The sequence below is a fragment of the Coregonus clupeaformis genome, unplaced genomic scaffold (assembly GCF_020615455.1).
Source record: "Coregonus clupeaformis isolate EN_2021a unplaced genomic scaffold, ASM2061545v1 scaf0319, whole genome shotgun sequence".
NCBI lineage: Eukaryota > Metazoa > Chordata > Actinopteri > Salmoniformes > Salmonidae > Coregonus > Coregonus clupeaformis.
In genome coordinates, this window is record NW_025533774.1 from 252,745 (window position 1) to 314,294 (window position 61,550).

Sequence of the window (61,550 nt, forward strand, 5' to 3'; positions counted from 1 at the left end):
AAAATGATCACAAGAACGGTGAGCAAAAATCCCCAGAACCACACGGGGACCTAGTGAATGACCTGCAGAGAGCTGGGACCAAAGTAACAAAGCCTACCATCAGTAAAACACTACGCCGCCAGGGACTCAAATCCTGCAGTGCAAGACATGTCCCCCCTGCTTAAGCCAGTACATGTCCAGGCCCGTCTGAAGTTTGCTAGAGTGCATTTGGATGATCCAGAAGAGGATTGGGAGAATGTCATATGGTCAGATGAAACCAAATTATAACATTTTGGTAAAAACTCAACTGTCGTGTTTGGAGGACAAAGAATGCTGAGTTGCATCCAAAGAACACCATACCTACTGTGAAGCATGGGGGGTGGAAACATCATGATTTGGGGCTGTTTTTTCTGCAAAGGGACCAGGGCGACTGATCCGTGTAAAGGAAAGAATGAATGGGGCCATGTTCGTGAGATTTTGAGTGAAAACCTCCTTCCATCAGCAAGGGCATTGAAGATGAAACGTGGCTGGGTCTTTCAGCATGACAATGATCCCAAACACACCGTCCGGGCAAAGAAGGAGTGGCTCCGTAAGAAGCATTTCAAGGTCCTGGGTGGCCTAGCCAGTCTCCAGATCTCAACCCCATAGAAAATCTTTGGAGGGAGTTGAAAGTCCGTGTTGCCCAGCGACAGCCCCAAAACATCACTGCTCTAGAGGAGATCTGCATGGAGGAATGGGCCAAAATACCAGCAACAGTGTGTGAAAACCTTGTGAAGACTTACAGAAAACGTTTGACCTGTGTCATTGTCAACAAAGGGTATATAACAAAGTATTGAGAAACTTTTGTTATTGACCAAATACTTATTTTCCACCATAATTTGCAAATAAATTCATAAAAAAATCCTACAATGTGATTTTCTGGATTTTTATTTTTCATTTTGTCTGTCATAGTTGGCGTGTACCTATGATGAACATTACAGGCCTCTCTCATCTTTTTAAGTGGGAGAACTTGCACAATTGGTGGCTGACTAAATACTTTTTCCCCCACTGTATATACACCTGTTCTGAAAGGCCCCAGAGACTGCAACAGCGCTAAGCAAGGGGCACCACCAAGCAAGCGACACCATGAAGACCAAGGAGCTCTCCAAACAGGTCAGGGACAAAGTTGTGGAGAAGTACAGATCAGGTTTGGGTTATAAAAAAATATCCGAAACTTTGAACGTCCCACGGAGCACCATTAAATCAATTCTTTAAAAAAAGTAGAAAATGGCACCACAACCAAACTGCCAAGAGGGGCCGGCACCAAAACTCACAGACCAGGCAAGGAGGACATTAATCAGAGAGGCAACAAAGAGACCAAAGATAACCCTGAAGGAGCTACAAAGCTCCACAGCGGAGAGTGGAGTATCTGTCCATAGGACCACTTTAAGCCGTACACTCCACAGAGCTGGGCTTTACGGAAGAGTGGCCAGAAAAAAGCCATTGCTTTAAGAAAACAATAAGCTAACACGTTTGGTGTTCGCCAAAAGGCATGTGGGAGACTCCCCAAACATGGAAGAAGGTACTCTGGTCAGATGAGACTAAAATTGAGCTTTTTGGCCAAGGAAAACGCTATGTCTGGCGCAAACCCAACACCTCTCATCACCCAGAGAACACCATGGTGGTGGCAGCATCATGCTGTGGGGATGTTTTTCATCGGCAGGGACTGGGAAATTGGTCAGAATTGAAGGAATGATGGATGGCGCTAAATACAGGGAAATTCTTGAGGGAAACCTGTTTCAGTCTTCCAGAGATTTGAGACTGGGACGGAGGTTCACCTTCCAGCAGGACAATGACCTAAGCATACTGCTAAAGCAACACTCGAGTGGTTTAAGGGGAAACATTTAAATGTCTTGGAATGGCCTAGTCAAAGCCCAGGCCTCAATCCAAGTGAGAACCTGTGGTATGACTTAAAGATTGCTGTACACCAGCGGAACCCATCCAACTTGAAGGAGCTGGAGCAGTTTTGCCTTGAAGAATGGGCAAAAATCCCAGTGGCTAGATATGCCAAGCTTATAGAGACGTACCTCAAGAGACTTGCAGCTGTAATTGCTGCAAAAGGTGGCTCTACAAAGTATTGACTTTGGGGGTGAATAGTTATGCACGCTCAAGTTTTCTTTTTTGGGGTCTTATTTTTGTTTGTTTCACAATAAAAAAATATTTTGCATCTTCAAAGTGGTAGGCATGTTGTGTCAATCAAATGATACAAACCCCCCAAAAATCAATTTCAATTCCAGGTTGTAATAGGAAAAATGCCAAGGGGGTGAATACTTTTGAAAGCCACTGTAATACCTTTGATGATACAGTGGTAGCAAAACAAGGTTATAACATTTACAGAAAATATAGAAATGCCAATGGTGGAGGTGTTGCTGTTTATATTCAGAGCGACATTCCTGCAAAGATTAGAGAGGATCTCATGTGAAATACTGTTGAAGTAATATGGCTACAGGTGCATCTGCCTCACCTAAAGCCCATTCTGGTGGGAAGCTGCTATAGACCACCAAGTGCTAACAGTCAGTATCTGGATAATGTGTGAAATGCTTGATAATGTATGTTATATCAACAGAGAGGTACAGTATATTTTCTGGGGATTTAAATATTGACTGGCTTTCATCAAGCTGCCCACTCAAGAAAAAGCTTCAAACTGTAACCAGTGCCTGCAACCTGGTTCAGGTTATCAATTAACCTACCAGGGTAGTTACAAACAGCACAGGAATTAAATCATCAACATGTATTGATCACATCTTTACAAATGCTGCAGAAATTTGCTTGAAAGCAGTATCCAGATCCATCGGATGTAGTGATCACAAAACAGTAGTCATATCTAGGAAAACCAAAGTTCCAAAGGCTGGGCCTAATAATAAGAGGTCATACAATACGTTTTGTAGTGATTCCCATGTTGTTGATGTAAAGAATATTTTTGGTCCGTGGTGTGTAATGAGGAGCAAACAGACACTGCACTTGACACATTTATGAAATTGCTTATTCCAGTTACTAATAAGAATACACCCATTTAGAAAATGACTGTAAAAACTGTTAAATCCCTGTGGATTGATGAGGAATTTAGAAATTGTATGGTTGAGAGGGATGAGGCAAAAGGAATGGCAAATAAAGTCTGGCTGCACAACCGATTGGCAAACTTACTGCAAATTGAGAAATCGTGTGACTAAACTGAATAAAAAGAAGAAGAAACTACATTATGAAACACAAGATTAAATGACAAAGAATGATACTAAAAAGCTTTGGAGCACCTTAAATGAAATGTTGGGAAAAAAGTTAAACTCAGCTCCATCATTCATTGAATCAGATGGCTCATTCATCACAAAACAAACTGATACTACTTTAATAATTTTATAATTGGCAAGATTAGCAAATTTAGGCATGACATTCCAGCAACAAACACTGACACTACACATCCAAATATATCTGACTAAATTATGAAAGACAAGCACTGTAATTTTGAATTCCGTAAAGTGAGTGTGTAAGAGGTGAAACAATTATTGTTGTCTATCAACAATGACAAGCAACCGGGGTCTGACAACTTGGATGGACAATTACTGAGGATAATAGCGGACGATATTGCCACTCCCTATTTGGCATATTTTCAATTTAAGCCTACTAGAATGTATGTGCCCCCCAGGCTTGGAGGGAAGCAAAAGTCATTCCACTACCTAAGAATAGTAAAGCCCCTTTACTGGCTCAAATAACCGACCAATCAGCCTGTTACCAACCTTTAGTAAACTTTTAGAAAAAATTGTGTTTGAACAGATACAATGCTATTTTACAGTAAACAAATTGACAACAAATTGTCAGCATGCGTATAGGGAAGGACATTCAACAAGCACATCACTTACACAAATATATGATGATTGGCTGAGAGAAATTGATGATAAAAAGATTGTGGGGGCTGTTTTGTTAGACTTCGGTGCGGCTTTTGACATTATCGATCATAGTCTGCTTCTGGAAAAGCGTATGCGTTATGGCTTTACACCCCCCTGCTATATTGTGGTTAAAGAGTTACCTGTCTAACAGAACACAGAGGGTGTTCTTTATTGGAAGCCTCTCCAACATAAAACCCGGTAGAATCAGGAATTCCCCAGGGCAGCTGTCTAGGGCCCAGTACTTTTTCAATCTTTACTAATGACATGCCACTGGCTTTGAGTAAAGCCAGAGTGTCTATGTATGCGGATGACTCAACACTATACATATCAGCTACTACAGCAACTGAAATGACTGCAATACTTAAAGAGTTGCAGTTAGTTTCAGAAGTGGGTGACAAGGAATAAGTTAAACCTAAATATTTCTAAAACTAAAAGCATTGTATTTTGGACAAATCATTCACTAAACCCTAAACCTCAACTAAATCTTGTAATAAATGATGTGGAAATTGAGCAAGTTGAGGTGACTAAACTGCTTGGAGTAACCCTGGATTGTAAACTGTCATGGTTAAAACATATTGATACAACAGTAGCTAAGATGGAGAGAAGTATGTCCATAATAAGCGCTACTCTACCTTTTTTAACAGCACTATCAACAAGGCAGGTCCTATAGGCCCTAGTTTTGCCGCACCTGGACTACTGCTCAGTCGTGGGTCAGGTGCCACAAAAAGAATTGCATTTGGCTCAGAACAGGGCAGCACAGCTGGCCCTTGGATGTACACAGAGAGCTAACATTAATAATATGCATGTCAATCTCTCCTGGCTCAAACTAAAGGGGAGATTGACTTCATCACTACTTGTATTTATGAGAGGTATTGTTGAATGCACCGAGCTGTCTGTTTGAACAACTGGCGCATAGCTCGGACACCCATACATACCCCACAAGATATGCCACAAGAGGTCTCTTCACAGTCACCAAATAACAGACAATGTGGCGCGCACAGTACTACATAGAGCCATGACTACATGGAACTCTATTCCACATCAAGTAACTGATGCAAGCAGTAAAATGTGATAAAAAAAAACAGATAAAAAAACACCTCATGGAACAAAGGGGACTGTGAAGCAACACAAACATAGGCACAGACACGTGCAGACACACACACACATAACATACGCACTATACACAAGCGTACACATGGATTTTGTACTGTAGATATGTGGTAGTGGTGGAGTAGGGAGCCTTAGGGCACACAGTGTGTTGTGAAATCTGTGAATGTATTGTAATGTTTTTAAAATGGCATGAACTGACTTAATATTGCTGGACCACAGGAAGAGTAGCTGCTGCCTTGGCAGTAGCTGATGGGGTTCCATAATAAATACAAATACAAATACACATGGCTTGTATTCAAGACAAAGTTTATTTGATCTGGAGACCGAGGTGAGTTTACACAGCAGTATGCAGGAACAGTTATGGCAATGTATGACATACAGTATATACAGAAGAAGAAAAATAAACTATTAACGCTTGTAATAAATACTACAGTTCTACGAAGGGAATACTTGCATATGGTGTGTTTGGGTGGTGCAGTAAGATGTTCGGAGTCACTTTGATACAAGAGGAGTTTGTTATGGGACCTTTCACATCTCTTGAGTCAACAACTTGATAACACTTGAGACACATACACATGATAAGACACACACTTTACACACACGTACACATGGATTTTGATTTGTAGATATGTGATAGTAGAGTAGTGGCCTGAGGGAACACACTTAATGTGTTGTGAAAAGTGTTATGAAATGTAATGTCATGTAATATTTAACATTTTATAAAACTGCCTTAAAGTTGCTGGACCCCAGGATCCTTAATAAATCCAAATACTAACTTATTTGTATCCAGGCGGTATTGTCTGTTATAGAAAGGCGAAAATGCTATTACACATTCATGGGCAATCGTTGTGTACAGTCTGTATTCCTACTGTTGCAGCATGGTGTAGAATATGGTGTAGGCTAGTTAGCTATAGCATTAGACTACAGTACATTTTATATATAGCAAACTCAGCTAGCTAGCTAGCTAGCTAAACTTGTCTAGCTTGGCTTGTCGTGGTTCTTGCAAGCCCCATTAGGGCGAATCAATCACCAAATTGTACTCTACTGAACAACACTACCTCGGTTAAAAGATAGCTTATATTGCTAGCTAGCTACCGACAACAAAACAACTTACTCGTTTGTCATTTGCTCTCCTGAGTCCTGGTCCAGCTGGTTAGGCTGCTGCCGCTGCTTGCTGGTCTCGCAATTATTTTTTTCGCCATCTCAACTCCTCTTCAGTGTGTTCCGGCACAAATAAAATAACATCAAAAAAATAATCTTCCTGGAAAGAGAAATCATCAGAAGCAGCCATTGTAGCTTATTATTTTGCAGTCTCGGATACCTGTAAGCTAGTCCTGCCCCCGTTTTGAAAATCCTGCCTTCGAGGGTGGGAACAAGAAAGTATGGCTACCATCAGGCTGTAGTCTATGAAAGCCAGGGAAAGCGGGTCAACCTCGATATCCTGCAATATCCTGGCAGATAGGAACATTGTTGAGACAAGTCCAATGGCTCTATTGAACAAGGATAGCCATATCTACTCCTGTGATTGCATGATGGTGGCAGGTAGCTTGGTGGTTAAGAGCGTTGTGCCAGTAACCGAAAGGTTGCTGGTTCTAATCCCTGAGCTGACTAGGTGAAAAATCTGTTGATGTGCCCTTGAGCAAGGCACTTAACCTAATTGCTCCTGTAAGTCGCTCTGGGTAAGAGCGTCTGCTAAATGACTAAAATGTAAATGGTGCAATCTACAAAACACAAAGGCTACAAAACATGACTCCATCCATTTTTAAGTCATACAGCAGGCTCAATCAACCAATGACATCATTGGTTGAACTCTCCCGACAAGAAAATTCTAAAGTACAGCTATAGTGCATAATTATGTCTGAAACACCCTCTCATCTATAGCTGCGGGGGAGATGTTTGGGGGGTTGGGGGTGCTGTGACATTTCTCCCTGCGGTGCAGATGGCTGTGTCGGTCCGCTAATACAGGAGTAGGAAAGGCCCAGTGAACTACTTTTGTGAAGTTTCCCTTTAAATGACCTGGTATGATGGTGCATTGATAATAATAATAATAATAATAATAATAATAATAATATGCCATTTAGCAGACGCTTTTATCCAAAGCGACTTACAGTCAAATGCACATACATTTTTACGTATGGGTGGTCCCGGGGATCGAACCCACTACCCTGGCGTTACAAGCGCCATGCTCTACCAATTGAGCTACAGAGGACCAACAGTTATTGATCAGTTATAGAGTTTAAAGCTGTTCTTTTTGAGTTTTTTTCCCAAAGTCGAACTTTAAATAATAAACTCAATAAATATATAAAAATAAGTGGCGACATTGACTAGGCATGCTGCTGTAGTGTCATCTGTCAGGAGAAGGGCAGGGAAAGGGTGGCTGGGCTGTGTGAGGAAAAGGAGCATTGCTGCCGTGTGACAAAGAGGCCTATAGCGGGTGCCCCCCGTGAGTTAGGCCAATGGGGGAAAAAAGACTATGGGCCATCAATGCTTCAGTCTGGTTTTAGACCCCATCATAGCACTGAGACTGCACTTGTGAAGGTGGTAAATGACCCTTTTAATGGCGTCAGACCGAGGCTCTGCATCTGTCCTCGTGCTACTAGACCTTAGTGCTGCCTTTGACACCATCGATCACCACATTCTTTTGGAGAGACTGGAAACCCAAATTGGTCTACACGGACAAGTTCTGGCCTGGTTTAGATCCTACCTGTCGGAAAGATATCAGTTTGTCTCTGTGAATGGTCTGTCCTCCGACAAATCAACTGTACATTTCGGTGTTCCTCAAGGTTCCGTTTTAGGACCACTATTGTTTTCACTATATATTTTACCTCTTGGGGATGTTATTCGAAAACATAATGTTAGCTTTCACTGCTATGCGGATGACACACAGCTGTACATTTCAATGAAGCATGGTGAAGCCCCAAAAATTGCCCTCGCTAGAAGCCTGTGTTTCAGACATAAGGAAGTGGATGGCTGAAAACTTTTTACTTTTAAGCTCGGACAAAACAGAGATGCTTGTACTGGGTCCCAAGAAACAAAGAGATCTTCTGTTAAATCTGACAATTCATCTTGATGGTTGTAAAGTCGTCTCAAATAAAACTGTGAAGGACCTAGGCGTTACTCTTGACCCTGATCTCTCTTTTGGCGAACATATCAAGACTGTTTCAAGGACAGCTTTTTCCATCTACGTAACATTGCAAAAATCAGAAATTTTCTGTCCAAAAATGATGCAGAAAAATTAATCCATGCATTTGTTACTTCTAGATTAGACTACTGCAATGCTCTATTTTCCGGCTACCGGATAAAGCACTAAATAAACTTCAGTTAGTGCTAAATACGGCTGCTAGAATCCTGACTAGAACCAAGAAATTTGATCATATTACTCCAGTGCTAGCTTCCCTACACTGGCTTCCTGTTAAGGCAAGGGCTGATTTCAAGGTTTTACTGTTAACCTATAAAGCGTTACATGGGCTTGCTCCTACCTATCTTTCCGAGTTGGTCCTGCCGTACATACCAATACGTGCGCTACGGTCACAAGGGCATGAGCCTCCTAATTGTCCCTAGAATTTCTAAGCAAAAGCGGGAGGCAGGGCTTTCTCCTATAGATCTCCATTTTTTATGGAACAGTCTGCCTACCCATGTGAGAGGCGCAGACTCGGTCTCAACCTTTAAGTCTTTACTGAAGACTTATCTCTTCAGTAGGTCATATGATTGAGTGTAGTCTGGCCCAGGAGTGTGAAGGTGAGCGGAAGGCTGGAGCAGAACAGCCCTTGCTGTCTCTGCCGGGCCGGTTCCCCTCTCCACTGGGGTTCTCTGCCTCTAACCCTGTTGCAGGGGCTGAGTCACTGGCTTGCTGGTGCTCTTTCATGCCGTCCCTGGGAGGGGTGCGTCACTTGAGTGGGTTGAGTTACTGGCGTGATCTTCCTGTCTGGGTTGGCGCCCCCCCCCCTTGGTTTGTGCTGTGGTGGAGACCTCTGTGGGCTATACTCGGCCTTGTCTCAGGATTGTAAGTTGGTGGTTGGGGATATCCCTCTGGTGGTCGGGGGGCTGTGCTTTGGCGGAGTGGGTGGGGTTATATCCTTCCTGTTTGGCCCTGTCCGGGTTTCTTCGGATGGGGCCACAGTGTCTCCGGACCGCTCTGTCTCAGCCTCCAGTATTTATGCTGCAGTAGTTTATGTGTCGGGGGGCTGGGGTTGGTTGGTTATACCTGGGTACTTCTCCTGTCTTATCCAGTGTCCTGTGTGAATTTAAGTATGCTCTCTCTAATTCTCTCGTTCTCTCTTTCTCTCTGAGAACCTGAGCCCTAGGACCATACGTCAGGACTACCGGGCATGATGACACCTTGCTGTCCCCAGTCCGCCTGGCCTTGCTGCTATTCCAGTTTCAGCTGTTCTGCCTGCGGCTACGAAAGCCCCTACCTGTCCCAGACCTGCTGTTTTCAACTCTAAATGATCGGCTATGAAAAGCCAACTGAGAGACCTGAGCCCTAGGACCATGCGTCGGGACTACCGGCCGTGGTGACTCCTTGCTGTCCCCAGTCCGCCTGGCCTTGCTGCTATTCCAGTTTAAACTGTTCTGCCTGCGGTTATGGAACCCCTACCTGTCCCAGACCTGCTGTTTTAAACTCTAATGATCGGCTATGAAAAGCCAACTGAGATTTATTCCTGATTATTATTTGACCATGCTTGTCACTTATGAACATTTTTGAACATCTTGGCATGGTTCTGTTATAATCTCCACCCGGCACACCAGAAGAGGACTGGCCACCCCTCATAGCCTGGTTCCTCTCTAGGTTTCTTCCTAGGTTTTGCCTTTCTAGGGAGTTTTTCCTAGCCACCGTGCTTCTACACCTGCATTACTAGCTGTTTGGGGTTTTAGGCTGGGTTTCTGTACAGCACTTCGAGATATTAGCTGATGTAAGAAGGGCTATATAAAATAAAATTGATTGATTGATTGATTGATCAATAGGATGGTTACATTAGCATGACACATGTTACACCTTTAAATTTATCCATAGTCTACCAACATTTCTCCATCCGTATCTCCCTGAGAAATACATTTTTGTGTGAAATTACTGTATCGAATTGTATAGCTGGATGCATTTTTTTGGGATGGTCCTGAGCCGAAAATGCTGTCGACCACCTAGCTAGCTAAAATTATCATCTACAAACCAAACACTATTATGTCAACAATTTACATATCTAGCTTTAGCTAGCTAACGTTCGGTAGTTTAAATTAAGGCATTGGGCATCTTGTGGGGTTTATGCAGTGTAGCTACAGTGGGGAGAACAAGTATTTGATACACTGCCGATTTTGCAGGTTTTCCTACTTACAAAGCATGTAGAGGTCTGTAATTTTTATCATAGGTACACTTCTGTGAGAGACGGAATCTAAAACAAAAATCCAGAAAATCACATTGTATGATTATTAAGTAATTATTTTGCATTTTATTGCATGACAAAAGTATTTGATACATCAGAAAAGCAGAACTTAATATTTGGTACAGAAACCTTTGTTTGCAATTACAGAGATCATACGTTTCCTGTAGGTCTTGAGCAGGTTTGCACACACTGCAGCAGGGATTTTGGCCCACTCCTCCATACAGACCTTCTCCAGATCCTTCAGGTTTCGGGGCTGTCGCTGGGCAATACAGACTTTCAGCTCCCTCCAAAGATTTTCTATTGGGTTCAGGTCTGGAGACTGGCTAGGCCACTCCAGGACCTTGAGATGCTTCTTACGGAGCCACTCCTTAGTTGCCCTGGCTGTGTGTTTCGGGTCGTTGTCATGCTGGAAGACCCAGCCACGACCCATCTTCAATGCTCTTACTGAGGGAAGGAGGTTGTTGGCCAAGATCTCACGATACATGGCCCCATCCATCCTCCCCTCAATGCGGTGCAGTCATCCTGTCCCCTTTGCAGAAAAACATCCCCAAAGAATGATGTTTCCACCTCCATGCTTCACGGTTGGGATGGTGTTCTTGGGGTTGTACTCATCCTTCTTCTTCCTCCAAACACGGCAAGTGGAGTTTAGACCAAAAAGCTCTATTTTTGTCTCATCAGACCACATGACCTTCTCCCATTCCTCCTCTGGATCATCCAGATGGTCATTGGCAAACTTCAGATGGGCCTGGACATACGCTGGCTTGAGCAGGGGGACCTTGCGTGCGCTGCAGGATTTTAATCCATGACGGCATAGTGTGTTACTAATGGTTTTCTTTGAGACTGTGGTCCCAGCTCTCTTCAGGTCATTGACCAGGTCCTGCCATGTAGTTCTGGGCTGATCCCTCACCTTCCTCATGATCATTGACGCCCCACGAGGTGAGATCTTGCATGGAGCCCCAGACCGAGGGTGATTGACCGTCATCTTGAACTTCTTCCATTTTCTAATAATTGTGCCAACAGTTGTTGCCTTCTCACCAAGCTGCTTGCCTATTGTCCTGTAGCCCATCCCAGCCTTGTGCAGGTCTACAATTTTATCCCTGATGTCCTTACACAGCTCTCTGGTCTTGGCCATTGTGGAGAGGTTGGAGTCTGTTTGATTGAGTGTGTGGACAGGTGTCTTTTATACAGGTAACGAGTTCAAACAGGTGCAGTTAATACAGGTAATGAGTGGAGAACAGGAGGGCTTCTTAAAGAAAAACTAACAGGTCTGCGAGAGCCGGAATTCTTACTGGTTGGTAGGGTGATCAAATACTTATGTCATGCAATAAAATGCAAATTAATTACTTAAAAATCATACAATGTGATTTTCTGGATTTTTGTTTTAGATTCCGTCTCTCACAGTTGATGTGTACCTATGATAAAAATTACAGACCTCTACATGCTTTGTAAGTAGGAAAACCTGCAAAATCGGCAGTGTATCAAATACTTGTTCTCCCCACTGTACATGATGTAGCTGTTGTTAGATTCATTTGAGTACAAAACAGTCCGAATACAGAAGATGTTAGCTAGCTATGTAGCCGTGTTAGCTAGCTTGAACATTGAATACACTAAGGTTAGTAGCTAAAAACACAATCCAACACTTACCTACCAGACCATGAGAACGGTGGCCATTTCGGCGTCACTCTTCCAACCTTTCAATTCGTGCCACCTTAATTCCAATGTTTATCCGGTTTCTGGATTGGTCATGAGCAGTCTTTTTCTTGCTTTTTCTCTTTTGGGGTCAAGTTGATTCAGATCCAAGAACCGAGGATGATATTTGTTTCTGTCTACATTTTCTGAAAACGTTGTCCTGGCTACCAGGACAGTTTACCTGCAAGCAAGTTAGCTTATCCCACAATAAAAATACCTCTTTCATTTGAAGTGTTTTTATTTCAGGCAACAATAACTCTCAATAGTTAGTTCAGAGCAAACCTCCCAGGGGACCCCAAACTCCCAGGGGCTCCGATCTCCCAGGGGGCCCCGAACTCCAAGTGGGCCCAACAAGAAAACGAAAACTTTTTCATTTCCGTTTTTAGTTCAGGCGACAATAACTCTCATCAGTTAGTTTAGAGCATTTGGGGCCCTGACCTCCCCAGGGCACATGCCCTTCATACCCATTAATTAATCCGGCCCTGAGTACCAGGACATTTTAGTCCAGAACCTGGTTGCCTCTGCCTGTCTCTGGACTTGAACCCCATTGAAAACATGTGGTTTGAATTGAAGAGGGCAGTGCATAGCGCAGATGAAGGATATCAAGGATCTGGAATTATGTATGGAGGAATGTCTAAGATCCATCAATGTGTTCTCCAATCTCATAAAACATTCAGTGTCATCCTCACAAGGAGAGGATGCTAGAGTATTGAAAACAGGGGTGCCAATAATGTTTACCACTATATATGTCTTTTTTAAAACTTGTTAAACAAAATCTCTTCCTCTGAGAAATTGTATTAGTTTAAATTAATATAATTTCCATATTTTTTGTGCATACAATATAGCTCAGTATTTGTATTATTTATTTTATACAGTCTTTTTTGCTCATCTTTATCAAGGGTGCCAATAATTATGGACCTTACTGTATGTGCATGAGATGCAGTAGTATGTTGGCTTCGTCCACATTTGAGGTCAACTTGGTTCCCCCCAGAAGTATGAGAAGATTTGTCAATGTCCAGTGCCAAAAGTAATTGAGTAAGTATTTTACTTTATTTAATTAACCCTACTAGAAATGTACATATCACAGTACAAACATATTAGTAGTAGGCATATGGCAGTGGTGGAATGGTATATATAGTAGCAATGTTTAGATTTGTACATGTGCACTACAGTTTGGTAACCTAAAACTCTGGATGCAACCTTTTAAAAATAACCTCACACACCCTGTAGCTTCTTAAAAGAGACCTGACTTTGGGAAGAGTTTCAATACATGAAGGCGTCAGTTGGACTCCACTAGCAGTTTAAAAGAGGTTTTGGTAACCTTTGTCAAGTATGATATATTTATCTGTGTAAGTGTTCATGAGTCTTGTTTGATCAAGTGAATATTTATGTATAAATTGTAACTAATTTGTACATGCCCTTATGTATTTTTCTGTGTTGAATTGAAGTTACTATTGAAAACTCTCCTTCAGATCAAGGCACCTTTTGTGCCTAGGGGCAGCTTAAACTTGAAGAAACCTGTGAAACTTGAACATTGACTGGACATTGGCGCCATTGTGCCGTTATTTTATTGTGTTACTCTTCATTTTGTTTAAACTTTTTTTTACTTTATTTTATTTAGTAAATATATTCTTAACTCTTAGTTTTCTTAAAACTGCATTGTTGGTTAAGGGCTTGTAAGTAAGCATTTCACGGTAAGGTGTACTACACCTGTTGTATTTGCCGCATGTGACAAATACAATTTGATTTGATTTGCGGTGGAGAAAGCAGGCAGGGACGGAATGAATGACATTGCCTTTCTAAACAAAGACGGGGACAGTTTGCCCACTGAGCCCAGAAAGCAGAGCCCAGTGGTATCTGGTGCCACCATGTTATGCGGTTATCTGGACAAAATGAGCGGGCCACTGAAGGTCTGGAGGTCCCTCTGGTTCATATACAAGGAGAATGAGTGTCAGCTGGTCTACTACAAGTGTGCCCAGGACGTGAATCCACTGGGATGGATTGACCTGTCCAACGCCATACTTGGAGACCTACCGCAGGCAGACCAGGGGACCTTCTACATTCAAACGCCCGAGCGCACCTTAACCCTCAAGGTAAACTTGCCCAAGCGCAACATGTGCCTTCAGAAAGTATTCATATAATGGCAATATGAAATTAAAAAAAAAAAATACTCACGATCCACAGCAATCCTTTAAGTGGACCACATAAAATATTAAATGCTTAGGATGCTTAATAAGTGACAACAAACAACAAATATATAAAGATAACTTTATTCCATTAATCAACAATATGAAAGCAGATCTAATTAAATGGAATAATCTTCCAATAAATCTTATAGGTAGAATAAACCTCTTTAGAATGGCATGGCTGCTAAAGTTTTTGTATTTATTTTCAGTAATACCAATTACCCCACCGAAGACATTCTTCTAAAAAAGTATACTCGGTCATAACAGACTTTATATATGGGCAAATAAAACTGTTTTAAAGTCACGATTGGCCTCAGTGTGAAATCCCTGAGCGGTTCCTTCCTCTCCAGCAACTGAGTTAGGAAGGGCGCCTGTATCTTTGTGTGTATTGATGCACTACTGGGTGTATTGATACACTATCCAAAGTGTAATTCATTACTTCACCATGCTCAAAGGGATATTCAATGTCATTTTTTTGTTTTACCCATCTACCAAAACCTCCCTGGTCTTTGTGGTTGAATCTCTGTTTTAAATTCACTGCTCGACTGAGGGACCTTACAGATAATTGTATGTGTGGGGTACAGAGATGAGGTAGTCATAAAAAAATCATGGGTATCCCTAATAAATACAAATGTTACTATTATTGCACACACATTGAATCGATGCAACTTGTTAAGCACATTTTTACTCCTGAACTTATTTAGGCTTACCATAACAGAGGGATTGAATACTTATTGACTCAAGACATTCCAGCTTTTAATTTGGAATTAATTTGTAAAAAATTCAAAAAACATAATTCCACTTTGACATTAAAATCTACATTTACTCCATTTGAAATTCAGGCTGTAATAACAAAACATTTTTTTTTCTTCAGGGAAAACATATTGAGACCTAGGTTTCTTTTACAAATGTGCCCTGTATATACAGCAAAGGGACCAGGACGACTGATCCATGTATCGTGAAATTTTGAGTGAAAACCTCCTTCCATCAGCAAGGGCATTGAAGATGAAACATGGCTGGGTCTTTCAGCATGACAATGATCCCAAACACACCGCCCGGGCAATGAAGGAGTGGCTTCGTAAGAAGCATTTCAAGGTCCTGGAGTGGCCTAGCCAGTCTCCAGATCTCAACCCCATAGAAAATCTTTGGAGGGAGTTGAAAGTCCGTGTTGCCCAGCGACAGCCCCAAAACATCACTGCTCTAGAGGGAGATCTGCATGGAGGAATGGGCCAAAATACCAGCAACAGTGTGTGAAAACCTTGTGAAGACTTACAGAAAACGTTTGACCTGTGTCATTGCCAACAAAGGGTATATAACAAAGTATTGAGACATTTTTGTTATTGACCAAATACTTATTTTCCACCATAATTTGCAAATAAATTCATTAAAGATCCTAAAATGTGATTTTCTGGATTTTTTTTTCTCATTTTGTCTGTCATAGTTGACGTGTACCTATGATGACAATTACAGGCCTCTCTCATCTTTTTAAGTGGGAGTACTTGCACAATTGGTGGCTGACTAAATACTTTTTTCCCCCACTGTACAACATATAGTTGAAGTCGGAAGTTTCATACACTTAGGTTGGAGTCATTAAAACTTGTTTTTCAACCATCCACAAATTTCTTGTTAACAAACTATAGATTTGGCAAGTTGGTTAGGACATCTACTTTGTGCATGACACAAGTAATTTTTCCAACAATTGTTTCCAGACAGATTATTTCACTTATAATTCACTGTATCACAATTCCAGTGGGTCAGAAGTGTACATACACTAAGTTGACTGTGCCTTTAAACAGCTTGGAAAATTCCTGAAAATGATGTCATGGCTTTAGAAGCTTCTGATAGGCTAATTGACGTAATTTGAGTCAATTGGAGGTGTACCTGTGGATGTATTTCAAGGCCTACGTTCAAACACAGTGCCTCTTTGCTTGACATCATGAGAAAATCAAAAGAAATCAGCCAAGACCTCAGAAAAAAATGTGTAGAACTCCACAAGTCTAGTTCCTGAAGGTACCACGTTCATCTGTACAAACAATAGTACGCAAGTATAAACACCATGGGACCACACAGCCGTCATACCGCTCAGGAAGGAGACGCGTTCTGTCTCCTAGAGATGAACGTACTTTGGTGCGAAAAGTGCAAATCAATCCCAGAACAACAGCAAAGGACCTTGTGAAGATGCTGGAGGAAACAGGTAAAAAAGTATCTATATCCACAGTAAAAACGAGTCCTATATCGATATAACCTGAAAGGCCGTTCAGCAAGGAAGAAGCCACTGCTCCAAAAACCGCCATAAAAAAGCCAGACTACGGTTTGCAACTGCACATGGGGACAAAGTTCGTACTTTTTGGAGAAATGTCCTCTGGTCTGATTAAACAAAAATAGAACTGTTTGGCCATAATGACCATCGTTATGTTTGGAGGGAAGAGGGGGTGGCTTGCAAGCCAAAGAACACCATCCACCGTGAAGCACAGGGCGGCAGCATCATGCTGTGGGGGTGCTTTGCTGCAGGAGGGACTGGTGCACTTCACAAAATAGATGGCATCATGAGGAAGGAAAATTATATGGATATATATTGAAGCAACATCTCAAGACATCAGTCAGGAAGTTAAAGCTTGGTCGCAAATGGTTCTTCTAAATGGACAATGACCCCAAGCATTCTTCCAAAGGTGTGGCAAAATGGCTTAAGGACAACAAAGTCAAGGTATTGGAGTGGCCATTACACAGCCCTGACCTCAATCCTATAGAAAATGTGTGGGCAGAACTGAAAAGGCGTGTGCGAGCAAGGAGGCCTACAAACCTGACTCAGTTACACCAGCTCTGTCAGGAGGAATGGGCTAAAATTCACCCAACTTATTGTGGGAAGCTTGTGGAAGGCTACATTTGACCCAAGTTAAACAATTTAAAGGCAATGCTACCAAATACTAATTGAGTGTATGTAAACTTCTGACCCACTGGGAATGTGATGAAAGAAATAAAAGCTGAAATAAATCATTCTCTCTACTATTATTCTGACATTTCCCATTCTAAAAATAAAGTGGTGATCGTAACTGACCTAAGAGTTTAAATGTATTTGGCTAAGGTGTATGTAAACTTCCGACTTCAACTGTATATATACACATTATACCCAAACATATACACATTCAAATACAAAATTACAGTCATGGGAAGCACAACATTTGTGCTTCCCATAACTGTATTTTTGTATTTAATAAACATCACAAAAACAGTTACATTCCTCCACAAATGGTGTAAGTCCCCATTCAATACTTTAAATTCCACAAATGGCACCAGTACATCAAGATTAAATGTATTTAGAATTTTAGAGTCTTTCCATTGAGTGTGCAAAGTCTGATGAAGTGCAGGTCAGCAGTCCCATGAAGTAAGTCTGTGGGAGTACAGTGGGGTTGTGGTCATGGCTGTTGGTGCTGAAACATACTAGTGGTGTTTCATCTGTGGGAAAGGGGGAAGTGCCTCTAGGAAGTCTAAGGTCACAGCTGTCTACCTATGTACAACCAATGACAAGAAGAAAGTGGACACACCCACACCTTCCTACCACCTTGCTATGAGATGCATAATTCAATGTCCTAACTGAGTTCAATGCAAATCACCCTCAGCAGGACACCTTACATAGGCATCATTCCCCCCAACTTTTTTAAAGTATTCATTTTTCAATAGATTCAATACTGCAAAGAATCATGCTCTAAAACAGTAAAGAGAATCAAAGGGCCTCAACTCCATTAAACCTGTAATGCTGTATTAGATAGACATCCCCATAGTGTGAGGTTTTGTGTCTTTTAGTGTTTCTTCTCACTGCAAATGTGCTTAGAAAATATTTTTATTTGAAAGTAAAATGTCGCCCTCTGGTCATATGAGGTTCTACTTGAGGTCATTCTCAAAACCTGTCTTGAATTTCAGGCTGTGAATTGCGAGTCTATGATATACTGGCTGAAGCAGCTCCAGTTGAAGAGGTGGCATCATCGGAACATTTCTGGAAAGCTGGGAAAGGTCACCAGTCACCACGCACTACGACAATACACCACACTGAGTGACGTCCTTCTCAGACATCCTCGGACATGAATTCAGTCAGTATACACAAATATTAACCATTTTCATACATCTGCAAACACACACACACACACTAAACAGAATTGGTGTTTGTTCACTCTATAAATTCACATAGCTTTTTTAGATTGTGAGGAAATATCTCAATTTAGTATTTTATTAAGATCCCCATTAGCTGTTGCTAATGCAGCAGTTACTCTTCTTGGGATCCACACAAAACGTAAAACATTACATAATAAAGAACATTAATAGACAAGAACATCATTAAAGGACAGACCTACATAAAAGTAATGATATCTATAATAATAATAATAATATAATATGCCATTTAGCAGACACTTATATCTACCCATTGATTCTTGAAGAAAATCATTTAGAAATACCTCATGAGCAAAGTACAACTGTCTTACCCCATCATAACCCCAAATATAAACTTGTGTTACTGTCATTTGAGTCTTTGTACACAAATGTACAGACTAAAAGAGTTGGTGTGTGCTTATTTACTGTATGTTTATGTCCGTCTGTGGTTGTAGTAGGGAAAACGTACACCGGAGCCGCTCCTCCCAGGAGCTCAGCCACGGCCTCAACTGGGAGGAACTCTGGGACCCGTTCCTGCCACTCAAAGATATCCAGGCCCCTCCATATTTTGACCAGGACAAATCCCGTAGGTCTCTCCTAGGCCACCTGATCCACCTTTTTGAGTGTTCACAGATATGAAAGGACTGGATAGGTGAAAGCAATATGGCAGAGGCCACCTCTGTAATTAACAGTATATTTTTAAAGTAATTGAAAACCATTTTATCTTTGTACAGCTCCAAAAATAAATATTGAGTCCTCTGGGCCAGCAAGACAGTGTGTCCAGGAGGTAGAGGCACCAAAGGAACACCAGAGCTCCCTAAGCAGTGAGGGCTCCCCTTCTACCCCCACAGACAAGACTACTAGTCCACAGCAGGAAGAGCCTGCAGACACTGCCCATCTTCAACAGGAAGTGCTCAGTCTGGCAGACCAGGTCAAGGCCCAGAAGGTAAGGTCTGGAATAACAGTCCTGGAATATTTCTGTATCAGTAAATAAAGCTAACCTCAATTATAAATCAAACACATCTATATAGCCCAATATTTCTCTGAGGTCCATGTCAAATATTTTACCCAAGATCATGTTAATAAGATAAGTCTTAAGCTTCGAACACACTGCGACAACTGTTGACACAATGTGCTATAGCGACCACCGGCTGGGTGTCACGTCTAAGCCTGTCCCTGTAATCTCTGATGTCACTTCCTTTTTAGGATCTAGTAACTCTGTTGCAGAAGGCCCTGGAGGTGGCCCAGCAGGAAAAATTGACTCCTGCAGTAGAGTCCCTGAGGTCGGAGGGCGAAGGGAAGAGTTCCCACTCACAACCATGGAATCATGGCAAGTGCAACACAGATCATTCGTATGGCCTGCAGGTGATACCACTGCTGCGGCACGACTGTGTGGCCGAGTCTCAGGATCACATCCGGCTACTGGCTGAGAGAAACCAGGCTGAGAGAGAGTTGGTCCTCCGTCTGTCCCAACAGGTGGCTGAGTGTTTGGCAGACCCCCAGCGAAGCCCCGTCCACGGTTGGACCGTCACTGAAACGCAGGAGCAGCTGAGACAGGAGATTAGGAATCTTAAGGTGATGAAGGTTTCAATGGCTCAGTGGACTAGCTAGAGCAGGGATGGGCAACTCCAGTCCTCGGGGGCCTGATTGGTGACATACTTTTACCCCAGCCCCTGCTAACACACCTGATTCCAATAATCAACTAATCATGGTCTTCACTTTATGCAATTAGTTTAATCAAGTGTGTTAGCTATAGGAAAAAGTCTAAGCGGGATCTTTGGGACAGTCCAACTCTGACGTTACCCCATTGAAGTTGAAATGTAAAACGGTTAAGGTAAGGGTTATTGGTTAAGGTTTGGGTTTATGGTATGGATGTCCCAAGGATCCCTTTTAGCACTAACCGTTAGCTGTAGGGCTGGGGGAAAAGTGTGACACCAATCAGGCCCGAGGACTGGAGTAGCCCATCTCTGAGCTAGAGTAAGTCACTTTAGTTAAAGGCTTCTACTTAAATGACCAATATCGGGATGATAAAGATGGACATCTCTTAGTAGAGTGAAGCCCGTATTCAATCAAACCTGCCTTTGCAATGTTTATGCAGCATCAAATAACTATTGCCAGCGCACACATACACACACATTCTGGAAGATGGAGGGGAGTCTCTGATGTTTTTTCAGTTGTGAAATAGTTCCTACAATAATAACAGTACATCAAACAATAATTCAGGAGCAACCTCTGTAAACTTGAAATACACTTTATAGATGTACTGAAGGCATTATATGAACATTCTCTCTCCCTCCCCAAGGACGACATTGAGACCTACAAGACTCAGAATACTTACTTGAATGCAGAGATCTACCAGCTAACCAAAGTATGGAGGCAGAGTTCAGAACAAGAGAAGTGCTTGATGATAAAGGTACGTGCTGCTGCATAACATTTACAAGACCTGACTTGAGATTGTGTAGTATTTATAAGTAGAGCCATTATTTTGGGGCTTTTACTGAGGCACTTTGATTTTACCGGTATTTCCAGCATGATTCACTAGGTTTGCTGCAGGTAGAAAATCCTCAGAAATGTTCTTTATTTGACACGCTGTCTCCAATCAATCAATCAATGTCTGGTTGTGTGTGTGTCTTTGGTGAAGGGATCAAAAAGCCAATTTATGCTTGATCTGAAAATGTGGTCGGAGGCTCCGTATGGAGGGTTTGACGCAATTGCGGAGCCTCCGGTGGCATGCAGAGGCCAAATTGAGCTCTGTACCACATCGCTGTGTGCCTACGTATAGCTCCGCATTGACATGATTGGTTGACGGTAGGTGGGGGTGGGAGGTCCTGTATAAACACAAACTCACTTCCTTAACAACTTCCTTCACAACAGCTCTGCTCAAAAGCTCTGCGCTGCTCCGCGAAGCGCAAGAAGTATGAGTGCCCTGACTTCTGCAGAGACCGTATCACCGTAAATGCTGCACGGCCAATGCAGAGGTCAGCTTGACCATGCAGCGCCTTTAAGCCAGGGGAGGTGTAGGCAGAGACAGAAGAGGAAGCGATTAGACCATTGATACCACATCCACAAAGTCATAAACCCTGCCTATTTCTACAATTTAGTTTCTTAAAATCTGATTTTATAGCTAACCCTAACCACACTGCTAACCTTATGCCTAACCTTAAATTAAGACCAATACAATATTTTGACTTTGCGGCTGTGGTAACTACTTGAAACCCTATTGCATTGGTGTCTATGGGAGACAAACCCAGTTAAGTTGACCGGAACTTTGCCTGGGGACCAGATGGTGAATGTCTAAATACACCGTCTGGAACATGACAGTGTTTGGTTCTAGAAATGGTCCTCTCAGGTCCTCTACAAACCGGAATGTTGAATACAATTATATTTGAACTTACTCTGCCAATTGTCCATGGTGTTGGTCCATCAGCTGCTCGTCATTTGAGTTAAAATATCCACAGGAAAGTATTGTTTACCCAACTTTTTAGAGCACCGGTACTGAAGTTGACATTTCTATCACCTGACACATGCGCAAAACCATGTAAACACCTTCAAGACTTCGGTTAGTATGCATGGTTCGTGTGCTTGTACTTCCGTCTTGTGCATGTGCCTTCGGTCATGAGCAAAACACATATTGATTGCCACACACAGACCTGCGTTTGGAAGTCGGTTTAATAATACTTTCCTGTGGATATTTTGTCTCAAATTTCTACCAACACCACGGACAATCTGCAAAGTTTACATTTTATTTTATTCAACATTTGTGAATTTTTTCCCCCAATGGTAAACAGCCTGAGTGAACTATCTTCATTTATCCACCATATTTGGTGTAGGTCTGCTAATCATAATTGCACTAAGCCTATTATTTCGCAGTGATTCTACACCTCTCTTTGCTCAAGCTGATCCTCTCCAACAGACTCAGAAGTTGTAGCAAAAAATGGGTCAATTAGGGGCAGTCACTGATCTACAAATAGTATTCCCTGCCAAATAATAGGCTTTGTGCGATTACGATTCTGTAATACTTACAGAAAATATATAGAATTCTTCCATTGTTTAACTAACTTTGTGGAGTAAAACATTTATTTATTTTGTTTGTAATATTTGTAAAACAATTGTACACTTCAGGACTGTGTCAGTAACTATACTGAACAAAAATATAAAAGCTACATGCAACAATTTCAAAGATATTACTGAGTTCCAGTTCATATGAGGAAATCTGTCAATTGAGATCAATTCATTAGGCCCTAATCTATGGATTTCACATGACTGGCAATACAGATATGCATCTGTTGGTCACAGATACCTTTAAAAAATATGGGCCTAGCAATGGGCCTCAGGATCTCATCACGGTACTTTTTTCTCTCACTGTATTTCATTTTATTTGGAATGGCATACATAATGAATATGAGTTCAGGGGACTATAGTTATTAAATATTAAAGCATTAAACCTCTACCACTAAAATCATCAGTCATACAAAAGTTATACTTAAACCTGAACTGGTTCTCCAGTAGATTGGTAGGAATGGCTCATCTCTTGTTCAAATATTGCCTTTTTCCATTTATCCAGATTACAACCTCTCACTTTCAGTTCATCGAAAAAAACGTTTTCAAAATAGCGCCCCTTTCTAAAACAAGCCATACAAAGCTGCTTGCAATTCCAGTTTCATCCTCCAGAAAAGACAGAGCAAATATTACAACAAATAATATGGTTAATTTCAAATATACTAATTAATAGAAAATAAAAAATCTCTTTAATGGTATTCTGAATAGGAAAGGTGGAGTTATGTCAGTTATGTGCAGTTAACAAACATACGGTATATGGAAATGTTTGCTCTATCCAGAATGACAACCAACTGATTGCAGCATTACCATAAAAATGGAGGGGGCAAGTGGAACGGGGAGAAGGTAACTTTTTTGCCCTTTATTAAAGACCAAAATTGGCAACAAAAAACGGTTATAAAAAAATATATATATCAGTTTTACTACGGCGCAATTCAGGTTGCACATTTTTCGATGTGCCGATTCTGTGGCACATGGTTTATGAACTTGAACACAAAACAACGTTTGATTCAAAACTTACAATAATTTAATTATTTAACAAAATTCTTGCCACAAACAGAATGTTATGTACAGTATATGGGCCATACAACCATCTTAGCTCTGAAGATTTTACCACGAAGAGACCGAATCATTAGATCCCGTATTTTGGTATTGCCCCTGTGTATACTGAACAAAAATATAAACGCAACATGTAAAGTGTTGGTCCCATGTTTCATGAGCTGAAATAAAAGATCCTTGAAATTTTCCATTTGTACAAAAATCTTATTTCTTACATTTTGTGCACACATTTGTTTACATCCCTGTTAGTGAGCATTTCTCCTTTGCCAAGATAATCCAACCACCTTACAGGTGTGGCATACCAAGAAGCTGATTAAACAGCATTACACAGGCGCACCTTGTGCTGGGGACAATAAAAGGCCACTCTAATGTACAGTTTTGTAACACCACACAATGTCAAAGATGTCTAAAGTTGAGCGTGCAATTGGCATGCTGACTGCAGGAATGTCCACCAGAGCTGTTGCCAGAGAATTGAATGTTCATTTCTCTACCATAAGATGCCGCCAGTACGTCCAACTGGCCTCGCAACCACAGACCATGTGTTACCACACCAGCCCAGGACCTCCACATCCGGCTTCTTCACCTGCGGGATTGTCTGAGACCAGCCACCCAGACAGCTGATGAAACTGGTTTTGCACAACCGAAGAATTTCTGCACAAACTGTCAGAAACCATCTCAGGGAAGCTCATGTGCGTGCTTGTCGTCTTCACCAGGGTCTTGACCTGACTGCAGTTCGGCATTGTAACCATCTTCAGTGCTCACCTTTGATGGCCAGTGGCACACTGGAGAAGTGTGCTCTTCATAGATGAATCCCGGTTTCAACTGTACCGGGCAGATGGCAGACAGCATTTATGGCGTCATCTGGGTGAGCAGTTTGCTGATCTCGACGTTGTGAACAGAGTGCCCCATGCTGGCGGTGGGGTTATGGTATGGGCAGGCATAAGCTACAGACAAAGAAAACAATTGCATTTTAACGATGGCAATTTGAATCCACAAAGGTACCGTGACGAGATCCTGAGGCCCATTGTCGTGCCATTCATCGGCTGCCATCACCTCATGTTTCAGCATGATAATTCCTGGAAGCTGAAAATGTCCCAGTTCTTCCATGGCCTGCATACTCACCAGACATGTCACCCATTGAGCATGTTTGGGATACACTGGATCAACATGTACGACAGTGTTTTCCAGTTCCCACCAATACCCAGCAACTTCACACAGCCATTGAAGAAGAGTGGGACAACATTCCACAGACCACAATCAACAGCCTGATCAACTCTATGCAAATGAGATGTCGGGCTGCACACCAGATACTGACTGGTTTTCTGATCCACGCCCCCTACTTTTTTTTAAAGGTATCTGTGACCAACAGATGCATATCTGTATTCCCAGTCATGTGAAATCCATAGAATAGGGCCTAAGGAATTTATTTCAATTGACTGATTTCCTTATGAACTGTAACTCAGTAAAATCTTTGAAATTGTTGCATGTTGCGTATATTTTAGAAGTCGTATCTTAAAAGATGCCAGGCAGGGAATGTATTGGAACCTTTTAATAGATTTGTTTCAGTTTGTCCCCACCTATTGGTGATTGTTGTAATTACCATTGTAATTTCACTTCCTGTTTTTACCATAGAAGAAGAATGTGACAAACTCAGTTGTACACAATACCTTGCAGTGTTCAGGCGAGCTGCTATGTGTTTGGAAATCACTAGCAATTGCAAAATATTTGCATGGACACCTAGCATAGCCATTAGAGGTGTTATCATTGTGTTTATTTTCATTAGCTCAGTCTAGCTTAGCTTACAAAGTGAACTTTATGTTTATTGAATTGCTGTACATAGATTGTTATATTTATGTATTTGCAGTTTCACACTTTTCTGCATTAAACATGTCACCTGCCATGTCACCTGCAGGACCTGAAGGACTTAAGTGCCGATAAGAGTTTAGCTGGCTGTTTAACTCAACATACACTCCTTGGGAGTACAGCGTAGAGTGAGAACACTACAATATATGAATGAGCAAGATAATTGTATTTAATAATTGGCAGCCAAGCACCGATTATGTCCCCAGCATAAAAAAAAAAATGCCTACAGTCTATTTATTGGAAATTTGCATGATTACGTGCACTTAACCACCATATTTCATCTGCCTATAAACTCTTGATGCTTTTCCATGTGGTGGTAGGCCTACAACGCAACATATAAACGCGTGACTCTATGTTTAGTTCGATATGATGGTTGTTATGTCAATATTTGCGCATAAAGGTGTTTCCACTGCAATTGTCACAATCAATTTCACAGACAAAAAAATTATCCACCCTTGTGTAGCGTATTTTGTTAGGACATTTTACCCACAAATGTACTGTTTCCATCAGGCCTGTCATTACTTATTTCATGCGTCAGGTTATTCAGCCGCATGAAATGGTTGGATGGGAACCTGGTTAGTGAGACAGTTTTCTTCTCCCCAGCACCATTTAATACAATTCCCACCAATTTGTCAACACTTGTCAACAGGACTGAAAATACTTCTACATACTTATAGTGTGTGACTGGACAACATATGTGTCAAAATATACAACCCGTACATACAAATCACACACTGCTTTTTCCTTCCCTCCACAGGAGACTGACGACCATTGCATTCAGCGACATGAACCCGTTTCCTTTCAGACAGCTCCGTCAGAGATGGGCCCTGCACCTTCAGTGTGTGCATGTACAGTTGAGTGAGTTAGAGCGTATCCAGAGGGAGCTGGGTAGAGAGCGACCCCAGCACAAGGACAGGGAGCTGGGGCTCGTTGCCAGCGAGGACGAGGGGGGCACATGAGCTCTGGATAAAAGGCTCTGGCCGGATTCCAATCAGAACTTTTGCCTCCTGTTACTCACTTATCCCAGTAGATATTGACGGTTTTGTAATTTCTTGTTTGAAGTTTTCAATGTTCATGTTCTATTGTCACGTGCATAAGTACAGTGAAATGCCTTTCTTGCAAGCTCTTTCCCAACAATGCAGTAATCAATATCAGTAGTATTATAAACATTTAGAGTAAAAACAGACGAGAACTAGAAATAAGAACACGAGAAAGTAAGTAAGCTATAAACAGGGTCAGTGCCAATACCATATTTACAATGTGCAGGGATACTGGAGTGGTAGGGGTAATACAGTGAGCTCCAAAAGTATTGGGACAATGACACATTTTGTTGTTGTTTTGGCTCTGTACTCCAGCACTTTGGATTTTAAATGACTGTGAGGTTAAAGTGCAGACTGTCAGTTTAAATTTGAGGGTATTTTCATCCATATCAGGTGAACCGTTCAGAAATTATAGCACTTTTTGTATGTAGTTCCCCCATTTTAGGAGTCCAAAAGTATTGGGACAAATTCACTTACGTGTATTAAAGTAGTAAAAAGTTAAGTATTTGGTCCCATATTCACAGCATGCAATGACTACATCAAGCTTGCAACTCTGTTGGATGTATTTTCTGTTTGTTTTGGCTGTGTTTCAGATTATTTTGTGCCGAATAGAAATGCATGGTAAATAATGTATTGTTTCATTTTGGAGTCACTTTTATTGTAAATAAGAATGTAATGTTTCTAAACACTTCTACATTATTGTGGGTGCTACCATGATTATGGATAATCCTGAATGAATGGTGAATAATGATGAGTGAGAAAGTTAGAGGCATAAATATCATGCCCCCCCCAAAAAAAAATAGCTAACCTCCCCTGTTATTGTAATGGTGAGAAAATAGCATGTCTTGGGGGTATGATATTTGTGTGTCTAACTTTCTCACTCATCATTATTCATGATTCATTCAGGACTTTGTAACTGACCCAATACTTTTGGAGCTCACTGTATGTATAGGGGTAAGGTGACCAAGCATCAGGAAGGATATATGATAATGGTGTGTGTGTGTGTGTGTGAGCAAATGAAGTGTGAGTGTGCATAGTCAGTTCAAAAATAAATTGTGCAAAAATACTGTACTGTTGTACTATTGCAAAGCGTGCTTGAGTGCTAGAAACGTGATTTATAAATCTGTATTATAATTTAACACCATCATGGTGGTTGGTGGACCACAGGGTTGTGTAACTTAATATGTATCTTGAGCTTCTGCTGGAGACCTTTCAAATTGGAAGACAAAACTGACATGAGAGAGACCCTGTCTACGGCTGACAGTTATAGGCGAGCTCAGTCATCCGAGCACGGAGTTGGACACAGATCTGGACGCGCAAAAATACACAATCTGTCTGCATGTTGTCCTGATATTGTTCAGATCTGGCTGTCCACCTCCAGAGATAACATGTAGTCAATCGTGTCGTTTGCCCATTTGCGCGCAGCGCCATCTATAGCTGCGGTAATAATTTATATGGACATCATTTGAATGGTACTGTATTCTTTTGAACACATACTGAAAACATGTTTTAGTATCCCTAAATATGATTTGTGGATCCCAAACATTCCTTGACTTTTAGAATATGAACAAAACGTCAAATCTTTATCTGGCAGATTTACTGTTTGAGCCAGTTTGCATGTTCACCATGCCTACACTTTTTTTTACTGCATATTACTGAAAATTGCTCTCAAGCACACCACTTTTAGTGTAGGTTCTGCCCTTGAAAGAAGAATTCCCAACTTCTCAATAATAATACAAAAGATATGGTGCAGCTCTACTTCAATTCAACATTTATTATTTTGAATTGAAGTAGAGCTGCTTCAATTAATTTGTATTATAACTTCATATGAAAGGTGTTTACTTTAAAATGAATATCCAACTTCACCTGGGTACCTGACTCACGTGGTAGGCTACAGAGCGAAGGAGAGCTGTTAAACACTCCCTTACTGAAAACAGGCTTCTGGTAAACAGTTGTGGCAAACGTTTGGCCAATTTGCCGCAAATTTGCGGCAAGCTCATATTTTCATATGCAAATTCGTTTTGTGGCAAACTGTTGCGGTAAATTTGCGGCAACTTTTGAACTTCTGGCAAACAATTCTGGGAAACTTGTGGTGAACATTCTGTTTGACGCAATTTCAGTATTAGAATGCAAATTAGATCAGGTTTTTGGTTACTGTGTGTTAAACAACATTGAAATGTATCCACATAAACCAAATCACATAACTTTAAATGAACTTACTTCACAGAGAAAAAAACAAAACACAATAAATATAGTAAATATACTAAACAACACGTATTCAATGTCTTTAACAGATACAAATAAATCCAATACAACTTGAAATCATCAGCATGGTAATGAAGAAAATAGCAAAGACTGGATATTTCCCAAATAAATTGTTTCATCTTTTTATGTACAGTGGCTTGGGAAAGTATTCACCCCCTTGGCATTTTTCCTATTTTGTTGCCTTACAACATAGAATTTAGATGGATTTTTTGGGGGGGTTGTATCATTTGATTTACACAACATGCCTACCACTTTGAAGATGAAAAATATTTTTTTTGTGAAACAAATAAGAAATAAGACAAAAAAACAGAACTTGAGCATGCATAACTATTCACCCCCCCAAAGTCAATACTTTGTAGAGCCACCTTTTGCAGCAATTACAGCTGCAAGTCTCTTGGTGTATGTCTCTATAAACTTGGCACATCTAGCCACTGGGATTTTTGCCCATTCTTCAAGGCAAAACTGCTCCAGCTCCTTCAAGTTGGATGGGTTCTGCTGGTGTACAGCAATCTTTAAGTCATACCACAGATTCTCAATTGGATTGAGGTCTGGGCTTTGACTAGGCCATTCCAAGACATTTAAATGTTTCCCCTTTAACTACTCGAGTGTTGCTTTAGCAGTATGCTTAGGGTCATTGTCCTGCTGGAAGGTGAACCTCCGTCCCAGTCTCAAATCTCTGGAAGACTGAAATAGGTTTCCCTCAAGAATTTCCCTGTATTTAGCGCCATCCATCATTCCTTCAATTCTGACCAGTTTCCCAGTCCCTGCCGATGAAAAACATCCGCACCACCATGCTTCACTGTGGGGATGGTGTTCTCGGGTGATGAGAGGTGTTGGGTTTGCGCCAAACATAGCGTTTTCCTTGAAGGCCAAAAGCTCAATTTTAGTCTCATCTGACCAGAGTACCTTCTTCCATATGTTTGGGGAGTCTCCCACATGCCTTTTGGTGAGCACCAAACGTGTTTGCTTATTTTTTTCTTTAAGCAATGGCTTTTTTCTGGCCACTCTTCCATAAAGCACAGCTCTGTGGAGTGTACAGCTTAAAGTGGTCCTATGGACAGAGAGTCCAATCTCCGCTGTGGAGCTTTGCAGCTCCTTCAGGGTTATCTTTGGTCTCTTTGTTGGCTCTTTGATTAATGCCCTCCTTGCCTGGTCCGTGAGTTTTGGTGGGCGGCCCTCTCTTGGCAGGTTTGTTGTGGTGCCATATTCATTCCATTTTTTTATAATGGATTTAATGTTGCTCACGGGGATGTTCAAAGTTTCGGTTATTTTTTTATAACCCAACCCTGATCTGTACTTCTCCACAACTTTGTCCCTGACCTGTTTGGAGAGCTCCTTGGTCTTCATGGTGCCGCTTGCTTGGTGGTGCCCCTTGCTTAGTGGTGTTGCAGACTCTTGGGCCTTTCAGAACAGGTGTACATATACTGAGATCATGTGACAGATCATGTTAGATTGCAAACAGGTGGACTTTATTTAACTAATTACAGTGGGGGAAAAAAGTATTTAGTCAGCCACCAATTGTGCAAGTTCTCCCACTTAAAAAGATGAGAGAGGCCTGTAATTTTCATCATAGGTACACGTCAACTATGACAGACAAATTGAGAAAACAAATTCCAGAAAATCACATTGTAGGATTTTTAATGAATTTATTTGCAAATTATGGTGGAAAATAAGTATTTGGTCACCTACAAACAAGCAAGATTTCTGGCTCTCACAGACCTGTAACTTCTTCTTTAAGAGTCTCTTCTGTCCTCCACTTGTTACCTGTATTAATGGCACCTGTTTGAACTTGTTATCAGTATAAAAGACACTTGTCCACAACCTCAAACAGTCACACTCCAAACTCCACTATGGCCAAGACCAAAGAGCTGTCAAAGGACACCAGAAACAAAATTGTAGACCTGCACCAGGCTGGGAAGACTGAATCTGCAATAGGTAAGCAGCTTGGTTTGAAGAAATCAACTGTGGGAGCAATTATTAGGAAATGGAAGACATACAAGACCACTGATAATCTCCCTCGATCTGGGGCTCCACGCAAGATCTCACCCTGTGGGGGTCAAAATTATCACAAGAACGGTGAGCAAAAATCCCAGAACCACACGGGGGGGACCTAGTGAATGACCTGCAGAGAGCTGGGACCAAAGTAACAAAGCCTACCATCAGTAACACACTACGCCGCCAGGGACTCAAATCCTGCAGTGCAAGACGTGTCCCCCTGCTTAAGCCAGTACATGTCCAGGCCTGTCTGAAGTTTGCTAGAGTGCATTTGGATGATCCAGAAGAGGATTGGGAGAATGTCATATGGTCAGATGAAACCAAAATATAACTTTTTGGTAAAAACTCATCTCGTCGTGTTTGGAGGACAAAGAATGCTGAGTTGCATCCAAAGAACACCATACCTACTGTGAAGCATGGGGGTGGAAACATCATGCTTTGGGGCTGTTTTTCTGCAAAGGGACCAGGACGACTGATCCGTCTAAAGGAAAGAATGAATGGGGCCATGTATCGTGAGATTTTGAGTGAAAACCTCCTTCCATCAGCAAGGGCATTGAAGATGAAACGTGGCTGGGTCTTTCAGCATGACAATGATCCCAAACACACCGCCCGGGCAACGAAGGAGTGGCTTCGTAAGAAGCATTTCAAGGTTCTGGAGTGGCCTAGCCAGTCTCCAGATCTCAACCCCATAGAAAATCTTTGGAGGGAGTTGAAAGTCCGTGTTGCCCAGCGACAGCCCCAAAACATCACTGCTCTAGAGGAGATCTGCATGGAGGAATGGGCCAAAATACCAGCAACAGTGTGTGAAAACCTTGTGAAGACTTACAGAAAACGTTTGACCTGTGTCATTGCCAACAAAGGGTATATAACAAAGTATTGAGAAACTTTTGTTATTGACCAAATACTTATTTTCCACCATAATTAGCAAATAAATTCATAGAAAATCCTACAATGTGATTTTCTGGATATTTTTTTCTCATTTTGTCTGTCATAGTTGACGTGTACCTATGATGAAAATTACAGGCCTCTCTCATCTTTTTAAGTGGGAGAACTTGCACAATTGGTGGCTGACTAAATACTTTTTTTCCCCACTGTATGTGACTTCTGAAGGTAATTGGTTGCACCAGATTTTATTTAGGGGCTTCATAGCAAAGTGGGCGAATACATATGCACGCACCATTTTTCCGATTTTTATTGTTTAAAATTTCTTGAAACAAGTTATTTTTTTCATTTCACTTCACCAATTTGGACTATTTTGTGTATGTCCATTACATGAAATCAAAATCAATTTAAATTACAGGTTGTAATGCAACAAAATAGGAAAAACGCCAAGGGGGATGAATACTTTTGCAAAGCATTGTAGCTACAACATTTAAATGACAAAAATGTGAACACTATGGGGATGTTGACCGTAGGATGTTTAAACGGACAACTACATAATTATTTATATGAGCCAAGTGATAACTGAGCAATAGATGAACCAATGGAAGTTTAAAAGATAATTAACAAAATTGTAATAATTAAAACTAAACACTAAATCAAACCCAGTTCAGAACTATTGCCTTTTTGAGCGAACTTTGGAGATAGAGGCCCTGTGGAAGTCCTTTGTTCAAAGCTTGTTGAATGCATGCACTGAAACAATCAGAAAACAAAACAAAATTAGGAAACTGAAAACAATTTCTATTTTGGTATTTTAAAAGCTAGAAATTGAGTTATGCCTAATATGGCAATTCATATTATTTTTCCAAAATGAATTATTGTTACTCAAAAAAATGCTGGGTTAAAAATAACGCAATTTGAGTAATTCCGACAACCCAGCGGTGGGTCAATATTAGACAAAGACAGCATTGGGTTAATTCAACTCAGCGGGTTTGGGTTGTGCTTCTAACTCAGTGCCTTGGGTTGAGCGCATGACCCAACTGCTGGGTAAATTAGAATATATTGCTGGGTTAAGACAACGCAGTGTGTTGGGTTGTGACATAAACCCAGCACATTGGGTTGGGGGATTGACCCAGCAGCTGCGTAATTTTTTATGTAATCCTTGTGTTATTTTTCAATGTCATCCTAATTTCAATTTTGCTTGCATATTTTAGCCTTCTCTACCATCCCACCCCCTCCCTTTCCTACACACAATCAAGATACAATGTTGAATTTCAAATAATTTCTATTGCCTGAACATATATAACGTTTATATATACAGTGGGGAAAAAAGTATTTAGTCAGCCACCAATTGTGCAAGTTCTCCCACTTAAAAAGATGAGAGAGGCCTGTAATTTTCATCATAGGTACACGTCAACTATGACAGACAAATTGAAAAGAAAAAAATCCAGAAAATCACATTGTAGGATTTTTAATGAATTTATTTGCAAATTATGGTGGAAAATAAGTATTTGGTCACCTACAAACAAGCAAGATTTCTGGCTCTCACAGACCTGTAACTTCTTCTTTAAGAGGCTCCTCTGTCCTCCACTCGTTACCTGTATTAATGGCACCTGTTTGAACTTGTTATCAGTATAAAAGACACCTGTCCACAACCTCAAACAGTCACACTCCAAACTCCACTATGGCCAAGACCAAAGAGCTGTCAAAGGACACCAGACACAAAATTGTAGACCTGCACCAGGCTGGGAAGACTGAATCTGCAATAGGTAAGCAGCTTGGTTTGAAGAAATCAACTGTGGGAGCAATTATTAGGAAATGGAAGACATGCAAGACCACTGATAATCTCCCTCAATCTGGGGCTCCACGCAAGATCTCACCCCATGGGGTCAAAATGATCACAAGAATGGTGAGCAAAAATCCCAGAACCACACAGGGGGACCTATTGAATGACCTGCAGAGAGCTGGGACCAAAGTAACAAAGCCTACCATCAGTAACACACTACGCCGCCAGGGACTCAAATCCTGCAGTGCCAGACGTGTCCCCCTGCTTAAGCCAGTACATGTCCAGGCCCGTCTGAAGTTTGCTAGAGTGCATTTGGATGATCCAGAAGAGGATTGGGAGAATGTCATATGGTCAGATGAAACCAAAATATAACTTTTTGGTAAAAACTCAACTCGTTGTGTTTGGAGGACAAAGAATACTGAGTTGCATCCAAAGAACACCATACCTACTGTGAAGCATGGGGGTGGAAACATCATGCTTTGGGGCTGTTTTTCTGCAAAGGGACCAGGACGACTGATCCGTGTAAAGGAAAGAATGAATGGGGCCATGTATCGTGAGATTTTGAGTGAAAACCTCCTTCCATCAGCAAGGGCATTGAAGATGAAACGTGGCTGGGTCTTTCAGCATGACAATGATCCCAAACACACGCCCGGGCAACAAAGGAGTGGCTTCGTAAGAAGCATTTCAAGGTCCTGGAGTGGCCTAGCCAGTCTCCAGATCTCAACCCCATAGAAAATCTTTGGAGGGGAGTTGAAAGTCCGTGTTGCCCAGTGACAGCCCCAAAACATCACTGCTCTAGAGGAGATCTGCATGGAGGAATGGGCCAAAATACCAGCAACAGTGTGTGAAAACCTTGTGAAGACTTACAGAAAACGTTTGACCTGTGTCATTGCCAACAAAGGGTATATAACAAAGTATTGAGAAACTTTTGTTATTGACCAAATACTTATTTTCCACCATAATTTGCAAATAAATTCATAAAAAAATCCTACAATGTGATTTTCTGGATTTTTCTTTCTCATTTTGTCTGTCATAGTTGACGTGTACCTATGATGACATTTACATTTACATTTACGTCATTTAGCAGACGCTCTTATCCAGAGCGACTTACAAATTGGTGCATTCACCCTATAGCCAGTGAATAACCACTTTACAATATGTTTTATTTTTTATTTTTATTTTTATTTATTTTTAGGGGGTGGGGGTAGAAGGATTACTTTATCCTATCCCAGGTATTCATTAAAGAGGTGGGGTTTCATAAAAATCCTACAATGTGATTTTCTGGATTTATTTTCTCATTTTGTCTGTCATAGTTGACATGTACCTATGATGAAAATTACAGGCCTCTCATCTTTTTAAGTGGGAGAACTTGCACAATTGGTGGCTGACTAAATACTTTTTTTTCCCCACTGTAGATTGCTAAATAGTTTGGAAGAGATTTTTGATGTACCGATTTCATGGCACATGGTTCATGAATCTGATACGCAAAATGACGCTGGATTCAAAACTTCTAGTTTTTCAATTAAAATTATTATACAAAATTATTGCAACTAATAGAATGTTATATATATGGGGGACACAACCATCCCAGCTCTGCAGATTTTGCTGAGACAGAATCATTAGATCATTTGTTTTGGTACTGTCCGTACAGTATGTAGCTTTTTTTCGGTCGCAGGTTCAAGAATGGCTGAAGAATTGCAACATTTACCTGGAGCTAACTCTGCAAATAGCACTGCTAGGTGATTTGAAAAGTCTTAGTCAATCGATCAATAATATAATAATACTCTTAGCAAAAATGTTTATCTTCAATTTACAATCTTTAGAAACTATGAGAATAGAAAGGTTCAGAACTTTTGTGTAACATCACAGCATAGTTGAAAAATATATGGCAAATAGAAATTAAAACTGGATGGTGTTCAGAGATAGATGGGAGGGGTTGGTTGGAGCTGAAGGGTGGGACCAAAAAAATAATAAGATAACTAATGTAAAATATACTATGTCCGTAAAATGTATATAGGTTCAGAACTTTTGTGAACAGCACAGTTGGAAAATATATGGCAAATAGAAATCATAACTGGATGGTGTTCAGAGATAGATGGGAGGGGTTGAGGGTAGCTGAAGGATGGGACTAAAAACAAACAAAATATAATTATTGTAAAATATACTGTGTACGTAAAATGTATATAGTATGTATAAGCTGGAAGTAGAAGCCTAAGTGTTGTTGTCCATTAGTTTACTCCAATTAGGGGAGGGATGGTAGGGATAGGGGGAAATAATAAAGGAAAAAATATATATTTTAAAATATAATAATATATATATATATATATATATATACATACAGTGGGCTCCAAAATTACTGGCACCCCTGACTGGCAATGCACAAACAATACTTAAAATAATGTAAACAATATAATTATAGAGAGAAACTCAAAATACCAACATGTGAGAAATACTGTACTTTATTAATGTTTCAATGGAACCCACCAAAATTATTTATTGATTTAATTAAAAATCAATGTCCTCCAAATCAAGATTTCACAATTAATGGCACCCTTAAAGATTATTGTAAATAACATCTACCAAAATGAAACCAGGAATTAAATTCCACTTATTTAAGTTAATCTGAGTATTAAGGAACTATATTGAGCTATTACATAATTTCCTGTTTCACTAGGGTATAAAATGAGGTAACACACATGCAATATCCCTTTGTCATCCAACACAAAATAACTGGCAGTTCAAAAGAACTGGCAGTTCAAAAAAGACAAATGGTCGGAGACCTTCATAAATCTGGTAATGACTACAAGAAGATCCACAAACAATTGAATATACCACTGAGCACTGTCAGGGCAATTATAAAAAAATTAAAAAGATATGGAACAGTTGAAAACCTCACGGGATAGGGAGGAGGATGGTGAGAGAAACAACAAAATCCCCAAGAATCACTGTGAAAGAATTGCAGGCCTTGGTGGCGTCTTGGGGTCACCAGGTTTAAAAGCACCATCAGACACCACCTCCACAACCACAGGCTCTTTGGAAGGTTTGCCAGAAGATTGCCCTTTCTGACCCAAAGACACAGACACAAGCGCTTGGAGTTTGCCAAATGTCATTTAAATTATGACTGGAAGAAGGTGCTCTGGTCAGATGAGACCAAAATTGAATGTTTTAGTCAGATACAGCATCGGCATGTTTGGCGTCGAAACCCACGGTGAAATATGGTGGTGGGTCAGTGATGTTTTGGGGCTATTTTAATTCCAGAGGTCCAGGGGCACTGGTTAAGATTGATGGCATAATGAATTCCACCAAGTATCAGGCAATTTTGGCTGACAATCTGGTTGCCTCTGCCAGAAGGCTGGGACTTGGCCGTAGGTGGACTTTCCAACAAGACAATGACCCAAAACATACCTCAAGATCCACACAGAAATTGTTATTTGACAACAAAATCAATGTTCTGCCATGGCCATCTTAGTCGCCGGACCTCAATCCAATCGAAAATCTGTGGGCTGAGTTGAAGAGGGCAGTTGATAAGCGCAAACCCAAGAATGTGAAGGATCTTGAAAGGATCTGGTCCAAAATCCCTCCAAATGTGTTCCTTGACCTTGTCAAATATTACAGGAAAATACTCCATGCTGTTACCCTTGCCAGAGGTGGTTGTACTAAGTACTAAATGAGGAGTGCCAATAATTATGAAACCTTGATTTTTGTTAAATTTATTTAGTATTCAATAATTGTATGATTTTGGTTGGTTCCATTGAAACATTAATAAAGTACAGTATTTCTCACATGTTGGTATTTTGAGTGTCTCTCTATAATTAAATTGTTTATATTTTTTAAAGTATTGTTTGTGCATTGCCTGTCAGGGGTGGCAGTAATTTTGGAGCCCACTGTATACAGTACCAGTCAAAAGTTTGGACCTACTCATTCCAGGGTTTTTCTTTATTTTTATTATTTTCTACAGTGGCTTGGGAAAGTATTCACCCCCTTGGCATTTTTCCTATTTTGTTGCCTTACAACCTGGAATTAAAATGGATCATTTGTATCATTTGATTTACACAACAAGCCTACCACTTTGAAGATGCAAAATATTTTTTATTGTGAAACAAACAAGAAATTAGACAAAAAAATGAAAACTTGAGCGTGCATAACTATTCACCCCCCAAAGTCAATACTTTGTAGAGCCACCTTTTGCAGCAATTACAGCTGCAAGTCTCTTGGGGTGTGTCTCTATAAGCTTGGCACATCTAGCCACTGGGATTTTTGCCCATTCTTCAAGGCAAAACTGCTCCAGCTCCTTCAAGTTGGATGGGTTCCGCTGGTGTACAGCAACCTTTAAGTCATACCACAGATTCTCAATTGGATTGAGGTCTGGGCTTTGACTAGGCCATTCCAAGACATTTAAATGTTACCTCTTAAACCACTCGAGTGTTGCTTTAGCAGTATGCTTATGGTCATTGTCCTGCTGGAAGGTGAACCTCCGTCCCAGTCTCAAATCTCTGGAAGACTGAAACAGGTTTCCCTCAAGAATTTCCCTGTATTTAGCACAATCGATCATTCCTTCAATTCTGACCAGTTTCCCAGTCCCTGTCGATGAAAAACATCCCCACAGCATGATGCTGCCACCACCATGCTTCACTGTGGGGATGGTGTTCTCGGGGTGATGAGACGTGTTGGGTTTGCGCCAGACATAGCATTTTCCAAGATGGCCAAAAAGCTCAATTGTAGTCTCATCTGACCAGAGTAGCTTCTTCCATATGTTTGGGGAGTCTCCCACATGGCTTTTGGCGAACACCAAACTTGTTTGCTTCTTTTTTTCTTTAAGCAATGGCTTTTTTCTGGCCACTGTTCCGTAAAGCCCAGCTCTGTGGAGTGTACAGCTTAAAGTGGTCCTATGGACCAATCTCCGCTGTGGAGCTTTGCAGCTCCTTCAGGGTTATCTTTGGTCTCTTTGTTGCCTCTCTGATGAATGCCCTCCTTGCCTGGTCCGTGAGTTTTGGTGGGCAGCCCCCTCTTGGCAGGTTTGTTATGGTGCCATACTCTTTCCATTTTTTATAATGGATTTAATGTTGCTCCGTGGGATGTTCAAAGTTATTTTTATATAACCCAACCCTGATCTGTACTTCTCCACAACTTTGTCCCTGACTTGTTTGGAGAGCTCTTTGGTCTTCATGGTGCCGCTTGCTTGGTGGTGTTGCAGACTCTGGGGCTTTTCAGAACAGGTGTATATATACTGAGATCATGTGACAGATCATGTGATACTTAGATTGTACACAAGTGGACTGTATTTAACTAATTATATGACATCTGAAGGTAATTGGTTGCACCAGATCTTATTTAGGGGCTTCATAGCAAAGGGGGTGAATACATATGCACGCACCACTTTCCCGTTATTTATTTTGTATAATTATTTTTTTAATTTCACTTCACCAATTTGGACTATTTTGTGTATGTCCATTACATGAAATCCAAATAAAAATCCATTTAAATTACAGGTTGTAATGCATCAAAATTGGTAAAACGCAAAGGGAGATGAATACTTTTGCAAGGCACTGTGCATTGTAGAATAATAGGGAAGACATCAAAACTATGAAATAACACATATGGAATCATGTAGTAACCAAAAAAGTGTTAAACAAATCAAAATATATATTATATTTGAGATTCTTCAAAGTAGCCACCCTTTGCATTAATGATAGCTTTATACACTCTTGGCATTCTCTCAACCAGCTTCATGAGGTTTTCAATTTCAATTAACATGTGTGCCTTGTTAGAAGTTAATTTGTGGAATTTCTTTCCTTCTTAATGCATTTGAGCCACTCAGTTGTGTTGTGACAAGGCAAGGGTGGTATACAGAAGATAGCCCTATTTGGTAAAAGAGCAAGTCCATATTATCCGGATAAGAGCGTCTGCTAAATGACTAAAATGTAAATGTAAATATTATGGCAAGAACAGCTCAGATAAGCAAAGAGAAATGACAGTCCATCATGACTTTAAGACATGACGGTCAGTCAATAAGGAACATTTCAAGAACTTTTAAAGTTTCTTCAAGTCAGTCGCTATGATGAAACTGGCTCTCATGAGGAAAGCCACAGGAAAGGAAGACCCAGAGTTACCTCTGCTGCAGATAATAAGTTCATTAGAGTTAACTGCACCTCAGATTCTAGCCCAAATAAATGCTTCACATAGTTCAAGTAACAGACAAATCTCAACATCAACTGTCCAGAGGAGACTGCGTGAATCCGGCCTTCATGATTGAATTGCTGCAAAGATACCACTACCAATAAGAAGAAGAGACTTGCTTGGGCCAAGAAACACGAGCAATGGACATTAGACCGGTGGAAATCTGTCCTTTGTTCTGGTGAGTCCAAATTTGATGAATTGGATGATCTCTGCATGTGTGGTTCCCACTGTGAAACATGGAGGAGGAGGTGTGATGGTGTGGGGGTGCATTGCTGGTGACATTGTCTGTGATTTATGTAGAATTCAAGGCACACTTAACCAGCATGGCTACCACAGCACTCTGCAGCGATGCGCCTTCCCATCTGGATTGCGCTTAGTGGGACTATCATTTGTTTTTCAACAGGACAATGACCCAAAACACACCTCCAGGCTGTGTAAGGGCTATTTGACCAAGGACAGTGATGTAATGCTGCATCAGATGACCTGGGTTACACAATCACCCGACTTCAACCCAATTGAGATGGTTTGGGATGAGTTGGACCGCAGAGTGAAGGAAAAGCAGCCAACAAGTGCTCAGCATATCAATCAATGAATCAAATGTATTTATAAACCCTTTTAACATCAGCAGATGTAACAAAGTGCTATACAGAAACCCAGCCTAAAACCCCAAACAATGCAGATGTAGACGCATGGTGGCTAGGAAAAACTCCCTAGAAAGGCAGAAACCTAGGATGAAAACTTGAGAGGAGCCAGGCTCTAGGGGGTGGCCAGTCCCTTTCTGGCTGTGCCGGGTGGAGATTATAACAGTACATGGCCATTAAGGCCAGATTTTTCTCCAAGATGTTAAAACGTTCATAGATGACCAGCAGGGTCAAATAATAATCACAGTGATTGTAGAGGTTGCAACTGGTCAGTACATCAGGAGTAAATGTCACTTGGCTTTTCATAGCCGGGCATTTAGAGGTTGAAATAGCAGGTGCAGTAGAGAGAGAGAGTTGAAAACAGCAGGTCTGGGACAAGGTAGCACGTCCGGTGAACAGGTCAGAATTCCATAGCCACAGGCAGAAGAGTTGAAACTGAAGCAGCATCACGACCAGGTGGACTGGGAACAGCAAGTAGTCATCAGGCCAGGTAGTCCTGAGCCATGGTCCTAGGGCTCAGGTCCTCCTCCACAGCCCCCACACCACCAGAGGGATATCAACAGACCACCAACCTACTACCCTGAGACAAGGCTGAGTATTACCCACGAAGATCTCCTCCACTGCACGAGCCCGAGGGGGCGACAAACCGGACAGGAAGATCACGTCAGTGACTTAACCTCCTAGGGACGGCATGGAAAGCACCGGTAAGCCAGTGACTCAGCCCCCGTAATATGGTCAGAGGCAGAGAATCCCAATGGCAGTTTGTCGCTCCAGTGCCTTTCCGTTCACCTTCGCACCCCTGGGCCAGACTACACTCAATCATAGGACCTACTGAAGAGATGAGTCTTCAGTAAAGACATAAAGGTCGAGACCAAGTCTGCGTCTCTCACATGGATAGGCAGACCATTCCATAAAAATGTAGCTGTATAGGAGAAAGCCCTGCCTCCAGCTGTTTGCTTAGAAATTCTAGGGACAATAAGGAGGCCTGCGTCTTGTGGCCGTAGCATATGTGTAGGTATGTACGGCAGGACCAAATTGGAGAGATAGGTAGGAGCAAGCCCATGTAATGCTTTGTAGGTTAGCAGTAAAACCTTGAAATCAGCCCTAGCCTTAACAGGAAGCCAGAGGCTAACACTGGAGTAAGTTTCTAGTCAAGATTCTGGCAGCCGCGTTTAGCACTAACTGAAGTTTATTTAGTGCTTTATCCGGGTAGCCGGAGAGTAGACCATTGCAGTAGTCTAATCTAGAAATGACAAAAGCATGGATGAGCTTTTCTGCATCATTTTTGGATAAAAAAGTTTCTGATTTTTGCAATGTTACCAAGATAGAAAAAAGCTGTCCTTGAAATATTCTTGATATGTTCGTCAAAAGAGAGATCAGGGTCCAGAGTAACGCTGAGGTCCTTCACAGTTTTTTTTTTAGACGACTGTACAATCATCAAGATTAATTGTCAGATCCAACAGAAGATCTCTTTGTTTCTTGGACCTAGAACTAACATCTCTGTTTTGTCAGAGTTTAAAGTAAAACATTTGCCCACTTCCTTATGTCTGAAACACAGGCTTCCAGGGTAGGCAATTTTGGGGCTTCACCATGTTTCCTCGAAATGTAGAGCTGTGTGTCGTCCGCATAGCAATGAAAGTTAACATTGTGTTTCGAATGACATCACCAAGAGGTAAAATATATAGTGAAAACAATAGTGGTCCTAAAATGGAACCTTGACGAACACCCGAAGCATTACAATTGATTTGTCAGAGGACAAACCATCGACAGAGACGAACTGATATCTTTCCGACAGATAAGATCTAAACCAGGCAAGAACTTGTCCATTTAGACCAATTAAGTTTTCCAATCTCTCCAAAAGAATGTGGTGATCGATGGTGTCAAAAGCAGCACTAAGGTCTAGGAGCACGAGGACAGATGCAGAGCCTTGGTCAGACATCATTAAAATATAATTTACCACCTTTACGAGTGCAATCTCAGTGCTATGATGGGGTCTAAAACCAGACTTAAGCGTTTCGTATACATAATTTTTTCTTCAGGAAGGCAGTGAGTTGCTGCACAACAGCTTTTTCTAAAATGTTTGAGAGGAATGGGAGATTCGATATAGGCCGATAGTCTTTTACATTTTCTGCGTCAACATTTAGCTTTTTCATGAGAGGCTTTATTACTGCCACTTTTAGTGAGTTTGGTACACATCCAGTGGATAGAGAGCCATTTATTATGTTCAACATAGGAGGGCCAAGCACAGGAAGAAGCTCTTTCAGTAGTTTAGTTGGAATAGGGTCCAGTATGCAGCTTGAAGGTTTAGAGGCCATGACTATTTTCATGAATGTGTCAAGAGATTATAGGATTAAAAAACTTGAGTTTTGGAGAAATACTCAGATTCAAAGAGGAGTCCGTAATTTGCTGTCTAATGATCATGATCTTTTCGTCTAAGAAGTTCATGAATTCATCACTACCACTGCTGAAGTGAAAGGCATCCTTTCTTGAGGAATGCTGATTTTTGGTTAACTTTGCGACAGTATCAAATATACATTTTGAATTGTTCTTATTCTCCTCAATTACAGTCGTGGTCAAAGGTTGGTCTTCAAGCTTCAGTGTTTTTAGATATTTTTGTCAGATGTTACTATGGTATACTGAAGTATAATTGTAAGCATTCTATAAGTGTCAAAGGCTTTTATTGACAATTACATTAAGTTTATGCAAAGAGTCAATATTTGCAGGTTGACCCTTCTTTTTCAAGAACTCTGCAATCCGCCCTGGCATGCTGTCAATGAACTTCTGGGCCACATCCTGACTGATGCCAGCCCATTCTTGCATAATCAATGCTTGGAGTTTGTCAGAATTTGTGGGTTTTTGTTTGTCCACCCGCCTCTTGAGGATTGACCACAAATTCTCAATGGGATTAAGGTCTGGGGAGTTTCCTGGCCATGGACCCAAAATGTCGATGTTTTGTTCCCCGAGCCACTTAGTTATCACTTTTGCCTAATGGCAAGGTGCTCCATCATGCTGGAAAAGGCATTGTTCGTCACCAAACTGTTCTTGGATGGTTGGGAGAAGTTGCTCTCGGAGGATGTGTTGGTACCATTCTTTATTCATGGCTGTGTTCTTAGGCAAAATTGTGAGTGAGCCCACTCCCTTGGCTGAGAAGCAACCCCACACATGAATGGTCTCAGGATGCTTTACTGTTGGCATGACACAGGACTGATGGTAGCGCTCACCTTGTCTTCTCCGGACAAGGTTTTTTCCGGATGCCCCAAACAATCGGAAAGGGGATTCATCAGAGAAAATGACTTTATCCCAGTCCTCAGCAGTCCAATCCCTGTACCTTTTGCAGAATATCAGTCTGTCCCTGATGTTTTTCCTGGAGAGAAGTGGCTTCCTCACTGCCCTTCTTGACACCAGGCCATCCTCCAAAAGTATTTTTCTCACTGTGCGTGCAGATGCACTCACACCTGCCTGCTGCCATTCCTGAGCAAGCTCTGCACTGGTGATGCCCCGATCCCGCAGCTGAATCAACTTTAGGAGACGGTCCTGGCGCTTGCTGGACTTTCTTGGGCGCCCTGACGCCTTCTTCACAACAATTGAACCTCTCTCCTTGAAGTTCTTGATGATCCGATAAATGGTTGATTTAGGTGCAATCTTACTAGCAGCAATATTCTTGCATGTGAAGCCCTTTTTGTGCAAAGCAATGATGACGGCACGTGTTTCCTTGCAGTTAACTATGTTTACCAGAGGAAGAACAATGATTTCAAGCACCACCCTCCTTTTAAAGCTTCCAGTCTGTTATTCTAACTCAATCAGCATGACAGAGTGATCTCCAGCCTTGTCCTCGTCAACACTCTCACCTGTGTTAACGAGAGAATCACTGACATGATGTCAGCTGGTCCATTTGTGGCAGGGCTGAAATGCAGTGGAATTTTTTTGGGGGATTAAGTTCATTATCATGGCAAAGAGGAACTTTGCAATTAATTGCAATTCATCTGATCACTCTTCATAACATTCTGGAGTATATGCAAATTGCCATCATAAAACCTGAGGCAGCAGATTTTGTGAAAATTAATATTTGTGTCATTCTCAAAACTTTTGACCACGACTGTAGGTTGGAAAAATAGGATGATCGAGCAGCAGTGAGGGCTCTTCGATATTTCACTGTACTTTCTTTCCAAGCTAGTAGGAAGACTTCCAGTTTGGTGGAGCGCCATTTCCGTTCCAACTTTCTGGAAGCTTGCTTTAGGGCTTGGGTATTTTCTGTATACCAGGGAGCTAGTTTCTTGTGACAAATGTGTTTTGTTTTTAGGGGTGCGACTGCATCTAGGGTATTACGCAAGGATATATTTAGATTTATTACGCAAGGATACATGTGGTTTCAACAGGTTTCCCGTTACGACGTCGACCACGAAGATCCATCTGCTAGCCACGGCACGCTAGCACACGCAAGCCATGCCTCTTGCTCGCCAGTGCTGTAGCAGCCCCGAACTACCTCCGAACTCTCCTATTGCTGTTCACTGGACGTTATGATAACTCAACTATACAGCTGATGCCTGCTGGACTGTTCCTTTATACGGTACTGCATCCTGTTTATGTTTAGCCTCTGTCGCTAAACATAAACTTTGTCGCCATTACCAGCTGTTGTCTTAGCTCTCTCGAATAACACCTGTCATGTGTGCATACATTTTTACGTATGGGTGGTCCCGGGGATAGAACCCACTACCCTGGCGTTACAAGCGCCATGCTCTACCAATTGAGCTACAGAGGACCACAACAGAGGACCATGTCAATATGCCTTGCTTATTGCTGTTTTGGTTATTTCTTATTGTACTATTTCACTGTAGAGCCCCCAGTCCAGCTCAACCTGCCTTAGATAGCTCCTTTGTCCCACCCCCATACACGCAGAGACCAACTCAATCGGTGCCTCCAGTGATGCTATCTCTTTCATCGGTACCCAACGCTTAGGTTTACCTCCACTGTACTCATATCCTTCCATATCCTTGTCTGTACATAATGCCCTGAATCTATTCTACAACGCCCGAAAATGCAAGTAAAAAAATGTTATACATTGATTTGCATTTTAATGAGGGAAATACGTATTTGACCCCTCTGCAAAACATGACTTAGTACTTGGTGGCAAAACCCTTGTTGGCAATCACAGAGGTCAGACGTTTCTTGTAGTTGGCCACCAGGTTTGCACACATCTCAGGAGGGATTTTGTTCCACTCCTCTTTGCAGATCTTCTCCAAGTCATTAAGGTTTCGAGGCTGATGTTTGGCAACTCGAACCTTCAGCTCCCCTCCACAGATTTTCTATGGGATTAAGGTCTGGAGACTGACTAGGCCACTCCAGGACCTTAATGTGCTTCTTCTTGAGCCACTCCTTTGTTGCCTTGGCCGTGTGTTTTGGGTCATTGTCATGCTGGAATACCCATCCACGACCCATTTATAATGCCCTGGCTGAGGGAAGGAGGTTCTCACCCAAGATTTGACGGTACATGGCCCCGTCCATCGTCCCTTTGATGCGGTGAAGTTGTCCTGTTCCCTTAGCAGAAAAACACCCCCAAAGCATAATGTTTCCACCTCCATGTTTGACGGTGGGGATGGTGTTCTTGGGGTCATAGGCAGCATTCCTCCTCCTCCAAACACGGCGAGTTGAGTTGATCCCAAAGAGCTCGATTTTGGTCTCATCTGACCACAACACTTTCACGCAGTTCTCCTCTGAATCATTCAGATGTTCATTGGCAAACTTCAGACGGCCCTGTATATGTGCTTTCTTGAGCAGGGGGACCTTGCGGGCGCTGTAGGATTTCAGTCCTTCACGGCGTAGTGTGTTGCCAATTGTTTTCTTGGTGACTATGGTCCCAGCTGCCTTGAGATCATTGACAAGATCCTCCCGTGTAATTCTGGGCTGATTCCTCACCGTTCTCATGATAATTGCAACTCCACGAGTGAGATCTTGCATGGAGCCCCAGGCCGAGGGAGATTGACAGTTATTTTGTGTTTCTTCCATTTGTGAATAATTGCACCAACTGTTGTCACCTTCTCACCAAGCTACTTGGCGATGGTCTTGTAGCCCATTCCAGACTTGTGTAGGTCTACAATCTTGTCCCTGACATCCTTGGAGAGCTCTTTGGTCTTGGCCATGGTAGAGAGTTTGGAATCTGATTGATTGATTGCTTCTGTGGACAGGTGTCTTTTATACAGGTAACATACTGAGTGAGATTAGGAACACTCCCTTTAAGAGTGTGCTCCTAATCTCAGCTCGTTACCTGTATAAAAGACACCTGGGAGTCAGAAATCTTTCTGATTGAGAGGGGGTCAAATACTTATTTCCCTCATTAAAATGAAAATCAATTTATAACATTTTTTAAATGCGTTTTTCTGGATTTTTTTGTTGTTATTCTGTCTCTCACTGTTCAAATAAACCTATCATTAAAATTATAGATTGATAATTTCAGTGGGCAAACGTACAAAATCAGCAGGGGATCAAATACTTTTTTCCCTCACTGTATCATTCCAGTGTTAATACGAAATTGTAACTATTTTGCACTATGGCCTATTTATTGCCTTACCTCCATAATTTACTACATTCGCACACACTGTATATATATTTTCTGCTGTATTTTTGACTTTATGTTTTGTTTACCCAATATGTAACTCTGTGTTGTTGTTTTTATTGCACTGCTTTGCTTTATCTTGGCCAGGTCACAGTTGTAAATGAGAACTTGTTCTCAACTGGCTTACCTGGTTAATAAAGGTTAAATAAAAATAAAAATAATAAATTAAAGATCAAATTGTTACAAAGAATGAATGTATGGGCTACATTTATGAAAATAATACATGCATGTACTTAAATTATCAATCTTGAACACGATACACTCAATTATCACTCAAAAAAAGTATAATGACTGAGTGCACCACAAACATATTTCCAGGGTGTTGATGCATCCTCCTCCCAATACAGCCTCTTCCAACACCGCGGGTAGAGGAAGGGTATGCATCTGCAAAATGTACGTTTTGCTTTGATGTCAAATCAACTTCTATTGTTGCTAGCTACCTTATCTGTTGTGCAAACTAACATACTACTGAACCGTGACACTAGCATATCAACATGCATAATGATATTGAAAGACAGCAACGTATTCACCTAAAAATATACGTGTTTAGGCATATCATTAGTTAGCTAGCTACCTATCACATGAATTGTGCTAAAATATGATAGCTAACGTTAGCTAGCTAAGCGCTAGCCAGTCAGTCAGTGGCGCTGACAGATTGAAACAGGTATCAACAAAATGTGTTTCACTCTATGCCATAAAACATGATATTGCTAACTAGGCATGTAAACGTTTATTAGGAAGTTTAATTGATAAGTTAGACACTCACCAGACAACTTTGGTAGGTACTGTAGCTAGCTAGCAGTGGTGTAAAGTACTTAAGTAAAAATACTCGTTTTCTTGGGGTATCTGTACTTTACTATTTATATTTTTGACTACTTTTACTCCATACATTTTCCCTGACACTCAAAATTACTCATTAGATGGTGAATGCTTAGCAGGACAGGAAAATTGTCAAATTCACGCACTTATCAAGATAACATGTGGTCATCCCGACTGCCTCTGATCTGGCAGACTCACTAAATACAAATGCATCATCCAGAAACTGCTTCTGGTAAACTGTTTGCCACTTCAAATACAATCTTGAGAGAATTGTCTGCCAGAAAAAATCCTCTGGCGAACTGTTTGCCACTAGTTGCAATAAATATTATTGTTGCCAAAGGATTGCTGCAGATTCACCACTAGTGGCAAACGTTTGCAAACATCTGGCAACATTTTGTGGCACACTATTTAGTTTGCAGCAAATATGCCACAAACTTGCGGGACGTTTGCAGCAACAAATTCATTTTTCTAATGGCTGGTCTGGACAGGAGTCCGTTCTAAATGCAGTATTCAGTCAAATTGATCAACAGCCTTTATTGCAGGTGTTAAAGTTCTGTCACTGCGACGTATTTCTGTCATATGGAATCTTGAATTCTTTATACAATTTGTTTTATTTCCAATTGAAAAGAACTGGAATTGGTCAAACTTGCATTTTAAAGCAAAAACATATACAGTATCTCACAAAAGTGAGTATAACCCTCACATTTCTGTAAATATTTGAGAATATATTTTCATGTGACAACACTGAAGAAATGACACTTTGCTACAATGTAAAGTAGTGAGTGTACAGCTTGTATAACAGTGTAAATTTGCTGTCCCCTCAAAACAACACAACCCACAGCCATTCATGTCTAAACCGCTGACAACAAAAGTGAGTACACCCCTAAGTGAAAATGTCTAAATTGGGCCCAAAGTGTCAATATTTTGTGTGGCCACCATCATTTCCCAGCACTGCCTTAACCCTCTTGGGCATGGAGTTCACCAGAGCTTCACAGGTTGCCACTGGAGTCATCTTCCACTCCTCCATGACAACATCACAGAGCTGGTGGATGTTAGAGACCTTGCACTCCTCCACCTTCTGTTTGAGGATGCCCCACATATGCTCAATAGGGTTTAGGTCTGGAGACATGCTTGGCCAGTCCATCACCTTTACCCTCAGCTTCTTTAGCAAGGCAGTGGTCGTCTTGGAGGTGTGTTTGGGGGTCGTTATCATATTGGAATCTCCAAAGGGCGGGGATCATGCTCTGCTTCAGTATGTCACAGTACATGTTGGCAATGAATTGTAGCTCCCCAGTGCCGGCAGCACTCATGCAGCCCCAGACCATGACACTCCCACCACCATGCTTGACTGTAGGCAAGACACACTTGTCTTTGTACTCCTCACCTGGTTGCCGCCACACACGCTTGACACCATCTGAACCAAATAAGTTTCATCAGACCACAGGACATGGTTCCAGTAGTCCATGTCCTTAGTCTGCTTGTCTTCAGCAAACTGTTTGCGGGCTTTCTTGTGCATCATCTTTAGAAGAGGCTTCCTTCTGGGACGACAGCCATGCAGACCAATTTGATGCAGTGTGCGGCGTATGGTCTGAGCACTGACAGGCTGACCCCCCACCCCTTCAACCTCTGCAGCAATGCTGGCAGCACATACGTCTATTTCCCAAAGACAACCTCTGGATATGACGCTGAGCATGTGCACTCAACTTCTTTGGTCGACCATGGCGAGGCCTGTTCTGAGTGGAACCTGTCCTGTTAAACCGCTGTATGGTCTTGGCCACCGTGCTGCAGCTCAGTTTCAGGGTCTTGGCAATCTTCTTATAGCCCAGGCTATCTTTATGCAGAGCAACAATTCTTTTTTTTCAGATCCTCAGAGAGTTCTTTGCCATGAGGTGCCATGTTGAACTTCCAGTGACCAGTATGAGGGAGTGTGAGAGCGATGACACCAAATTTAACACACCTGCTCCCCATTCACACCTGAGACCTTGTAACACTAACGAGTCACATGACACCAGGGAGGGAAAATGGCTAATTGGGCCCAATTTGGACATTTTCACTTAGGGGTGTACTCACTTTTGTTGCCAGCGGTTTCGACATGAATGGCTGTGTGTTGAGTTATTTTGAGGGGACAGCAAATTTACACTGTTATACAAGCTGTACACTCACTACTTTACATTGTAGCAAAGTGTCATTTCTTCAGTGTTGTCACATGAAAAGGTATACTCAAATATTTACCAAGATGTGAGGGGTGTACTCACTTTTGTGAGATACTGTATATATCATAACTGAATCTTAAGTCGATCTCAGATCAATTGTCTGCGGGGCCAAGTTAATACATGTACAAAATTATCCTCTTTCCCCAAAAGCATGATGGAGGTTAACCCCCTGTGAATCTCACAAAAAAACAATCCTCTGGGGTTGAGACCTCTCGTTTGTATTTGAATGTTTTAAATGACAAGCTGTAAAACATTATCCTAAATATAAATCATCAACTTAGTGAATACCATTGGTGTTTAATATTGTGTTTATTTTACCTTTATTTCTACAGGTAGTCCCATTGAAACCAAGGTCTCTTTTACAAGGGAGCCCTGTGTTTTTACAATTTACACATTTTATAGAATACAAGCAACAGTTAAAATACACTAAAATCTCAAATACACTCATAGTTAACATCTACAGTGAAGAGAACAAGTATTTGATACACTGCCGATTTTGCAGGTTTTCCTACTTACAAAGCATGTAGAGGTCTGTAATTTTTATCATAGGTACACTTCAACTGTGAGAGACGGAATCTAAAACAAAAATCCAGAAAATCACATTGTATGATTTGTAAGTAATTAATTTGCATTTTATTGCATGACATAAGTATTTGATCACCTACCAACCAGTAAGAATTCCGGCTCTCACAGACCTGTTAGTTTTTCTTTAAGAAGCCCTCCTGTTCTCCACTCATTACCTGTATTAACTGCACCTGTTTGAACTTGTTACCTGTATCAAAGACAACTGTCCACACACTCAATCAAACAGACTCCAACCTCTCCACAATGGCCAAGACCAGAGAGCTGTGTAAGGACATCAGGGATAAAATTGTAGACCTGCACAAGGCTGGGATGGGCTACAGGACAATAGGCAAGCAGCTTGGTGAGAAGGCAACAACTGTTAGCGCAATTATTAGAAAATGGAAGAAGTTCAAGATGACGGTCAATCACCCTCGGTCTGGGGCTCCATGCAAGATCTCACCTCGTGGGGCATCAATGATCATGAGGAAGGTGAGGGATCAGCCCAGAACTACACGGCAGGACCTGGTCAATGACCTGAAGAGAGCTGGGACCACAGTCTCAAAGAAAACCATTAGTAACACACTATGCCGTCATGGATTAAAATCCTGCAGCGCATGCAAGGTCCCCCTGCTCAAGCCAGCACATGTCCAGGCCCGTCTGAAGTTTGCCAATGACCATCTGGATGATCCAGAGGAGGAATGGGAGAAGGTCATGTGGTCTGATGAGACAAAAATTGAGCTTTTTGGTCTAAACTCCACTCGCCGTGTTTGGAGGAAGAAGAAGGATGAGTACAACCCCAAGAACACCATCCCAACCGTGAAACATGGAGGTGGAAACATCATTCTTTGGGGATGCTTTTCTGCAAAGGGGACAGGAAGACTGCACCGTATTGAGGGGGAGGATGGATGGGGCCATGTATCGCGAGATCTTGGCCAACAACATCCTTCCCTCAGTAAGAGCATTGAAGATGGGTCGTGGCTTGGTCTTCCAGCATGACAACGACCTGAAACACACAGCCAGGGCATCTAAGGAGTTGCTCCGTAAGAAGCATCTCAAGGACCTGGAGTGGCCTAGCCAGTCTCCAGACCTGAACCCAATAGAAAATCTTTGGAGGGAGCTGAAAGTCCGTATTGACCAGCGACAGCCCCAAAACCTGAAGGATCTGGAGAAGGTCTGTATGGAGGAGTGGGCCAAAATCCCTACTGCAGTGTGTGCAAACCTGGTCAAGACCTACAGGAAACGTATGATCTCTGTAATTGCAAACAAAGGTTTCTGTACCAAATATTAAGTTCTGCTTTTCTGATGTATCAAATACTTATGTCATGCAATAAAATGCAAATTAATTACTTAAAAATCATACAATGTGATTTTCTGGATTTTGTTTTAGATTCCATCTCTCACAGTTGAAGTGTACCTATGATTTTTATTTATTTTATTTCACCTTTATTTAAATTACAGACCTCTACATGCTTTGTAAGTTGGAAAACCTGCAAAATCGGCAGTGTATCAAATACTTGTTCTCCCCACTGTACATCTCTCAGCTATCGGGTCTTCAATCAATACCCTAAACTGCCTGAACATCCAATTTCAACGAAATCTGCAGTGGGGCGCATCAAAACTAAAAGTGGATCTAACCAATTCGGTGGAGACATGAAGATAAGAACTTCAAGAGTTAACCAACTCTGCAAACGTGTTTTGTAACTCTTGTCTTTATACTGACCGATGGGACTTTAATGAGGACCTGCCAACCTTTTGATACAGGATGCAGTGATGCGTATTAAAACTGTCACCAGTGATAAAGCGAAAGGTGCTATGGTAGACGGCATCCAAAGGTTTAAGAGTAGTGGCTGCTGCATTCCGATAAATGGTGTCGCCATAGTCAAGAACTGGCAGGAAAATTGACTGTACAATCTACTTCCTGCTATTTAGGGAGAGACTATCTATTTCTCATCTGTATGTTTTTAAAAACATTAAGTCTTTGTCAATCCAAATGCCCAGATATTTGTAGGCAATGGGAGAACCAACCAATGAATAAATATGTAGTCCATCTGAAATATTATTGCGAGAACTAGAGAACAACATGTAATTAGTCTTGCCCATGTTAAGTACAAGTTTTAAACCAACCAGGGCTTTCTGTAAGGTAACAAGGTCAGATTGCAGCTCTAACATTGCCTGGTCAACAGTTGGGGCAATGGCAACCATAACTGTAGCGTCTGCATACAGATTAATATTACAAGTTTTAACAGATAGACCAATATTATATATAGAAATAGTAAAGAGAACAGATCCCAGTATCGACCACTGCGGTACACCTTTTTTAATATCCAGGAATCTAGACTTAACGCCCTCAGAGATCACACATTGCCTGTGTCCCAAATGACAAGGATGCTGCCTTTTGAACCAGCATTTCTAGGCAGGACATCAAAATTGGCATGTCCCAATCCCAAGGTACCTAAAATGCTGGCTTCTAAGGTGTATTCATTCAGCCGATTTTGAAGGCAGCATCTCATGTATCCTTCGCCGGGGAGGCTATCCCATAACACCATGCGGCGCACTGAAAATTCTAAACAATTCTGAGTTAATGGCAGACACAAGTCCCCGCTTGGGAGAACATTTTTCAGAAGAATAAGGAATAACTTTGCAAAATGTAAGTATAACATTTATTTATTCACCAAATTATGTTAACATTTTCAACAAATTACTTTCCTATGTATTTTGAATTCAAATGTTGAGTAACAGCCCATTGCCAAGCTAACGTTAGCTAGCTAACATGTAGTACGCGATAGCTAGCTAATGTTAGGCGATCTCGTCCTGCTTATCGGCTGTTTTGAGATTAACAACTAAACTAACTAGGCCTATTCATAGATTCAATAGTGTCAATTGTGAAGACCCGGACAGTTTTTAAATCATGAATTGGTGAACTTGCTAGCCAGCTATAGACATGTGGCAAATAGTTTTTGCAATTTTTTTCATGGGAGTGGGAACCTGATCTTGTTTCACTCCATTGCATTGGCTTGGCAGGAGAAAACAGTCCTGCCCGACTCGTTTAGAGGTAAGACATGTAAAAAAAAGTGCAATATCTGATGAAAAACATAGGAAATGCAGCCAGCTGTGTTCTGTTCATTCTAGGCTTGCTAGCCAGTCAAGTTATTTGTGTATTCTGTTGATGAGTCTGTTTAGCAAGCTTGCTGGCTAGCTAGTTGCATGCAGTGTCTGTTTACGCAACGTAACTTTCCCTTCCTTCCCCTATTGTGTTGCGCATCTGGGTTTGGTGTTACTAGTTAAAATGTAAGGCTCAGTTATTCTACTCTTACTGTTAACAACTGAACCAGCCAAAACATTTGCAAAACTGTTAACAAAACATTTGTAAAGGTAGTTATGTGACTTGAACCAGCACTGAAATTTGAGCATTGAGGTTAATTTCTCCCCCCTTGTCTATGCTTGAAGGCCATCTCACCCTGACACCCTGCAGATGTAAAGAACTTGTTGGGAACCTCCCAGACACCAGGATAATCACTATATCCCAGGATTTTATTAAGGAGTGTGCAACAGCACAATGTTAGATAGAAATAGATTCACCCATTTTGTCATGCAGATATGTCAGGACATTGTATCTTACTTATGAGGCTCAGTCTAAAATACAGATTTGATTTTCTGTCCCAGGGGATTGCACTGTGGGCAAATCTTCAATTTAGACCACAATTAGTTGAAAGGAGATGGAATAAAAACTTGTAAACTCCTGTCCTGTGTATAAAAAAACAACCTGTGGCGGTCATGACTACATTTTTGCCCTCATGTACTGAACAAGCTAATGAATGTTGGAGGTTAATCTCCTTGAGATGTCCCTCACTTGGGAATTATTTATTTTGTACAATGGACTGTGTTTTAAGGACTCATGAACAGATACAGGAAAACCAATACAATTATTAACATTTATTCAAAATGACAAGTGTTGATGTCTCCACATGTTTCTGGTTTTGAGGCTTGGGCATCTGTTTTTCGCTTGCAAGGAGAGAGAAAGACATCAATAATATTACAATGCTGTATTCATTTCATTGAATATACTGTATGTTGCTGTTTGATATTCATTTACATAATTATATTGGACATGTTATCCTTTCTCACATGCCAGTATTTGTATCCAATGCATTTAGCTTACATTAGGATGAAGTAGCTTTATCTAGTTAGATTGCATCATATCACCTTTCAATATTAGTTATCAACTAACATAAAACCATGTTATGCTGAACATCAGTGTCATTTAATATAATATGCACGGTGTGATAGTACACAATGTAAGCCTACTCATAGAAAAAACATTAGCAGCTCTAATGCAATATTAGCTTCACAGTGAAACGTCACTATTCTGGCTATGAATCATTCTTAAACAGTCAGTAATATATCTTGTTTAGCTAGCTCAAAAAAACGCCTCCTGTATCATGCATACAAGGCTGCTTGTCTGTCCGATGGAGCTGCAGACCTAGCAATATGCGAGAGGAGGACCCTATACCGTAGGATAATTATGCTGGTCGGTGTCAACTTAATTCATGAACAGGGACTGAGGAGATCGATTATTTTACTTGTTATTCGTGTCAGATATTTCCATTTTGGGATAGTTGTTCACTGAATTGCTAGCACTATTTGCTCACGCTGCTATAGTGGCTACAACGTAAACAAAATTATTGCGCTAGATGGAATGCGTTGTCACGTCATGCTGCCTTCGAATCCCTTCCCAAATGGCAGTTATTTAATGGAAAAGTGCTACCTACTATGGTATGTGCCTTTTGGATGAAGGTAGGCAGCTGCCTTTGGATTGGGACACAGCCATTGAGTCCTGTCTGACAGATGTCTCCCGAGTGGCGCAGTGGTCTAAGGCACTGCATCGCAGTGCTAGCTGTGCCACTAGAGATCCTGGTTCGAATCCAGGCTCTGTCGTAGCCGGCCGTGACCGGGAGACCCATGGGGCGGCGCACAATTGGCCCAGCGTCGTCCAGGGTAGGGGAGGGAATGGCCGGCAGGGATGTAGCTCAGTTGGTAGAGCATGGCGTTTGCAACGCCAGGGTTGTGGGTTCGATTCCCAAGGGGGGCCAGTATGAAAAAATAAACTGTAAGTCGCTCTGGATAAGAGCGTCTGCTAAATGACTAAAAATGTAAAAAATGTAAAAGATGATTTTCCAACCACTTGCATGAAGCCTGATCCAGGCCTATATCAGTCAACCTTTGAATAAGAATGTGATGGTCAACGGTATCGAAGACCTTGGACAGGTCTATAAATAAGGCAGCACAATTATTTTTATGATCCAAGCAATTTAACACATCATCTAAAATAAGTATAGCAGCTGAAACTGTGCTATGTCCAGGTCTAAAACCAGATTGGTGCACATTAAGAATAGGGTGAGAAGTTACAAAACGTTCTTAGCTGAAAGTTAGTCAGGCATTCTAAAACTTTGGAAAGGCAAGATCATTTGGAAATTGGACGGTAGTTACCTAAGTCAGAAGGATCTCCTCCGATCTCCTCCTTTATGTAGTGGGAGGACATGTGCTGCTTTCCAGATCTTAGGGACAACACCAGAACCAATTGTCAAGTAAAATATATAGGTAAAAAATCAGGGTTTCAGCATAAATAAAATAAAAAAATGACACACTGTTATTTATTTTACTATGTAAAATGTTGTAAATGTTTTGGCGCCAAACTGGTGGCAGTTGTGAAAAAAGTTAATAGTTGGAAGAGTTGCAGAGTTAATTGAAAATAATGCCATTGTTGATTAGATGCTTTTCTCATTAATTAGGCTATTTTCTATTGAAAAACAGAAAGGAAAACGCCACACACTGCTGCTCATGCTCCCAGGTTATATTTATTTATAACAACGTTTCGACCCTTAGGTCTTCATAAGGCATCCATATCCCAGGTGGGGGTGGAAGGTCCTATATATAGGGGCAATACTCAGTGACATCACTTCCTGAAACAGGAGGTAAAAAATGTATAACATAGGTTCACAATATTAACATTCAATGTATCAAAATATATGATCATATACAAGGAATGTGATCAATATTTACAGTAATATACATACAATGTTCAATTAGGATTTAAAAAAAACACACACAATTTGGACATATTGAAACTATAAAAACAAGTCAAACTCCTTGTTAAGGCCAAGAGGAGATAGTGTGTTGAGCCTGTGGATCCAGAAAGATTCCCTTTGAAGAAGTTTCCTCTCAATGTCCCCTCCCCTGCATGACATCTTGACCATTTCTATTCCAATGTATCTCAGAGAACTAATAGGATGTCCAGCTTGTACAAAATGAACAGCAACCCTTCTTTGTCTCACCTGTCTGTATATTGCTACGGTGCTCACAGATCCGTGTCTTGAGGCTTCTGTGGGTTTTCCATATGTAAGACAGACAACAAGGACATTTCAACATGTAAACAACATTGGTGGACATGAAGGTAATCAGGCCTTTGTCCTGTGGGGGATGGGTAAATTAGTTGCATTTGTACGTGAAGCTGCATTGAGCACATTGGCCACATTTGTAATAACCCTCCGGAACCTTGTCCAAGAAAGTTTCCCTTTTCTCTGGTGGGTAATCAGATTTAACCACAATGTCTCTCACGTTTGGGGGTCTTTTAAAGACCATACGTGGAGGATGTTTAAAAATTTCAATTGTGGGTCAGTATCAATAATGTACCAGTGCTTCTTAATAATGTCCTAAAATGCCTTCCCCAATGGTGAGTATTGCGTAAAGCATGAGGGGACATGTTATGCTTTTTCTTTAACTTTTGGTTGAAGGCTTTCCAGCTGTGTTAGTCCTTCAAAACAATCATTGGCATGTTTTACCCAATTGTCCTTGAACCCCCTTTCCTTAAACCTCTGTGCGAGGTCCGTGGTCTGTTTCTGATAAGAAGCATCAGAGCTGTATATTCTTCTGATGCAACTGAATTGACTTATAGGGAGACTTTTAATAAGTGGACATGGATGAAAGCTGTCACCTCTAAGGAGGGTAATCCTGTCCGTAGGTTTGCTATAGAGATCTGTAGAGCGGCGTTTTCCTTTCTGCTTTTCACAAATTTGCCTACAACTCTAGCAGCTGCGGAAAGTACCTGGATGTGCGTATGTTCTTCAGCTTTTGCTATTTTCTATTGAACCATATATGAATAATAAAATAAAGTTATTCTAGTATAAATTACCAAAGTTACCACAGATTGCCATAGATTACCTGTTCATTTCCCAAATTACTGAAGATTTCGGTAACTTTGGTAAATTACCGGTAGCTTTGCAACCCTACACAAAGAGAACCAACCAGTAAAAAGCACAGTCCCTTCATTATCGACAATTCGTGCTGACAACATCAAGGAGCCTTTCCAGTCTCTGAAGTCAGGACTTCAAGTTAGATTTCAACCAGACTATATCCAACCATGTTTGTGCACAGAATATATCATGAGATACCCCTAGAGTCAATGTCCGCACCCCTGCGGAAATCGAATCTGTTTAAACTAGAGATATTTGCATAGTCTGCATCTCAATCACAGGAGGATGGTGGCACCTTAATTGGGGAGAACGGATAGAGCACAACGTTTTACAGATCCTTTATTAGAGTCATTTTTATATTTTTTATCCATCCCTCTTCGGAGGACACATATATTCTTGGGTTTTTACAGCTTTTCTGCTACATATACAGTGCATTCGGAAAGTATTCAGACCCCTTGACTTTTTCCACATTTTGTTATGTTACAGCCTTATTCTAGAATGGGTTATTTTATTTGTTCCCCTCATCAATCTACACACAATACCCCATAATGACAACAAAAAACGTTTTTTTGAAATGTTTGCTAATTTATCAAAATAAAATAACGGAAATATCACATTTACATAAGTAGTCAGACCCTTTACTCAGTACTTTGTTGAAGCACCTTTGGCAGTGATGACTTCTTCTTGGGTATGACGCTACTAGCTTGGCACACCTGTATTTGGGGAGTTTCTCCCGTCTTCTCTGCAGATCCTCTCTGTCAGGTTGGATGGAGAGCGTTGCTGCACAGCTATTTTCAGGTCTCTTCAGAGATGTTCGATCGGGTTGAAGTCCGGGCTCTGGCTAGGCCACTCAAGAACATTCAGAGACTTGTCCCGAAGCCACTCTTGCATTGTCTTGGTTGTGTGCTTAGGATCGTTGTCCTGTTGGAAGGTGAACCTTCGCCCCAGTCTGTGGTCCTGAGCAGGTTTTCATCAAGGATCTCTGTACTTTGCTCCCTTCATCTTTGCCTCGATCCTGACTAGTCTCCCAGTCCCTGCCGCTGAAAAACATCCCCACAGCATGATGTTCCCACCACCATGCTTCACCGTAGGGATTGTGCCAGGTTTCCTCCAGACGTGACGCTTGGCATGCAGGCCAAAGAGTTCAATCTTGGTTTCATCAGACCAGAGAATCTTGTTTGTCATGGTCTGAGAGTTCTTTAGGTGCCTTTTGGAAAACTCCAAGCGGGCTGTCATGTGCCTTTTACTCAGGAGTGGCTTCCGTCTGGCCAGTTAACCATAAGGGCCTGATTGGTGGAGTGCTGCAGAGATGGTTGTCCTTCTGGAAGGTTCTCCCATCTCCACAGAGGAACTCTAGAGCTCTGACAGAGTGACCATCGGGTTCTTGGTCATCTCCCTGACAAAGGCCCTTCTCCCCGATTGCTCAGTTTGGCGGGGCGGCCAGCTCTAGGAAGAGTCTTGGTGGTTCCAAACTGCTTCCATTTAAGAATGATGGAACCCACTGTGTTCTTGGGGACCTTCAATGCTTCAGAAATGTTTTGATACCCTTCCCCAGATCTGTGCCTCGACACAATCCTGTCTTGGCGCTCTACAGACAATTCCTTCGACCTCATGGCTTGGTTTTTGCTCTGACATCCACTGTCAACTGTGGGATTTTATATAGACAGGTGTGTGCCTTTCCAAATCATGTCCAATCAATATAATTTACCACAGGTGGACTCCAATCAAGTTGTAGAAACATCTAAAGGATGATCAATGGAAACAGGATGCACCTAAACTCAATTTCGAGTCTCATAGCAAACGGTCTGAATACTTACAGTGGATATAAAAAGTCTACACACCCCTGTTAAAATGCCAGGTTTTTGTGATGTTAAAGATAAGACAGGTAAATCATGTCAGAACTTTTTCCACCTTTAATGTGACCTATAATGTGAACAATTCATTTGAAAAACAAACTGAAATCTTTGAGGAAAAAAAAAGAAAAGAAAAAAAACTCACAATAACCTGGTTGCATAAGTGTGCACACCCTTAAACTAATACTTTGTTGAAACACCTTTTGATTTTATTACAGCACTCAGTCTTTTTGGGTAGGAGTCTATTAGCATGGCACATCTAGACGTGGCAATATTTGCCCACTCTTCTTTGTAAAAGCGCTCCAAATCTGTCAGGTTGCGAGGACATTTCCTGCGCACAGCCCTCTTCAGATCACCCCAGAGATGTTCAATTGGATTCAGATCTGGGTTCTGGCTGGGCCATTCCAAAACGTTAATCTTCTTCTGGTGAAGCCATGCTTTTGTGGATTTGGATGTTTGCTTTGTGTCGTTGTCGTGCTGAAAGGTAAACTTCCTCTTCAGCTTTCTAACGGACGCCTGAAGGTTTTGTGGCAAAATTGCCTGGTATTTGTAACTGTTCATAATTCCCTCCACCCTGACTAAGGCCCCGGTTCCAGATGAAGAAAAACAGCCCCAAAGCATGATGCTGCCACCACCATGCTTCACTGTGGGTATGGTGTTCTTTAGGTGATGTGCAGTGTTGTTTCTGCGCCAAATATACCTTTTGGAATTATGGCCAACAAGTTCAACCTTGGTTTCATCAGACCATAACACATTTTCCCACGTGCTTTTGGGGGACTTGATGTTTGTTTTTGCAAACTTCAGCCGGGCTTGGATGTTTTTCTTTGTAAGAATAGGCTTCCGTCTTGCCACCCTACCCCATAGCCCATTCATATGAAGAATACGGGAGATTGTTGTCACATGTAGTACACAGCCAGTACTTGCCAGAAATTCCTGCAGTTCCTTTAATGTTGCTGTAGGCCCCTTGGAAGCCTCCCTGACCAGTTTTCTTCTCGTCTTTTCATACATTTTGGAAGGATGTCCAGTTCTTGGTAATGTCTCTGTTGTGCCATATTTTCTCCACTTGATGATGACTGTCTTCACTGTGTTCCATGGTATAGTTAATGATTTGGAAATTATTTTGTACCCTTCTCCTGACTGATATCTTTCAACAATAAGATCCCTCTGATGCCTTGGAAGCTCTCTGCGGACCATGGCTTTTGCTCTGAGATGCAACTAAGAAAATGTCAGGAAAATCCTGCTAGAACAGCTTAACTTTATTTGTGATTAATCAGAGTCACTTTAAATGATGGCAGGTGTGTAATGACTTGTATTTAACATGAGTTTGAATGTGATTGGTTAATTCTGAACACAGCCACATCCCCAGTTATAAGAGGGTGTACACTTATGCAACCAGGTTATTGTAAGGTTTTTATTTTTCGTTTTACTCCCTTGAAGATTTCAGTTTGTTTTTCAATTGAATTGTTCACATTATAAGTCACATTAACAGTGGAAAAAGTTCTGACATGATTTCTCTTTTTCTCATTCTTTTACATCAAAAAACCTGGCATTTTAACAGGGGTGTGTAGACTTTTTATATCCACTGTACATAAGGTATTTGTATTTTTTATAAATTTGCCCCCCAAAAATCAATAAACATGTTTTATCTTTGTCATTATGGGGTAGATTGCTGAGGACATTGTTTTATTTAATCAATTTTAGAGTAAGGCTGTAACGTAACAAAATGTGGAAAAAGTCAAGGGGTCTGAATACTTTCTGAAGGCACTGTATTCTAAGATTACAGGGGTCAGTTTAAGCAGCCTTCGTTACCTCTTAAAACAAACGTGTTACTCAAGGTTACCTCTATCTTGGGGGGACCAATCGCAACCCCTATAACAGGAGTTCCAGCTGCGTTGTATCGCCAGAGGTCGATGCTCCTTTATCCCTAGGGCTATAGCTGCCATTAATGGCCAGGGGTGATGCTTGTTTTTTCCTGTTGCTATCATTTGTTGCTTGTGGTGATGTGTTTATGTCTGATTGTGCTGAATGTACAAAACAAATATACATAATATTGAGTTGCACCCCCTTCTGCCCTC

At 41.3% G+C, this 61,550-nt stretch overlaps 2 protein-coding genes across 3 annotated transcripts; both read left to right on the forward strand.

Annotated features, from left to right (window-relative positions):
• The first annotated feature begins 13,756 nt into the window (after window positions 1–13,756).
• Window positions 13,757–19,114, forward strand: LOC123484449 (TBC1 domain family member 2A-like). 2 transcript variants are annotated; one of them, XM_045214811.1, is made up of 3 exons: window positions 13,757–14,169; window positions 18,181–18,347; window positions 18,861–19,114. In XM_045214811.1, exons 1-2 carry the CDS (start codon window positions 13,858–13,860, stop codon window positions 18,340–18,342), a joined length of 474 nt encoding a protein of 157 aa, XP_045070746.1. In that variant the 5' UTR covers window positions 13,757–13,857; the 3' UTR covers window positions 18,343–18,347; window positions 18,861–19,114. The 2 variants fall into 2 exon arrangements, with proteins under 2 accessions (XP_045070746.1, XP_045070747.1); XM_045214812.1 differs by lacking the exons at window positions 18,181–18,347; window positions 18,861–19,114 and adding an exon at window positions 15,137–15,251.
• Window positions 18,491–26,638, forward strand: LOC123484448 (TBC1 domain family member 2A-like). The gene is made up of 5 exons (XM_045214810.1): window positions 18,491–18,991; window positions 19,140–19,351; window positions 19,612–19,980; window positions 20,708–20,818; window positions 26,141–26,638. The coding sequence occupies exons 1-5, from the start codon at window positions 18,835–18,837 to the stop codon at window positions 26,243–26,245; spliced, it is 954 nt and encodes a 317-aa protein (XP_045070745.1). The 5' UTR covers window positions 18,491–18,834; the 3' UTR covers window positions 26,246–26,638.
• Window positions 26,639–61,550: the final 34,912 nt, after the last annotated feature.

What these genes read in the sequence shown, in the direction of transcription:
- LOC123484449 (XM_045214811.1), top strand. Translation starts at nt 13,858, where the DNA reads ATGAATGACATTGCCTTTCTAAACAAAGACGGGGACAGTTTGCCCACT. An exon ending in AGCGCACCTTAACCCTCAAG is followed by an intron (nt 14,170 to 18,180) that starts GTAAACTTGCCC and finishes CTTGAATTTCAG; the next exon opens with GCTGTGAATTGCGAGTCTAT.
- LOC123484448 (XM_045214810.1), top strand. Translation starts at nt 18,835, where the DNA reads ATGTTTATGTCCGTCTGTGGTTGTAGTAGGGAAAACGTACACCGGAGC. An exon ending in ACCAGGTCAAGGCCCAGAAG is followed by an intron (nt 19,352 to 19,611) that starts GTAAGGTCTGGA and finishes CTTCCTTTTTAG; the next exon opens with GATCTAGTAACTCTGTTGCA. An exon ending in AGAAGTGCTTGATGATAAAG is followed by an intron (nt 20,819 to 26,140) that starts GTACGTGCTGCT and finishes TTCCCTCCACAG; the next exon opens with GAGACTGACGACCATTGCAT.